The sequence below is a fragment of the Euleptes europaea genome, chromosome 8 (genome assembly GCF_029931775.1).
Source record: "Euleptes europaea isolate rEulEur1 chromosome 8, rEulEur1.hap1, whole genome shotgun sequence".
Lineage (NCBI taxonomy): Eukaryota > Metazoa > Chordata > Lepidosauria > Squamata > Sphaerodactylidae > Euleptes > Euleptes europaea.
In genome coordinates, this window is record NC_079319.1 from 14,056,113 (window position 1) to 14,127,928 (window position 71,816).

Genomic DNA, 71,816 nt, shown 5'->3' on the forward strand with positions numbered 1-71,816 from the left:
TATAGACTGCCTCTCTCCCATTTGCGTGTTTAGCATGTTTGCAAATACACCTGGAAACCTGAGGGCCTTTTTTTCCCACTGCAGCAACATCCACAGTTAACTGAAAGCCCGCTCACACGGCCACTTCAGCACAAGGGTAGCCGTACAAATATTTTTTTGCACACTATGGCTTCCAGCCCACGACCCAGTCAGTTGTGTGAATCCATCATCGTGGACAGAATTCAACTGTTGACATGCCACCCCAAATGGTTGTGGAGTTGAGTGATGCACACGGTTTCAGGTTGACATGGATTTCCAAGCACGTGTTGTGCAGTCTGTGTGGAAAGTGGTTGTGTGGGATGAGCTCTGGGCTGCCAAACATGGGAAGATAGATATGCTGTAAAAAAAAAACCCTACTGGATACAATGTCCGGAGGTGCTGGCACTTTGCAACTTCTGTGGCATACTCTGGTGACGGTGTAGATACAGCGCTTGGTGGATTTGTCCCACCCGTGACTGATGTTTTTTTACAGGAGAGAACAGAAACAGGTCGGAGTTGGATCTTTTATGCAGGAATAGATGGCGACTTGAATAAACCCATCAGAACTGTAAACAGGCCGGGTATTACATTGGATAGTTTAGGATCCAATCCTTAGGTAGGTTTCCTGTAGTGTTCTTGTATGGCTCCCAATTAGTTTTGGTTGGGACTTGTGCCCAGAGTGTGGGGGTATTTTTTCCTCCTTAGCTGTTCATCATGACAAAATGTTAATGGAGTTAATTGACAATAGTTGCGTTTAATTCTACCTAGCTTTATCAAGGGTGTCTTCCCCAGAAGGGCAGGAGACGTGCATACAGTGTTTGTGTAGCGGCTAGCTTGGTATAGTTTCTAAGAATTCTGGGCTGCGTTTCTCTCGTTGCAGGGTCTTCTGTGCCGCTGTAAGGTGTAAAATCACACCTGTACAAAGAGCTTAGGATACCTGGTATCAAATCAACGTGGTCTAAAATGTTTGAATTGGACTTGGGGGGCAGTGTTTGTGGGGGGGTGTTGGAATAGCTTTTTTTTTAACTGCACATTAGCTGGCTTTTGTGGTAGGAATATTTTGGGACCAAGAACCTAGAGAGCGTCAAAGTGACATTCACAGTAGGATACAGTCATAACAAATTACTTCTTTTTTATATAGGGTAGGAACAAAGAACTTGTTGTCATAGTCAAAAATGCATTCTCTTTGTTTTTAATTCTGATTGTTGGAAGTAGATTTTCCCTTCTTCATTCCATTTCCCCTCTGTTCGTAGATCGAGGATGGAGTTCTTCTTCCCTTTCCCCCACCCATCACTTCATCTGAAAAGCATGCGTGACCTAAGATTCCTCGCATGCGCAGCGATGCACTAGCTATCTCCCCTCACTGCTGCTCTTGTCCCCTCTTCGCTTTTTTTTACAGCATGCAGCACAAAAACATACAAATCCACCTTGAGGGTCTGTTGTATCCCTGCTGCTGACTCGTTACGAGGAAGGTGCATCTTTGCGTCAACACCTTCTAGTGCAAAGAAGCTTGGGGTAGGGGAGGTCTTGAAACAGGCAGCATTTCATAGTTACTACAAAAAAGCCAAGATGACCGGCTCATCCAAACGGCCTGGCCTGACCCTGTGTCTAACAGCAGCTGGAGATGCAGAATTTGGGGGGAAGCTTTTCACGTAATGAAACTAAAGCCTTTGCTGATATCTGCGGTCGAGCCACTGTTGAAGCCACGGAAGCAGTTCAGTAAAAGAGTTCCTAACCCTCAAATACTTTTCTCTAAAGTCTGCTGGTCTCCTTCAGGGTGGTTGTGCCGAAAATGATAGACACTCGTCGTTTTGCTTGAGATTCATATCCAAAGAGGAACCAATCTATAGACCATCCATCTATCCTGTTGCTGCTGTTCAGTAATCAGTGATAAGATTTTTCGGTGGAGTGGGGCAGGGAGGCCTTGTTGAAAACCACACATCCATCAAAGAACTGGCGAGCTACAGAGCCATGTGTCATTGATGATTGGCGGGGAGGCACTCGCTTTAATAACCAAAGCATGGCATGGCTTTCCATGCCAACAGTTTCCTTTAGAACTCTGCACAATTAGGATTTTCGATGGGCCAAAATTCCCACAAGATTCACCTTGAGTCGATTTGTTATTGTGGTACTACCTGGCATGCCTCCCGTAACCCAAAGATGATCTGCCCTCTTAGTTTCTCTTGCAACTGGCCTTGACGGCTCAGTAAATCTAATGGCATGAGCTCTGCCGCCATCTTGAATGTTGTTGTTCATGTTGTATAGATGGTGTAGTCCCAAATAGTGGAACTCAGGATGTATGGTGCTGATTTCATCAAAGCCCATTTAGGAGTCCTAGAAGATGAATTGGGGTAAAGGGAATCAACAATGGCTATTTTCCACAGGTGAGTGGGGGGGGGGACCATTCCAAGCCACATCTGTGCCCCACTCCCCAACATGGTGAAAAACAAGAAAAGCTGCAAAACGTATTGCTTAGCCCCCCCACTCAACTGATCCTTTTTGCCACCTTTGCTATATTTTAAGGAGGGATAATTATTTAAATATACTGTGAACAGACACAAGCTATATTCAACCAAAAACATTTATAATCTGTTGAGCTTCATTGTTGTTGTTGTTGTTTAATTTCAGCAGCTTTTGTAAAAAAAAAATCAAGTTTGTGATGTTTGTTTTTAGGCCTTCATATTTCACAAGTTATATAATGCAAATGTATTTTGCTGCTCAAATCTGAGAATAAACGAGACATCCTTCAAAAGTATTTTAACGAGACTCACCGTGAAAGATTGGGGAACTCTTCAAGACGCTATTGCTAGGATTTCCCCTTCTTCTATGTATCTTCTCTCTTCCTCCTCTTCCGCTGCCCTTGGAGTTTAAATTCACCCCATAGTTGGTCTCTTCTTTTTTCCCATTTTATATTTCTTTTCCAAGACCATTCGTAAGATTTTTATTTTTTTTCTAAGTTTTGAAGTGTGAGAGTCCAACAGCTCAAAGGCGACCCAGTTGCTTTGTTCTCTACTCTGACATTGTTGATAGTATGCAGTGAAATGTACAAAATCTGGTATTTGATTAAATTATTGGCACATGTAACATAAATGTTTACAAATAAAACTATTGCTGGTCAGGACCTATAGCAGAGAATGTCTTTCTTGTTCTCCAACTTTTCAGAAACAGATTGTTGAGTGGGATCACTCATTCATATGTGTCAATCAATTTTTTTCATTGTGTTAATTGTCTCTACTGAAAAGCATTGAGTTGATTCCTACTAGGCTCTTATAGAAGAAGAGTTGGTTTTTATACCCAACTTTACGGTAAGGAATCTCAAGGTGACTTACAATTACAATCTCTTCCCCTCCCCACAACAGGTAGGTGAGGCCGAGAGAGCTCTGAGAGAACTCTGACTAGCCCAAGGTCACCCAGCAGGCTTCATGTGGAGGAGTGGGGAATCGAACCCTGTTCTCCAGATTAGAGTCCACCACTCTTAACCACTACACCGCACTGACTCTTATAGAAGCGGCTCTTTCCCACCTTCCCCTAGCATCCCCCTAAGAACCCCAAAAGACAATGGTGGGATTCCAGGGAGTATCATAGACAAAATTCCACTATTTGGGGGATCTGGTGGCAGGAGGAGGCATCAGGCAAAATGGCCCCATCGTCTTGCTTCTGTTGGTGATGGAAGCATGGGAGAACAAACCTGTTAGCGCAACAGGAAAGCATGGTGATTTCACCTGATTTTATTCTCCATACTGTAGCCCCCAAAACATACTATTAGTCTTAAGGGGTGACTGGGAAAAGGGGAAGATGGTCCTTTTGAGCATGTCAGAATTAGGCCATGTACAGATATTTTTATTGACTTTGTTTGCAAAGTATCTCAAGTAAGGTGGAGGCCATCAGTCCAGCCCTCTGCCATGCAGGATCCTACATAATGGCTTCTCAGGCTCTGATCTGGTTCTCGGTTGCTACAGTCTGAGACCACTGGGTTTTAAGCTAAATTTAAGAGACCAACAAGATTTCCAGGGTATGAGCTTTCGAGAGTAAAAGCTCCCTTCATCAGCTCATACTCCAAAAATCTTGGTCTCTAAGGTGCTACTGGACTCAAATTTAGATGTTCTACTGCAGAAAGTAGGTTGGGTTTTAAGGATTCCTCTTATCAGTTATAATGTCACAGAGGGTTAACAAGAGTTCATGTTTGCTGGTTTTGGGTGCACAGAGTCATGCACCAGTACAAACTCATTCAGAAAGAAATTTTACCTGCCTGCTTGGTGTTTTTCCCCATCTGACTTCAGAGGATCAAGCTAAGTAGAATGTTCTGTCAGTTGACCTGTATAATGCGCTGGTATTTTTGAAATGGCTCTCCATGTGAAAAGTATCACTTTTGGTTCTTGTAGGTTATCCGGGCTGTGTGACCGTGGTCTTGGTATTTTCTTTCCTGACGTTTCGCCAGCAGCTGTGGCAGGCATCTTCAGAGAAGTAACACTGAAGGACAGTGTCTCTCGGTGTCAAGTGTGTAGGAAGAGTAATATATAGTCAGAAAGGGGTTGGGTTTGAGCTGAATCATTGCCTGCAAAAAGTATCAAAGGTAATGTGCTAATCATAGCCTTTGATACTTTTTGCAGGACAATGATTCAGCTCAAACCCAACCCCTTCCTGACTATATATTACTCTTCCTACACACTTGACACCGAGAGACACTGTCCTTCAGTGTTACTCCTCTGAAGATGCCTGCCAACGTCAGGAAACGTCAGGAAAGAAAATACCAAGACCACGGTTACACAGCCCGGATAACCTACAAGAACCAATGAACTCTGACAGTGAAAGCCTTCGACAGTATCACTTTTCTTAAAGGCCCGTGACTAGCTTTATGCTGCAGCCTCTAAAGGAGTGCTGTCCAAGCCCCAATGACCTAGGGCGAAAACGCATGGTTGCTTTATCCTCCTTCAATCCCTGTTTCAGCCAGGATACAGCCTGGATCGAACGCATGCGTTTCGCCTAATGTGCATTCGATCCTGGCTAAAACAGGGATTAAAGGAGGATAAAGCAACCATGCGTTTTCGCCCCTAGTCCGTCATCAGAATTAGTGCTGATCAGTGATTTACTGGGCACAGTAAATCTGCCTCTTGGACTTTACATCAGAGACTTTTTTGTGGTGTTAGATTTTCTTGGCTAAAACTTCAACCATTTCTGGAATACGTACAGGGCTCTTCTGTGTTATTTTTCCTCTTGACAAGGACTAATTAAATGTCATCTAATCCTCTTTCACGACATCTGGACTTCTTACAGCTCTTTTTAGATTTAGTGCTCCGAGGGTTTCTGTACAACTCCTGAAAAGGCAAGAAGAAGCCGTCTACTTCTTGCTTTTAAAGACTTCATGAAACTCCTCGGTGGCCGCTAACCTTTTTCATAAATTCCTAAAATACACACAATTGGGCTTTGGCTCTTTATTACATGTCATCAGGGTATGACTGGTGGACTTCTACTAGGCTATGGGTAGCCGACTGGCATCCAAGGATCCCCCACCTGGCCATCAGGAGCTCCCTGTTTGGCCCCTTGCATGATGACTGGTCCCAGCGCTCAGCCACCCCATTGTGCACTACACCACTCCTCCACATGAGCGGTGGACTCTAATCTGGAGAACCGGGTTTGATTCCTTACTCCTCCACATGAGCAGTGGACTCGAATTCCCCACTCCTCCATATAAGAGGACTCTAATCTGGTGAACTGGGTTGGTTTCCCCACTCCTCCACATGAAGCCAGCTGGGTGACCTTGGGCTAGTCACAGTTCTTTTTGAGCTCTCTCAGCCTCACCTACATCACAAGGTGTCTGTTGGGAGGAGAGGAAGGGAAGGAGATTGTAAAATGGTTTGATTCTCCTTAAAAGGTAGATAAAATTGGCATATAAAAACCAACTCTTCTTCCTCCTCCTCCTCAACAGAGGGCTCTGACAGTCCTCACAAACAGCAATGCAGGCTCTTTTGGAGATCTTCTGTTCCTTGGTTCCTCACTGTTGCGTTTGAACCAAGAACCCAGGAAATGGGAGTGAACAGCTGAGATAAGAGGTTTACCGAAACTTCTTGTTCACACCGGGAAGAGGGGGTTTGGTGTTTCCCCCCAGGCTTAGTCCGGACATGATCCAAAATACTGTTTACTAAAACAAAACAATCTAAAACTGGGGTATCTGTTTCAAAATGAGCATGATATGTAGCCACAATTGGTTATGGTTCTTTTATACTTGCGGGCTAGCCTGATCTCGTCAGATCTTAGAAACTAAGCAGGGTCAACCCTGGCTAGTATTTGGATGGAATATCTCGGATGAATACCAGGGTTGTGACGTGGAGGCAGACAATGGCAAACCACCTCTGAACATATCTTTCCTTGAAAACCCTATGGGGTTGCCCTGTAACTTGATGCCCCTATGGGGTTGTCCTATGGGGTTGCCCTGTAACTTGATGCCCCCCCCCCCAAAGGCAACGGCCTTAATAGTAGACCACATATTACTAGTCTGTCTAGCACCCTAGGATCTAACTGACACAGAGCCAGCTTGGGCAAGGTAGTGCTGGCAGTCAGAAAGGGTTCTAGTTGGGACTTCAAACTACTGGGAGGTTACTAGACAAGAGTTGCGTTCAGACATCATGTAAAACACCACTTTAAGGTAACATCCACGTGCTGATTAGTAGGAGGGCCACAAACTGGGATTTTTAACCAGAGTTGCAGCCTGGCTTACGAATTGTGGTTGACGTAGCTCTGGTTAGTTCTAGGGCTGTGCATATTGGTTAGAAATGACTTGACAGCACTTAACAAACACAATCATGGGGTTTTCAAGGCAAGAGTCAAACAGATGTGGCTTGCCGTTGCCTGCCTCCATGTCATAACCCTAGTATCCCTTGGTGGTATCTCATCCAAATACTGACTATGGCCAACGCTGCTTAGCTTTCAGGAGCTGATGAGATCAGGCAAGTCAGGGGTATTCAGGCTGCTATAAGACTACTCTAGCTCTCAAAGATGTATCTGCAGCCAACCTTTTGTTCTCCAGGACCAGAGGAGCATGCCTAATATATTAGGTGCTGTGGAGCACAGGCAGGACAATGATGCTGCAGTCGTCTTGTTTGTGGGCTTCCTAGAGGCACCTGGTTGGCCACTGTGTGAACAGACTGCTGGACTTGATGGGCCTTGGTCTGATTCAGCAGGGCTTTTCTTATGTTCTTGTGAGTACCCTGGCAGGAAAGATCCAAGAGAGATCTATTCCAGTACCCAGCTTCACAAGTTTTTGTTTTTTATATATGCTATGAAAATGTTGATGAAGCACAGCCACTCCTGCTCTCTATGGGGCAATCGATACTAACTGCCATGCAAATGATCAGCTAGCACGAACTTCTACAGGTACCATCTGTTTGCTTTACTGTTTGCTTTACTGATAATCATAATTAGCCTCACCTAGGACTAAATAGTGTTAATAATTGGCTTGAAGCTCGAGTGCCAAAGTATGGCATCAGACTTGCTGGAGGCGGAGGCCAATGAACTGTTGCCCAAAGGGAAGATACCTACCTCCTAACAATCTCGGGATGGTCACAGGGATAGTGCCAAGAGAAGGTTAGGTGACGTTGGGAAAATATAATTGAGAGGGCATTTAGAAGAAGAGCTGGTTTTTATACCCCACTCTACCTTTAAGGAGCCTCAAAGTGGCTTACAATCGCCTTCCTCTCCCCACAACAGACACCTTATGAGAAGAAGAAGAGCTGGTTTTTATATGCTGATTTTCTCTACCACTTAAGGAAGAATCAAACCGGCTTACAATCACCTTCTCTTCCCCTCCCCACAACAGACACCCGGTGAGGTAGGTGGGGCTGAGAGAGCTCTAAGAGAGCTGTGACTAGCCCAAGTCACCCAGCTGGCTTCACGGTGGGGTTTGGGAGTGGGAGGGACTTCAATGCTATAGAGTCCAATTGCCAAAATGGCCATTTTCTCCAGTGAAATCAATATCACCTGGAAATCAGTTGTAATAGCGGGAGATCTCAAGCCACCACCTGGAGGTTGGCAACCCTACCTGAAACTGACTTCGGTCAGGATCGAACTCATGAGCAGAGTTTTGACTGCAGTACTGCAGCTTGCCTCTCTGCACCACGGGGCTCCTCTAGTCTGGAACAGATGACTGTAAATGCTGCTAACTCTTTCGGGTTTTATGATTATTTAACCAAATATTTTACTGTATTGCCTTACTGTTGATTTTAAATGTTGTGTTGTAAATCAACTTCCCTTCTGCTTATCAAGCAGCTGATTTATTTATTTACTTACTTCATTTATTATAGTCCTCTTTTCTCATTGTGACTCGAGGCCCTGTAGCCAATTTTCTGACCTGGTTTAGTCAAGCGGTCCCCTTGTTGCGCACAAAGTTCTTCATCCAACACACATCTGTTTCTATCCATACATGCCCTTTAGTTAAATCAAGGTGTACTTACAAATTTCATTATCTGCGTTGTGTTTGCAGCTGTTAAAAATTTTTTTTCTAGGATTTCTCTTGTTTCCCCTGCCCCATCTTTTCGCTCGAATAAATTAATCGACCATTAGAAAATTACCCACAAGTTCACACTCCCCATTTTTTGCTAAAGGGACAGTTTTTTAATGAACACCTACTTATCGATTAAATGACAAAAGATAATGCCAGAAGTTATTCATTAATCCCGGATGTGGAGCGTCATAAAACCTGACAACGGCAGAGATGCTTAATCCATTGAAGACCAAGGCTCTTGAAGGCTAAAGGGAAATGGGCAACTTTCATGTAAGTAAACATCTACTTCACTAGTTATTTTCCTCCACTTCTGTTCTCAGTTAACAGCCTGGCTTCTCATATTTGCTGCATGCATTAAAGGGAGCACTTTTTAATCAGTTGGGCTGAGAATTAAAGGAAACAGTTTGCATTCTGAGGCTATCTGGGGTCCTTTATGTTAACTGCAATTCTAACGTGTGTGTGTGTGTATGTGTGTATGTGTGTAAAGTGCCGTCAAGTCGCAGGCGATTCATGGTGACTCCAGCAAGGTGCTTTCAAGGCCAGCAGAAAGCAGAGGTGGTTTGCCATTGTCTTCCTCTACAGAGACTTCCTTGGTGGTCTCTCTTCCAAATACCGACCCTGCTTAGCTTCTGAGATATGATGAGATCGAGCTATACCATGGCATCTTCTCTCCTGTGATTCAAATAAGGAGTGAAAAACGGCCATTTTATTGGCCTTCCTCCTTGGTTGTTTCTGTGTTTTTTTGTTTGTAATGGTTCCCAACCTTTTCGGGCCACCACACCCTTGGTTCCACAAACACAACCCCAGCACCCCCTACCCTATCCTATAAAAAGCATTATTCAAAATAGGGGTTTGCATGGCGCACTAAAAAAGATAATAACAATAAAATTTCAAAACAGTAACAATTAATTGCACGTCTGTTCAGAATCAAATTAAAACTTTTTAGTTGAAATTTATTCAACAAAACTTATGAACTTGATCCAGTGGTACCAGCTCTTCCAAGTCTGGGGGAATGTTCTGATAGTTTCCACCCAATTTGCCAGCATGGTGCCATAGCTTGATCTATTGTAAATTAGTGAACAACACAGTTGAAGGGACCCACCTCTAGCACCCACCTGCTGCCCTCTTGCCTCTTAGTGCCCCCCTAGGTAATCCCACCGCCCCCCAGGGGGTGGTACTGCCCACTTTGGGAACCACTGATCTATATGTTCTTATTGTATTGTAAAATATTTATATACATATTAAATATTATTTTAATATCTTAATGCCTGATGTTTGCTGCCTTGGGGACTTTATTTGGGGGGAAAGCCTGAAAAAAAAATTTTTTTTTTAAATAAATTTTACATGTTGGAAATATGGGCTAGTTTTTGAAAATCATGTTGCAAACGAGATTACCCTTCTTTCAGTATCCTCAAAATGGTGTATGAAAAATGCTGTTGTATTTAAATGCGGTTGATAGATTCAAAGCTGGTCGATCTAATTCCCTGCAATAATTAGCAGACAGCCTGAGTAAACAGGAATTCTGCCATAAAGAAGTTTCCGCCATGTTGCAATAATAGGTTGATTTGGTCAAAACCTAGGTGGTTTCCACACGGGGACAGTCTTGCGTGGTTCCCCTGTTGCTGGTGTGGCTATCAGTGGTCTCCCCAGCCATGACCATCCTTCCTCCTCCAGGGCATTCGGGCTTTTCATTTTTTTTCCAGTTGGCAACTGAATATCATATTGCTATACCATTGTAAAAATATGTGTAACAGGTTATCTGAATTACCAATTTCATATGTTAAAAAAGAGGACTCTAGTCTTTCCCCTTATATCTCTGCAATGAAAGGGGCTTGCGACTCAGTTTAAAAAATGAAATCTGGGAATTCAGAGAACCTGTTGCACATGTTTTATTGATATACAGCAATAGTAAATTGCCATTTTTTTTAAAGTGCCGCTTGATCATAGGGAGAGGAAATGGCCACCACAGGGACAGGGTCAGGGAATATGACTGCCGTGTGTGCAGAAAAATCCCAACTTTCCAACCAGCATAATAATCATCCAGGCTTTACTGTGATCTTTTGTCAAAGCTTCAAAGCAAGGCAGGTTTGAGGAAGATCAGAGAAAAGCGAGGAAACCCGGGAGATGCACAAATGCATCACGATGGGGAAGCGGGGTGGGGGGAGAACACTTCCCATCAGCATTGGATCTGGGACAGATAACCCATGTGGAAATGTCCACAGAGAACACACAGGTGTCTTTTTAACTTGAGGGTACAGGAGGAGAGGTGCTAGTCTACTGTACGGATTTGGGTGCTAAAATAAGAGAAGCCACCCAGTCAATCCTTTGAGGTGAGAACTGGAGTCAGAATAAGGTTTCCAGCCTTCTGGTGGAGCCTGGAAATTTCCCAGAATTACAACTGATCTCCAGACTACAGAGATCAGTTCCCCTTTAGAAAAAGGTTGCTTCGGAGGGTAGACTTTACAGCATTATACCCTGCTGAGATCCCTCCCTTCCCCAAAACTCTGCTTTCCCCAGGCTCCACCCCCAAATCTCCAGGAATGTCTTAACCTGGAGTTGGCAACCCTAAATCTGAATGATGGAAGTTGAGTAGGAACACAGGCAGGATAATGCTGCTGCAGTCGTCTTGTTTGTGGGCTTCCTAGAGGCCCCTGGTTGGCCACTGGGTGAACAGACTGCTGGACTTGATGGGCCTGGGTCTGATCCAGCATAGCTTTTCTTCTGTTCTTAAGGATGTATTCTCCCCCGGCCCTGCTGGCTATGGTTACAGCCTACGGATTCTACACTTTAGCACCTTTGTGGTAGGATTGCCAGCTCTGGGTTGGGAAGTACCTGGAGATTTCTGGGGTGGAGCCTGAGGGTGCGGGGTTTGGGGAGGGGAGGGACTTCAATGCCATAGAGTCCAATTGCCAAAGCAGCCATTTTCGCCAGGTGAATTGATCTCTGTCAGCTGGAGATCCTTTAAACTGGAGATGCCAGGGATTGAACCTGGGACCTTCTGCATGCCAAGCAGATGCTCTACCACAGATAAAAAAGACATAATGTGTTATGCATGAAATCAATATATGCTACTGGAAATATATTGGAAATGTATTCTCTTTGAAATATAGTCTCTGTAATTAATAAAGTATGTCTGCACTTATGAACATGCCACACTCAGCATATTAGAGGTGGCTTCTACAGTTACACCAAGCACTTGTATATGTTACATGCCCCGAGTATAAGAGGCCCAGCGTTGCTTGTTAGAAGCTAATTAGAGAGTCCATAGACGGCCTTAGTATGTTTTCATAAGCTGGCTTCCCACTCATAAGGACCAGCTAGGAACCTCCTTAGTTAGCCTTGGCAGGAACCAAGGTCCAAGATAAGGATGGCAGTAACTTAGGATCAAACAAAGAAGCACCTGACAATGGCGGGTCTTCGCTGCTCATTAGTGAGCATTAGATCACCACTTTTTATGCAACGCCTCCGATTCTCTAATAGGGTATGCTCATCCGGGGGTCCCTAATATTGGGTATTTGGGTCCCTACGTTATGTATTACGTCTCTGTACCACCCATTACCAAAGACTATATTCATGCTTGCAATCCTTTGATGTGGGTGTGAATTGTCTGGTGCTTTGGGCAATTTTCACTCGGTGTGTGTATTGGGCCAATAAACAAACTGCTTTGAATCTTCAACCTCCTGCTGTTTTATTGTCATTGGGTATTGATTCAATATTACAGGCATTTCAAATGGACACCCCAACCACTGAACTCTCTTTTTCTGCTTTCTCAGCCAACCATTCGACGGCACCATGATTTCAACGCAGAGCGAGATGCCAAGAAGATATATAAAGCTTGCAAAGGGATGGGTAAGAAAGCTGCCACTTGTCACGTGAGACAAGAATCCGAAGCAGGGGAGCCAGCCAGTGGAAAAAATGATGTGCTTGTTTAGATGTGGGGACATGTTTTTATGACAGGCGTCTCCTCTCCCAACAACCTAAGGATCGAACCAATGATACTCATAGGTTCAGAAAACATGGTCGGATTATGACTCTGCCCTAGCCAGAAGTTTGGCTCTGACGCTTCCCTTCCAGAAATGAGGGGGTGCCCTAGAGGTAGGATGGCTATCATCCAGGTGGGGCCTGAAGTCCTCCCAAAATTATAACTGATCTCCAGACTACAGAGATCAGTTCCCCCTGGAGAAAACAGCAGCTTCACACTCTGTGGAAACACATACCCACTAAGCTCCGTCCCTTCCCCAAACTTCACCCTACCCAGGCTCTGCCCCCAAATTTCCAGGAATTCCCAAGACAGAGCTGGTAACCCTACCCAGAGATCTGAATAGGGTTGCAAGCCCCCCACAAGGGGCAGGGCATCTCCCCCCCCCCACACACTGCTGATCAGCGGGCCAGCCTGTCGGCCTTGCTCTTCAGGTGACTCTGAGTGGGGAGACGGTCTTACTTTTTCCCATTCGTATTTTGTAGGCACCGATGAAAAAGTTATCATTGAGCTCCTGTCCACGCGTTCATCGGACCAAAGGCAACAAATGAAACAGAAGTTCAAGACCTTGTATGGCAAGGTAGATTCACTGGGATAAATGGATATTTGGGTCTGTGTTTGTCCCCTTTCAAAGGAGCCGTTTCTGATTACACTAATAGAGAAAGGTGCCGTTTCTGACAATGAATGACATTCAATATTGTTTCCAATTAAACATGGGCACATAACTACCTCACTGGTCTTCAGTTCCTAGTGCAACTTGTTACGAGCTTAGGCCCACCTCCCACATGTCATGTTGTGCTCCCCGAGATCCATCTACAGGCTCCTCTTAATGAGGCAATCATGTTTGGGCAGGTATGTGGAAATGGTGGAACTCCCTGCCCCAAGATGTGGTGATGGCTGCCAACCTGAAAGGCTTTAAGAGGGGAGTGGACATGTTCATGGAGGACAGGGCTATCCAAGGCTACTAATCAAAATGAATACTAGTCATGATGCATACCTATTATCTCCAGTATCAGAGAAGCATTGCTATTATAGTAGGTGCTGTGGAACACAGGCAGGACAATGCTGCTGCAGTCGCCTTGTTTGTGGGCTTCCAAGAGGCACCTGGTTGGCCACTGTGTAAACAGACTGCTGGATCTGATGGGCCTTGGACTAATCCAGCAGGGCTTTTCTTATGTTCTTATGGCTATTTCCTCCAGGTGTACTGATCTCTATCGGCTGCAGATCAGTTGTAATAGCAGGAGATCTCCAGCTAGTACCTGGAGGTTGGCAACCCTAATCAGATAGTATACAGTAATACTGTCCTTACCCCTTTACCAGAGCAGCTTTCTGAACCATTCTCTTATAATACAGCCCTATTACTTGTGTAAAAAAAAAAGCAGTTTTGCATACTTTGTGGAAAGCCAGAAGAGTTCTCCCTTGCTGGACTGGGGTGCTAATCTTTGTACACTTTATACTCATCCTCTGCCTTTCGGTCTGGCTGCATCCCTGACTGCTGTTTGCATGACTTTGCTATGGTCTTTCAATCAGGATTTGGAAGACGTTCTTAAAGGAGAGCTGAGTGGGAATTTTGAAAAGACAGCGTTGGCCCTCTTGGACCGGCCATGTGAATATGATGCCAGAGAACTCCAAAAAGCAATGAAAGGAGCAGGGACTGATGAATCTGTACTAATCGAGGTCCTTTGTACAAGGGTTAACCAGGTAGGGCTGGCTGTGTTTTTTTTAAAATATATTTTATTAAAGAATTTAGACATTACAAACACACACACAGATTAATACTTCCAAGGAAATCAGTGAATAGTTGTAGATAAGCCAATAAATGATAAAAAATTGCTCATTTATACAATAGATTCCACTTAATAATAAACTGCTCTAAGTCATATAAGCATCTTGCATTAGAAAATTGATAAAGTTAAATTGATCAAAAATCTGAACTCTAACATTACAAACAGTATCTGTTAGCACTACTCTTAATTACTCTTATCAGCCCTACTTTAACTCTACTAAAATTCTTTCTCTACAATTTACTGCCTACTTCCCCCATTTATTTCTTCTTTGCCTTCCTCTATCCTCCACATCCACTATAGCTCTAGTGCAAATATCTTATTTTAGGCTTTCGGATGAGCATAATCACAATAGAATTTCCATTTCTTTTGAAGTTCATCCATCGATTTTCCTCGGCTAGCTTTATTTCTGGACCATTCACATGCGTTTTTTAAAAAATGACTGCATAGAAGGCCACTGTTTGTCAAGGAGTCTGTGGCTGGGAACCAGCTCAGAGAGTTAGCTACCCGAAACTCTAGGGTGCTTTCACACATGCCGAATAATGCACTGTTAATCCTTTTTCAATGCACTTTGCAGCTGGAATTTACTGTGTGAAACAGCAAAATCCACTTGCAAACTATCATTAAAGTGCATTGAAAGTGCACTAAAAGTGCATTCATTATTCAGTATGTGTGAAAGTGCACCGTATGCTCAGGATTCAGAGTCCTTTCAGGCACTGAAGGGAATTGCAGGTACCCAAAATTAGCCGCTGTGGTTGTATATAAAGTGTATATAAAACATAAATGAATTTCATGTTTAGACTTGGGACCTATCACCAAGATGTATATGCAAATTATGTATATGCAAATATTCCAATATCCAGAAAAAGCTGAAATCCGAAACACTTCTTGTCCCAAGCATTTCAGATAAGAGATATTCAACCTGTATTTCCAAAGCAGTGTGTTTTCTAAAATCATATGCATGTTACTAATCTTGTGCATTTATTGTCTCTGTCCCAGCAAATCATAGCCATAAAGGATGCCTACAGAAGAAGTAAGTGACCTATTTTTTAAAGATCTTCCCCCATTCACAAAAATAACCATGCACTGGAGGTGGTGGAAAATGCCATCAAGTTGTAGCCCATGGGGTTTTCAAGAGACAAAGACAGGAGGTTTGCCATTGCCTGCCTCTGCGTAGCAACCCTGGACTACCATGCAAATATGAACCAGGGTCAACCCTGCTTAGCAGCCAAGATTGAGCAAACCTGGGCCATCCAGGTCATGCAGACTCTTTCTTTTCTCCATAGTTTTCAGCAGGGATCTGGAATCTGATGTTCAAAGTGAGACGAGTGGGTCCCTAAGAAAGATCCTTCTGTCTGTGCTGAAGGTAAGAGAGTCTGACTGTTGCTGTATCATGACTGAGAAGAAGAAGAGTTGGTTTTTATATGCCGACTTTCTCTACCACTTAAGGGAGAATCAAACCGGCTGACCATCACCTTCCCTTCCCCTCCCCACAACAGACACCTTGTGAGGCAGGAGGGGCTGAGAGAGCTCTAAAAGAACTGTGACTAGGCCAAGGTCACTCAGCTGGCTTCATGTGGAGGAGTGGGAAAACAAATCCACTTCACCAGATTAGCCTCCACCGCTCATGTAGAGGAGTGGGGAATCAAACCCGGTTCTCCAGATAAGAGTCCACCGCTCCAAACCACTGCTCTTAACCATTACACCACCCTGGAGAACCACTGGACCACATGTTAGGTAAAGGTAAAGGTCCCCAGTGAAAACAGCGGGTCATTCCTGACCCATGGGGTGATGTCACATCCTGACGTTTACTAAGCAGACTTTGTTTACGGGGTGGTTTGCCAGTGCCTTCCCCAGTCATCTTCCCTTTACCCCCAGCAAGCTAGGTGCTCGTTTTACCGACCTCGGAAGGATGGAAGGCTGAGTCAACCTTGAGCCGGCGACCTGAAATGGACTCCCATCGGGATCGAACTCAGGTCGTGAGCAGAGCTTGGACTTCAGTACTGCAGCTTACCACTCTGCGCCACGGGGACTACATGGACCGCATGTTAGGCCTGATTAAAAAGTGGTGCTGGCAAAGCAAAAGAATTCACCACTCTGGGTTTGTCTCTCCCAGCATCTGCTACACATGCAGAGTTCTCTATGTGTGCTTGGTTAGGACATGGTTATTAGTGCATGCATTGTGTTCTAATTGTGTAAGCCAGTCTTATTGGGTTGTCTCTTCTATGAGTTACACTTTTATTGCATTGTTTTAAAATGTTGTCGTCTGCCTTGAGGCTCAGTGAGACAGACAGACTTATTTAATTTATGTATAAACACCCACACAGACTATGGATTTCCGGCATGCTAAGTCTGTGAGCTTTTTTGCATACCCAGTTGAAATGAGACTCAGGGCACAGACAAGGATGGGCAAGTTTTTCCTACCTCGTCAGCAATCACACTTCTATGGGGCCTGAGAGAATCAACTGATACGGCACTGCAGTCCTACGAACACTTTCCTAGGAGTAAACCCCACTAAATAAACCTGTGTAGGATTCTGAGGCCGTTTATGCATGGGTACTTTCACTCACGTTCACCCCCATTCTGTCTCGATTGTTCCTTGGAGTTATGCATGAGTTTTCTGTCTATTAGAGATGACCTTGCTGTCAGCCCTCACAAATCCCGGACCTTCCGGTTCCTCTGTTAACCCAATTCTTCCCTCTCCCCTGAGCTCAGCCCGAGTGAAATCCCCATGCATAATGCAAAACGTGGGACACCCAAGCGTGATTTCTATCACAGAAAGCATGCAGCCAATTACAAAGCAGCATGTAAAGAGGCAGGGATTCAAATGCTTCCTGCTCCCTGGGAGCTCTTTCTGAGCAGAAGAAAGGCTTTTAAAAAACGAAATTTGGATTCCCCACCTCCTTTCAGATTGCTCTGTTTTTTGTTTTTTCTTCTTAAAATGCTTTTTTATTTGGCAATTGGGTTTGGGGGGGCGGTTTCTCTCACAGTAAGCACTACAAAGCAAGCCAATTACAAAGCAGCATTTAAAGCGGCGGGGACTTGATTTGAGCTTGGAGACTGCTGGTGCATAGACTCCCAACAGGAGGGTGTGGGTCCAGCAAACAACTAACCTCAGGAAAAAAACCATGCATTAATGACCTGGGTAGACCTGCTTAGGATGGCACAGATGGCTGGAAAGGTAGAATTTTGGGAGTACCACTGTAAACTTTGTGAGTGTCACATTTTTAATGCTTCAGGGGTCATGGAATGTGTATGGACTAATAGCCGCACAAGTCCGGGGGCACTGTAGCGAGGAGGCGGAAGGGAGCAAAACCACCTCTCTTCTGCCACTTCAACTCCTCTAACAGAAGATGGAGGAAAGGCATTTTTGCCCCCTGGCTAGGGTTGCCATTTGCCCACCACGAGCAGGAGAACGCCCACTGGCAGCCCCTCATCCCCCGCTGCAACTCATTGGTACAGTGGAGGAAAAATGCTGGGGGGAAATAGCATCTCATGATTTTGCAACATCTTTTCTGGCTGTAAAGTCAGAATTGACATCGCTGCATCACACAATGCTTTAGGGATTGCCCCAAACAGTATGGTTTTTACCACAGTGTTCCGGGGAAATCCTAGAGTGTCCTGAGACACAGTAACGTCATTTCCATTTGGGAGGGCAGAAATGGCATCACACAATACCATTCCGCATGTCTCCCCCACTCCCCTGATCCTCCTGCCAGTTGCCAAGAAAAGGCTGCCGACCCTACCCCTTCCTTCCCCATTTGATCTCATGCGGGTCCTTTGACTGAAGTCAACTTTCCTGGCATGAGACACGACTGCTAGGGGAAGACGAGAACAAGGGAAAGATCTGCATCCTTCAGTTCCTTCCCCTGACAGGCCACTGGAGCCAGCCTCCTATCTCATTGCATGTTGTCTGGAAAATCTCTCATCTTTTTAATTCCTTCTAGTTAACTTTTTTGTGTGTGTGGAGTACGAAAAGTTTCTTTTGCAGGACAAAAAGGAAAGGGAGAGAACTACCTTTAGCATATCTTTTCCAATATGACAATGTTCACTAGAGGGCAGTACAAAATGCCTTTGCGAGATCCCTTTTAGCATGCGAAAGAACCAAAGCACCCTGTGGCTCCTTAAGGGCTAGCACACTTACCAAGGTGGTGAGTGTTTCCAGAAGAAAAACCTATTTTCATCAGATGCAAGACATCACATGTGAATGTTGGGAACACAGGCAGAACAAAATCAATTTTAAATTAAAACATTCTCGGCAGCGCAGGGGTTTTATGTTTGAATTTCATGCAAAGCAAATGCAACAGAAGTTGGCCACTCTTTCTTGGGGCCTCCCAACTCACAGGAGAAGCATTGGGGGGGGATTGGGGGCTGCAGCAGGAAGGGGGAGGTGGAGAATGAATATTTCCACAGCTGGAAATTCATCTGTGGAAATTATCGACAGGATCCAAACCAGGGTGTTAGTCTACGACTGGGGAGACCAAATTTCCACTCTACCATGAAGCTCTCTGGGTTATCTTGGACCACTTGTTCTTTCTCAGCCTAACTTTCCTCACAGAGTTTTAGTGTACATGAAATGGCCATTTTAGTTTTAGTGCCATTTTTATCCCGCCTTTTCTCTGAGGAGCTCAAGGTGACATACTTGGTTCTCCTCTCCTCCATTTGTCAGAAATGAACTTTGACTTACAAAAGTTTACACCCTGGGAAATGTTGTTGGTCTCTAAGGCACTGTGTGTGTGTGTGTGTGTGTGTGTGTGTGTGTGTGTGTGTGTGTGTGTGTGTGTAAAGTGCCGTCAAGTCCCAGCCAACTTATGGCGACCCCTTTTATGGGTTTTCATGGCAAGAGACTAACAGAGGTGGTTTGCCGGTGCTTTCCTCGGCACAGCAACCCTGCTCTTCCTTGGTGGTCTCCCATCCAAATACTAACCAGGGCTGACCCTGCTTAGCTTCTGAGATCTGACGAGATCAGGCTACTGGACTTGAATTTTGTTCTCCTATTACAGACGAACATCACCTGAAACTACATCGCAATGACTATTATTGTAACTATTATGTACACAGAAGTGTCTATATTTGCTAACCACCTGGAGGTTGGCAACCCCATAACTTTGACATCCTTTTGATTGTTTTTCTTCTTCACACAATATCATTTTCACCAGGCGAACAGAGAGGACGGGATGGAGATCAATGACAACCTAGCTCAAATTGATGCTAAGAACCTTTACGAAGTAAGCGTAACATCAGGGCAAGATAAAAAGTTGAGTGGGTATGAGGAGGGCACAGACGTGGGGCTGCCAACTCTGGGTTGGGAAATACCTTGAGATTTGGGGGGTGGGGCCTGGAGAAGGCACGGTCTGGGGAGGGGAGAAATATCAGCAGGGTACGTTGCCATAGAGATCACCCTCCGAAGCAGCCATTTCCCCCAGGGAACTGATCTTGGTCGTCTGGAGCTCAGTTGTAATTCCGAGAGATCTCCAGGCCCCGCCTGGAGGTTGGCAACCCTAGCACAGAGATGGGCGGTGCTACTGTCCAAAGTAACCTCTGCGCCCTGAAACAGGTTGCCAGCCTAATGGAGAAATTCTGTTTTTATAGCTCCGGTGTAGGATGCAAAAGGCTACTCCGCTCTCTGGCCAGATTCAACCAAGGACGGAGACAACTCAGGTTTTTAGAAGCAAGAGGGAAATTTGTTTTGCTAGCAAGGGAAAAGTTAGCCTCGTGGCCAAAATGAGACTCTTCCAAAATGTCACGCCTCTTTTCTCAGTTTTTTATACAATTTCGAAGTCTTTTGTCTTCTCAGATTTCATGATGCAGTATAGCCCCGTGATGTGCCCACCCCGAGCTCAATTTACGATTAGCTCACCATCCTGTTTATTCGTATCAGCCTGTATCAGTCTGTGACGTAATCTTAAGACTACACCTGTGCAGAAGTTTAATCTTTCGTTAGGATATGCTGCTTCCTACTGGCTTATATAGATAACTACAGCTTACAAATATTATTTTAATAAAATGATATTATCTTATAAACTTGTGCCTTCATAGAATAATACTTTTGGTGCTCCCATATTCTTTATATATCTTGCGAATGTCGAATGACTAACATGCTAGGATTAAATCAAATAAATTGAAATTCTACACTTCCCTCGCCGGTTCTCTCTCGAGCAGCATCGTGTTGTGTGTAAAAAGTTGATCTTTTCACCCTGCGCTTTCTTTTTTCCTTGCATTCCAGCCAGGTGCTTGGAAACTGTCAACTGCTCCTCAGTTCCTATTAAGCAAAGTCTGAATGTTCACTGTTTAATTTATATATTTAACATGAGCTAAAAGCTTCCTTGGCAGCTCACTCCATTGCCGAAAGGACCTTATAAGTATGCATGTTTTCTCGCCCTGGTCTCGACGTTTAAATTATGCTGGCATTTCTACGGTTGAAAACCTTGGGTGGGGGTTGTTCTCTTTGCTGAGGCTCGGGCAGCGATGCCATCCTTATAACACTGCTCCGTTTCTGAGGCAGGAGAAGGCCGCTGGGGGACGGATGAGTTGGCTTTCAATGATGTCTTGGCACAGAGGAATTACATGCAGCTCAGAGCTACCTTTGAGGCCTACAAGCGTGTAAGTATCCTTGTTCAAGAGGGTTGCCAGGTCCCTCTTCACCACCGACAGGAGGTTTTTGGGGCGGGGTTTGGGGAGGGGAGGGACTTCAATGCCATAGAGTCCAATTGCCAAAGCGGCCGTTTTCTCCAGGGGAACCGATCTCTATCGGCTGGAGATCAGTTGTAAACAGCAGGAGATCTCCAGCTAGTACCTGGAGGTTGGCAACTGGGTGTGGGCCTGATTTACTAGCGCCAGCTGTTTGCTCGACTATCTTGCTTGAAAGCCCGCTCTCGATAGCAAAGCTTCTTAAATGGTGGGTCGCAACTCCTTATGGGGTCATGCAACTGAACGTGGGGGTCGCGAAAAATGGTTTTGAAATAAAATTCTTTATGATTTATTATCAGTAGATGTTTGATTTGTATGCCTGTTTTATATACCTATATATCTGGGGTTGCGTAAAAACCTCTTGGGCGAAAAGGGGTCACGAGTGGAAAAAGTTATGGGAGGCATGGAGAATCTATTGTGAACAAGAATTACATTCAGGGAAATTAGAAGGTTACACACTGAATTGACCCACTATGTATTTTCTGATGATTAACTATTGGATTTTTGTTTAATATTAGGGTTAATATAATAAACGAAAGAAATATACTAATCTATTTTGAAGCAGAGGGAGGTGATGGGGAAGTCACTGTTTAAATTTATTACTTTGTATTTTTAGCAACATACAGAAATATCTTTTCATGATTGCTATTATAACAGTCGTTAAATGGATGATAAACTTTTATTTTTTGAAAACAATAAAAATTTTATTAAAAAAAGAGTGGAAAAAGTTAAAGAAGCCCTGCTCTATAGCTACAAAGCTGAGAAAGAAAATAATTAAAAACCCTGAGCTATTTGTATAACTATTTCTGAGAGGGCTGCTTTCTCACAGGAGACCTCCAGCTGGGAGCTCTCTTTGCCCACTGCTGCTGAGAGTGGCAGCGGGAGGGGAACAAACAGCAACATGGCAGCGTCACTACATCGCTTCTGGGAAAAACCCAGAAGTAACAGAGGGGAGCTCTAGGAATTTCCTGAAACTTACCATAGAAAGATTTACTGTAGAGTTTCTGGCAATTCCTAGAGCTACCCTGTGTCACTTCCAGGTTTTTCACAGTTCTGTCTTTAACAGGAGTCTAACACACAAAAAGAGGAAGACCCAACAAGAGATGGATTGACTCAATAAAGGAAGCCACAGCCTTCAATTTGCAAGATCTGAGCAAGGCTGTCAAAGATAGGACATTTTGGAGGACTTTCATTCATAGGGTCGCCATGAGTCGGAAGCGACTTGACGGCACTTAACACACACACACAACACACAAAGTGTTTCCCTGCCATAGGGAAACACTTTGTGTGTTAGACTCCTGTTAAAGACACGGACACAGAACCAGAAAGAAGATGGCAACTGGAACAGGAAATTAGAAAATCAATGTTTCTCTTGCGGTTGTAAAACAGAACTCTTCAGAAAGAGCCTTTGGCTCCTTAAGAGCCACTGATTTGTGGTTGTCGGGAAAGAAGGTGGTCTGAATTGGACAGCTGAAAGGATTTCAGGCAGCAGGTATTGGGAAAGACCTTTTTCTGCCTGAGACCCTGGAGAGCTGTTACTTGCCAGAATAGATAGTGCACAGCTGGTGGGTATGACTTGGTATAAGGAATTTGTATAAGTTCATATGAGAAGAGTCCATAACTCAGTGGTCAAGCATGCGCTTTGCATGTGAAAGGTCCTTAGTTTAGTTCCGGGCATTGTCAGTGAACAGTTCTTGTGTGCTGGGCAAAAAGACCTCTGCCCGAGACCATGAAGAATGCCCGCCAGTCAAGCTAGGCAATACTGAGCTAGATGGACTACTCTGGCAGGTATAAGGTAGCTTTGTATGTACAAGTGCACAAAGGAAATAAAAACATGCACTCTGCAGTCTAGGGGCTTTTCTGCATTCCCATTTTCCTCTCTTCTAAATGCCTGTTTCTTTTGGGAGGGGCCAGTTCAGTTCCATATGTGTTTTGGTCCCTCTAATGGTCCATTCAATATAACACAAGATTAAATCTGGCATAAAACCTGCACTTTAAATCTGTAGGGAGATACACTGGATTTAAACCTGTTTCATATCAAATCGACCACTACAGGGAGTGAAACGTGTGGAATTCCATGAAACTACAGAGATATATACATCCCCCTGAAGGAAATTCAGAGGGTTGTCTCTATGGAATTACATCCCCACCAAGATCCCACTCCTCAAAATCCATCCTCTCTAGGCACCGTCCCATAATCTCCAAGAATTTCCAAAGCTGGAGTTGGCAACCCTAACTGGAAATGAGTTGAAAGAACATACTCAGAGAAATTAGGGTTCCCAAGCTGAGCCTGGTAACCAGTGGGAGGGCTGGGATCACCTACATGGGGGGTGCAGCATTGCCTGTGTCGCTACATCACTACTGTGAAAAACCTGGAAGCGACACAGGGTTACAGTGCCGGATTTACATATAAACTAAACAAGCTATAACTTAGGGCCCCACTCTCTTGGGGCCCCCCAAAAAATTTAAAGGGGAAAAAAACTGGATGTACATTTCCAAAATATAAGATAAAAAACAAATAAAATAAAACCTACATACAGCAACAGTGTTATCATTTTAAGTTAGAGCTTAATAATTATTTCACTATTAATATACTTCTTCTTAATTGTATTTCAGTTCAACGATTACTTTGATAAAATACATATTTTGTTACGTGCAAATGGCTTTAGATACCTATTAGGTCCATAAATTACCATATAGCATATATTCAACACAAAAAACAGTGACAATTTGTTGTTGACAAAGGACAGCTGGACATATAAAGGGCCCCATTACCTTCAATAGCTTAGGGCCTCATCAAACCTAAATCCGGCCCTGCCCCTAACCACATCATCATTCCTGGAAGAGCTTGTCCTGGACCAACAACAGGGCTAGAAACAAAACAAGCAAACAAAAAAACTCCAAATGTGATTTGTGTCCTGACACAATAATCTCCACCACCCCAAAAGTATTTACTTTGTCATCGTTGTTTTGATTACAGTTGACTGGCAAAGACATCGAAGATTCTATTAAGAGTGAAACTTCTGGAGATCTTGAGAAGGCTTATTTAACACTTGGTAAGAACTGATTTTTAAATAGGGATTGCTTGACATTCATAATGGGTTGGACCAAACTGGTAATTTCCACAAATTCCCCTTCCCCACTGCAGATCCCCCTCCCCAATATTATTGCACAGGATCCCCTAGAACAGGGGTGGGGAGCCTTTTTTCTGCCAAGGGCCATTTGGATATTTGTAACATCATTCGCGGGCCATACAAAATTATCAACTTAAAAAGTTGCCTGCTATATTTGGTCAAACGTTTAGCAAAGAGGCACGACCGGAGACGGCTCCGAGTGTCTGCCACATAGAGCGACTCGCTTTTGAGCGAGTCCCCAGCTGGACCCAAGAGATTCAGGCAGAACAGCATCCTTCTGAGCTAGAGATCTGCTAGGACCCATGAAGGGCCAGACCAAATGATTTCACGGGCCTTATATGGCCCCCGGGCCTGACGTTCCCCACCCCTGCCCTAGAAGGATCCTTTCATGGAGTAGGCTGCAGAGAGGTGAGAGCCAGGAAATTTCCATTCTGCCGATGAAAAATTTAGTCTGGATTGAATCCTATGACTTCAATTGCCAGCACTGGATCAAGGGACGGGAGGAGATATAAGAAACCATATTTCAGGGGCCCATACCCCATTGTCAAACTCCCATCTAAAACAAATGCTCACAGAATTTCTACCTAGACATCGAATTACTGGGCTACACATTTCCATTGGGGGGGGGGGCTTCTTGTTGTTCTGAAGGTCCTTCTAAAATGTTATTTTTTAGTAAGGTGTGCAAGAGATTGCCAAGGATACTTCGCTACCCGTCTCTATGATGCTATGAAAGGAGTAGGAACGGATGAAGAAACTTTAATTCGCATCCTGGTGACAAGGGCTGAGGTAAGTCAGCCATTTGGGAGACCTAAAAAGAATGGGATACTTAAAGATATGTGCAAAAGTCCTGTAGAGATTAGGTGTGAGAATCATGCACTAAGATGAAAGCCAGCGTGGTATACTAGTGATTGGCATACTGGCCTAGGGATGTAAAAGGCCCAAGTTCAAATAACCACACTGCCACGAAACTTGCTATGTGACTAAGGTTGCCAGATCTCTTTTCGCTACCAGCGGGAGGTTTTTTGGGTGGAGCCTGAGGAAGGTGGGGTTTGTGGAGAGGAGGAACTTCAATGCCATAGAGTCCAATTGCCAAAGCAGCCATTTTCTCCAGGGGAACTGATCTTTTTTGGCTGGAGATCAGTTGTAATGGCAGGATATCTCCAGCTGGTATCTGGAGGTTGGCAACCCTATGTGTGACCTCAGGGTGGTCATCCTCTCTCAGCCTAAGCTAGCTCACAGTGTTGTTATGAGGTAGGGTTGTGAATCTCTAGGGCTGGGGGCTGGTGACCTCCTGGAATTACTACTGATCTCTCAAGCTTCAGGTTTCCATTAATGCCACCTGGAAATAGGGTTGCCAGCTCTGGGTTGAGAAAGGCACAAACATCTAAACCCTCAATGGAAATACAATGGGGCCCAGATGCCCTACCCCTTGGTCAAAATGGATCCATTTTTTAAAAAGGACCAATTCTGTCAGTTCCCTTACTCTTCAGGCACCATTGTTCTTGGGAGGCCGCAAATAAATATTCCAAATAAAATAACTCTCCTGAATGGACCAGTTTCAAATTCTACTTGGAAATGTTTGCTCATCACTGGTTAAAGCATTTTAAAGACCAGCTAAATTAAACATTCCTGTAAACCTTCATTATATTTACAATAATAAAATAAATTCCCTGATAATATCTCTCTTAACATTTGCTCTGCATTAAATAAAGTTACCAAAGGTAACATTGACACCATCTTTCAAAGGCTATCCAGGGCATCTGACTCACTATATGTAGAACCAAAAAAGCTCTTTTATTTAGTGAGAAGAGATTCACATTTCAAATGCTCTTCCTGGCCATGTAGCCTCCACTGTTCCACCATGAGAAACCACGCCAGAAAGTGTCCCAGGGCAAAGTCTTTCTGGAAGATGTTGTCAGACTGTTTAACGTATGAAACTGGAATTCTAATTCTGCTTACCCCATAGATGTTTCTTCTGCACAATGGTAGGAAGAATTACAAGCAAAAACAGAGAAGTTCTATTATATGTGTTCTCTGCAGCATATATTGTTTTTGCCCGTCATTGGGAAAGAAATCTTCTCCAAATACACAAGAATAGCAGGAAGTCCGATTGACTTTCCTTCTGAAAGCTAAAAATTTTACCGGCATAGACAACTGGAATCAAGCTATGGCACATATGGAAAATATTGGTTCTGAATTACAAATGATTAGGAATTAATGGGCTTTTTTGCATTTTCATTTTCTACGGGGGAGGGGGGTTCAGTTCTGCATGTGTTTTGCTCCCTCTAGTGGTCAATTTGACATAAAGCTGCTTTAAATGCAGTGTATCTTCCTGCAGATGTAAACTGCAGGTTTTTATGCTGCATTTAAAGCAGCTTTATGTTGAATCGACCACTAGAGGGAGCAAAACATGTGCAGAACTGAAAAAACCCAGGACCTTAGACTGAAGCAAGGAAACTGGGAATGCAGAAAAACCCAATGTTGCTTTTGTTTTTCCCCCTATGTTTTTTTTAAAAAAAAAAACTTTTAAAAAAGAAAGAAATCATGTCAGAGAAAATGCCATATTTGATAGTAGAGCTAGCAGAGTGATTCTGTTTCTTTATTACCACCAGAATGTGTTTCTAGGATTGCTTCTGGTAGTTCCTTTTTGGGGATTTTACTGAGGTCAACCGTAGCCATTTCCAGGGAAAGGGCTGAATAAAACCCATTTAAGTGCTAATTTTTTTCATTCATACAATGCTGCTTTGGGCAGATTCTGAAGAGAACTGAGTATAAATATTTTTAATAAATAGAATACAAAGGGTAACATGTTACATATGTGGTTCAAACACACAAGCAGTTTCCTTACTTTCCAAAGAGTGGCCTTGATCTCATTGATCTGGAAGATTACTATTGCTGGAATTATTGAGAGGCATTTTTTGTATGTGTGCTACTCACCCGAACTAGGTGTACAGATACGGAAATCAACACTAGAATTATACAGTCATCTGAATGGGCCCTAAAATGTCTCTTCACTGCCAGAAGTAAAGACCGTTATGTAGACCTCAGGCCTTACCCAGGGGAGAAGATAGGTATTAAAGATGCAGAGCTCCATATTATCTGATCCCCTACAGGATGGGACCCAGGCTAGCTTGATCTCGTCAGATCTCAGAAGCTAAGCAGGGTCAGCCCTGGTTAGTATTTGGATGGGAGACCACCAAGGAATACCAGGGTTGCTGTGCAGAGGAAGGCACTGGCAAACCACCTCTGTTCGTCTCTTGCCATGAAAACCCCCCAAAAAGAGGTCGCCATAAGTCAGCTGCGACTTGACGGCACTTTACACACACACACACACACACACACACACACACACACACACACACACAGAGGATGGGAACTTTGTCATCTCACACCTTCTGTCTCCCACAATCCAGGACTCAGACAGTGAAAGACCTATCTGGTTTGGTCCCTAGCAGGATGGGAGCTCAGTCCTCTCTTCCTCTTGTTCCCTGCAAGGCAAAACTGTTGGCAGAAAAACAAGATAATGTCCAAAACTCCTGGAAGAATCTTGAACTCCAACTATTCCTAGTTGATTTAAAGCCTTGTCTATATTTGGCCAGGGCTTGGGGTGCTCAAATGATAGCCAGAAAATTGTGAGTGGAGTTTATGGGGGAGCTCACCTTGCTTCTTATGCAATTTTTTCTAAGTGTTTAAACTCAGAAGCCCAAAGAGAGTTTCCCAGAGTGGCAAAACTGTGGCTTAAAATTTCTTCTTCTGTCTGTCCTTTTCAGATCGACCTTCAAACCATCAAGGAGAAGTTCCAGAAAATGTACCACAAGTCTCTGGCTGAAGCCATCCAATCTGATACTTCAGGAGACTTTAAGAAGCTGCTGGTTGCTCTGCTGCACTAAGCATATCTACTCGGGAGTAAGTGCCATTGTATTCAATGGTGCTTACTCCCAGGAAGGTGTTCTTAGGCTGACTCTCTAAGGATGTAGTCCTTATCCAGGAGCAAGCCCTGGTGATTGAACTGGGACTTTCTTCTGAGTAAACATGCATAGGACTGCACTGTGTGTCACAAAAGATGCCTAAATTATAGGATGCTTTTAGAATATATAAAAAGTGTTGCTATCCCTGAAATAATTCAGGTTTATTTCTTTTTTACAACTACAAAATATGCTGCCATGTAATTTCAGGACTTTGTTGTGTCAGATATATGGTCAGATATCACCATGCATGTTTTTATGGAGTAGAAACATTTTTTAAAAGAAAGTAAACTTTTAAAGAAAATAAAATATTGTTTGCTATGGACTCTAAAACTTATTCAGGTCCTAAATGATGTCAGTAGGTTGTATCTTACGACTTTGGTCCGCTAATGGCAGAGCTTTCCGTGGGCATAAGTAGCCTCTTCCACCAACAGAGAGATCCTTCCACCAGCAGAATTTTTAACCATCAGTGGAACAGATTTGTAGGGTACAACCCAATGACATGAACATATGAAGCTGCCTTATACTGAATCAGACCCTTGGTCCATCAAAGTCAGAATTATATAACCCATCTCTTATTGCTGTCTAGAGGGATATGTCTAGAGGATTTATCACCTTTTCTTTTATCGCTGCTCAGTCTGTTGTGAATGCAGCTGTGGTGTTCACTTTTTATTTTCTTATAAAACTTTTCATTTTTCATGCGGTCAGTCTGATTCCTGTGACACCCGTTAGAACCCTGTTCATTCCACATATATAGGATTTCCAACTCTGGCTTGGAAAATCCCTGAAGATTTTGGGGATGATTCCTGGGGAGGGTGGGGTTTGAGAAGGGGAGGGAGCTCAGTGGAGTATAATGCCATAAAGTCCACCTTCCAAAGCAGCCATTTTCTGGTAACATTTAGTTCTGCACTCAGGTCTGTCCAAACAATTACAGCGCATTCCTGAGATTCAGCGTGGGGGAACAGCAGGGGGGGGGGGAGATGCAGCTGCACCGCCTCCTAAAGCCATTCTCTGCATGCCGAAAAACAAAAAAAAGCATTTAAGCAACTTAAAAAAAAACACGGGGCCTTTTCACCCCATAAAGAACGGGGCCTTTTCACCCCACTCTTTCTTCTCCACACCGGTGTTTATGGGGCGAAAGGGGCCAGGAAGCTGCCTAACGGCAGCTCCTCCCCCCAGCCTGCCCCAAGAATGATTTCCAGGACACCGGGGCGTCGGCATGGCCTTCTACGCCGGTGGGACACCGGCAGAAGGCCCTGTTGGCATCCCGGGGCAGCTCTGCCACGGCAGCGACTGGCGACCAGCGTCCGGGCCACTAATGCCGGTGTAAGTAGCCCAGACACCGGCACTGGGGGCCCGGACGCTGGCGCAGCACCTTCCTGGCCTCCTAAGGGCTTTCACCCTCAGAGCTCAGGAATTCACTGCAAGTCTACAAAAGCAGTAGGATGAGGTGGTAGAATGGGTTGTACCACTTCACTCTGTAGGTGAGGGTTTGCATTGTTCCAGGTTACACATGTATATATGAAGCTGATTGTCCATCCATGTCAATATTGCTCACTCTGCCTTGTAGTGGCTCTTTAGGGTCTCACAGAGAGGCATTTCACGTCACCTACTATCTGATCCTTTCAACTGGTGATGCTGAGGATAGAAGCAGGGACTTCCTACATGCAAAGCAGATACCTTACTACTGAACCATGGCCCCATCCCTAAACTCTTCAGCGCAACATGCAAAGGATAAAGTAAGGACCAACCTCCAATGTACTACTCTTTATTAACAGGGTGTTTTTTACATGGGGAAGTGTTTAAAATGACCCTTCCTGTCTGCACTCTGCAGTGGTACCGCCTATTCTACAACCTCTGGATTCTACCTTCTCACATTGTCCCATGTGTGGACCAGGCATGCTATCAAAATGCTTGAGAAGGCGTATAATTTATTGTGTGTGACTTTACCTATAAAATATGTCAATCTCTTCTGGGAAAAGGAGAGTCCAGTGCAAGAGACATACACTTAATCTTACTATTGTCTCAATCCTTCTGTAACAGGAACATGCTGAAACAGATTTATAAATAATTACTCAGGTACTCAAATGTGCAAAGGGATCGGTTGTCATTCTGAGATCACATGTATCTCATCTTTGAAAAAAACAAGAAGGTAGAGGTCCAATTACGCAAAAACATATTTTTGCAAGTCAGTGTGAAGAGAAGAACTGGAATTCAAAGATTAAGCATGAATGCTGAAATAATGCTTGTCATTCTACAGAAAGCTGAGCAGTGTCTCGGGGAATAAGAGGCACAAGGATGTTCTGTGCTATACTAAATCGAACAAAATTCAAGTCCAGTAGTGCCTTAAAGACCAACAAATTTTTTAGTTCTCAACCCCTAGAAAGTAAAAACCCTGGAAAAGGGTTTTGGAAATCATGATAATCCCTCTGGGTATCAACTTGAAGTAGGGGTACTTTTGTTGAAAGACCTCCTTATATCCCATGTTGATAGGGTTGCCAGCTCCAGGTTGGGAAATACCTGGAGATTTTTGGGGCAGAGCCTGAGGAGGTGGGGTTTGGAGAGGGGAGCGACTTCAATGGGGTATGACGCCATAGAATCCACCTTCAAAAGCGGCCATTCTCTCCAGGTGAACTGATTTCTATCGGCTGGAGATCAGTTGTAATAGCAGGAGATCTCCAGCTAGTTTGAACCTGGAGGTTCAAACAACAACAGCAGTGATGTTGCATCAGTGATGCAACCAGTGTGTTGAGGAACAGAAATTGAAAGGAAGTGGTTACTTCTTCGTTATCATTTCTAATGTTCCTGTGTGAAAAACAGTTCTAAATTTAATGAAGATACTTGCTATTTGATTGTATGTTACAATAATTGTGTCAGTAAATATTGTTAAGACTTGAGCCCTCGTGCTGTTGTTGTTTGAACATAGTTTATGTCAGCATAGGTATTTGTTTAATTTAGTACCTGGAGGTTGGCAACCCTACATGTTGAGTCCCCACCATTCAGTAGGGTGATAATTCACTAATATGCATGGGGACAGACTGGGACATTAAAATGGTCCAGCAGCAAACCGAGTCGAGCGGCTCTTCGTTGCCACTGCGGGCCAACTCTAAGCTGAAGGGTCCCTGTGGCACTGCCCACACCATAGGGACTCAGCTCAACTTGTTCCTGGCTGCCAGTGAATCACCAGAGCTGCGGCCTTCTGGGAACCTTCCCTATAAATTAAAGGTCCAGTCTACCCCTGACGTCACAAAAGGGATCCTTTCTTAACCTTGTCCTGAGGGGAGGAGTGAGTGTGGAGGTTGCATAGGCTGACCTTGGGGCAGTGATTTCAGAGGGGTCTTTTGGGGTGGGGAGCTCAGGGCCAGGCTGCTGCTGATTTGTGGTGAAGGGTTTCTGGTGGGATGACTACATGCCCAGGATCTTCTGGGCGTGGAGTAGTAGGTCACTGGGGGTGTGTGGGGGGGAGGGAGTTGTGAATTTCCTGCATTGTGCAGGGGGTTGGACTAGCTGACCCCGGTGGTCCCTTCCAACTCTGTGATTCTATGTCTTCTATTCTACGACTAATGTGTTGTTTGAAAAATTAATCCACTTGGCAAAAGCTGGGGGGGTAGGGTTACGAAGAAGAAGACGAGTTGGTTTTTATACTCCGCTCCACTTCAGACACAACAGACACCGTATGAGGTTGGTATGGCTGAGAGAGTTCAAAGAGAACTGTGACTGGCCCAAGGTCACCCAGCAGGCTGTATGTGGAGGAATGGGGAATCAACCCTGGTTCTCCAGATTAGAGTTCACTGCTCTTAATGACTACACCATACTGGTGAGTCAGCCTCTTCACTCCAGTGGGAGCCAGACTAAGGCTGCTAATGTCCAGGTGGAGCCTGGAGACCTCCCAGAATTACTATTGCTCACCAGACTACAGATCTTCTGGAAAGGGGGCCTGTTTTGTAGGGACTATGGCATTATAACCCCCAAATCCCTTCCTCCCCAAGCTCCACCCCTGAATCTCCCAGAACCTCTGAAGCAACAGTTTCTGGTTTCGTTGCTCAAGCAGTTCATGGATGTGCAAGCCAGAAGTTCCAATGTTGGAAGGTCTTGCTTGATTTCTCAAGTCTGGAACTTATGATAGTTAAATAGTTAATGCACACACATACCTTAGCTTGTAGCATTTAGCCTTAGTTAGCAGAAATGAAAAATTCTCATAGCCAGCTGTAGTAAGATTTGGGCTGCTGCTCTGAAAAGGCCCTAATATTTATAGAGCGACGAGGAGGAGATGAATGTGCCCAGGTGTGTTTCTTTATTTAAATCATTTATTTGGATGTCTTTTCCTGTCTTGGTTCTAAGGGCTGCCGTATCATCTCGTTTTATCAACATGGCTCTGGGGAGGGCCCAACTGAGCATCACTTGCCATGACCACCCAGGGTGTTGTGTGGCTGAGCGAGGATTACATCCAACAGACAAGTAGACTGCTCTTTTCCCCCTAGAGCGCATCCAAAAATGCTATCATTGCAGAGAAAAACAACTCTGCTACAAATCAGTAGGAGTAACAAATGTTAATTACAACCTGAAACAGAAAATATTGTCGGTAACATTTTCTTGTCTGATCAGTAAAAGAAGGTCTAAAGAATCCTGAAGTCCTGATTCGGGAGTTTTATTGTGTTTCTCAAATACTTTCCATCTTTGTTTATTTATAGCATTTGTATACAGCCTTTCTGGGAGTAGAAAGTCAAGGGCAGCTAGCAAAATATTAATCTCTAAAACAGCTCCTCTAAACAACCACAAGGCTATTTAAAATATATTGGACCAAATAAAACACGTCATGAAACAACAGAAGATTGCTGAAGCCTGCAGTTAAACTAGGGTCACCATCAAGTTGTCTCAGGCAGTATTTAGAACGAAAATTGGTATCCAATTCAGACAGATGTCCCAAATTGGGAGTGGGTGGGATTTATTGGAATCACCGTGTCTTCCAGTGTGGTGTAGTGGTTAAAGAGTGGTGGATTCTAATCTGGAGAGTGGTGGACTTCAGTCTGGAGAACCGGGTTTGATTCCCCACTCCTCCACATGAGTGGCGGACTCTAATCCGGTGACAGAGGTTGGTTTCCCCACTCCTCCACATGAAGCCAGCTGGGTGACCTTGGACTAGTCACAGTTCTCTCTGAACTCTTTCAGCCCACCTACCTCACAAGGTGTCTGTTGTGGGGAGAGGAAAGGAATGAGAAGAAGAGTTGGTTTTTCTATGCCAACTTTCTCTACCACTTAAGGGAGACTCAAACCAACTTTCAATCACGTTTCCTTCCCCTCCCCACAACAGACACCCTGTAAGGTAGGTGGGGCTGAGAGAAAGTGACTTGCCGAAGGTCACCCAGCTGGCTTCATGTGTAGGAGTAGGGAAACAAATCCAGTTCACCAGATAAGCATCCGCTGCTCATGTGGAGGAGTGGGGAATCAAACCCGGTTCTCCAGATCAGAGTCCATCACTCCAAACCACTGCTCTTAACCACTACACCACACTGGCTGGAGATTGTAAGCGGGTATGATTCTCCTTAAAAAATGGGAGAAAGGAAGCATTTCCTTTGCCAGATCCTTTACCATCACCATCACTACTATTGCCATGTTTTTGTACTAGGCCATATAGAAAAAACATTTCTAAAATAAACCAGTTTACATTTAGGGATTTTTTTTTTAGACTTTCACATCATAGAAATATTTTCATTTAATAGAAATAAGCCATATAGCACATCATCAGTAGTAGGCGATATGTAACATCAGTAGGTAAAAGTACAAAACTCCCTTAAGGCAAGGAAGGGATCATCTGAGTTCAACAGCATCTTCATTCCACTTGAGGCAGAGCCAAAATTAGAAAGATGCTTCTGCAGGAGGTTGGCAGGAGGCAAAGGGTTCTTGGCGTTGAGTCAAAAGTAGCACCAGGCAGTTTAAACATATGGGTCAGATTCTGAGTTCAGCTGGGGTTTGCTAAAGTAGGGCTTGGATCAAGATCTCAGACTCAGGTAGTCGTGATGGAGAGCAGTAATGCAAACATTCAAGGGCTGAATACTGTGTGTCAGTTTGGGTGCTCTTCTTCCCTACCTCCTGCTTCAGGGGAAGACTCCTTGAAGCAGAAGAAGACACCACCATTAGCAAAACATGATCCAGTAGGGATGCCAGCCTCCAGTTAGGGCCTGGGGATCCCCTGGAACTCCACCTCATCTCCAGAGTACCAAGATCAGTTCCCCTGAAGAAAATGGATGTGTTGGAGGGTGGACTCTATGGCATTGTACCCCCACTGAGGTCCCTGTCCTCTCAAGGCTCCACCCCCAAATCTTCAGGTGTTTCCCAACCTGGATCTAGCTACCTTAGCCTCCATCCTCCGCTGGTGGACAGGGGGGGCCTCGCAACCCTAGAATCCACACTGGAAGATGGACTATGACATTATACCCCACTGAAGTCCTGCCCCTCCCCAAACGCCAACTTCCTCAGGCTCCATCCCCAAAATCGCCATTTATTTCCCAGCCCGGAGCTGCCATCCCTAATGGAGAGGGCAGGGTTTGGGGAAGGGAGGGACCTCAGCAGGGTACAACAGATTGCATCCTCCAAAGCAGTCTCGTTTCCCCATCTCTCGATAGCCCTTTAAGGGCACAATAAACAAATGTGGTATGCATGCACGTGTTAATCAGGCCAGAACGTGCTACATTCCCAGGAACTGCAGCTAGATTGCCCAACTCACAAGACACATATGTCCATGTAAATACATACCCAGGGGAGGTGTTATGATAGCTCGCACAAAGAAAAAATATCGCGGAAGTCAATCATGAAAAGTCATTCTCCTTCCTCTAAGGATTGCATCATATTCTAGCATTACTCAGCCTTCTGCTTTGAAAGGAAATAACCACAATTTCAAAGGTACAGGACCCCACCGGGCAGAACGAAAGCTAAGCCAAACAATAACTGCATTGGGGTGAACAGATACTGATAAGCCTGTCTTAGCGTATCAATATTCAATCACAACAAAACAGTAGGAAGTTGAAGATTCATAGCAGTTTGTTTATTGGCCAATACACAAAAAGCCTGCTGAAAATTGCCTGAAGCGCCGGGCAATTCACACCCACATCAAAGGGTTACAAGCATGAATATAGACTTCGATAATGGGTGGTTACAGAGGCGTAATACACACGTAAGACCCAACTGCCCAATACTTGGGACCCCTAAATTAGAATAGCCTATAACAGCATTGAAGGCGTTGCAGAGAAAGTGGTGATCTAATGCTCTCTAATGAGCAGAGAAGACCCACCAGTGTCAGGTGCTTCTCTGTTTGATCCTAACCTACTGAAGTTCTTATCTTGGACCCTGGCATCTGCCAAGGCTAACTAAGGGAGTTTTCCTAGCTGGCCCGATGAGGGAAGGGGGGGAGCAGCTTATGAGAGCATACTAAGATCTTCTATAGCTTCTCTACTGAACTTCTAACTAAAGGGTGAAACGTGGCCTCTTTAGGATTGAGGCCTGCTAATATCTATAGGTGCCTGGTGGGACTTTATAATAGATGCCAACTCTTATATATGCTGAATCTGGCATATTCATAGGTGCAGATTATACTTTATTGATTACAAAGAATATATTTCAAATCAAAGAATACATTTCTAATACATTTCCCATAGCAAATAATGATTTCAGGCATTACAATGCTAGAAGAAGCCTCTAGAAGTGCCAGACTGTTTACAGGCTTCTAGAATTACTAGTTTACCTCCTCGGGGACCTTTCACTGATTCAGGCCAGAGCTCTTGTAAGCTGCCCGCCCTTCAGCTCTGTGTCTATTTTCATGCGTAAATACTTGCCAGAAAAACACCCCTCAGGCATGGTTGGTAGCTCAGCTTTCTGTGCACCTCACTGTAGCTGGCAAGTGGGAAGTCACATGCGACAACCCGGTGAAGAGTACATGGATAACTATTCTTAGACCAGGAATGTATACAGTGCCTCGCTGTGGCACCTAGTTAAGCAATCTCGAGATAGCCGTGACAGTGCCTTGGTACTAAACAAACCTGAAAAATCACCCCCTATGAATCATTTCACCGGCGAAAGAGCCAGCACACGAAGGTTTAATAGCTTTTTTTTTTTTTTAAGTAGTCTTCATATTCACAATCTAGCCATGGAAAGTTTCAACGGAGAATAAACAACACCGCGGACCGAAGGCAGGGAGCGAATAAGGTAAATAGATGTGCCGCCATTTTCACTCCAAATGGGAGCAGTTAGATTGGGGGAGAGGTTTTGCCTGGTTTTTGTGCCTATTGTGCATTTGGCCACTGCAGCTCAGCGGAGACGGCCATAGCAGGAACAAGGTTACATATTTTGTGCTTTATTTGAGACAAGAGAGGGAGGCTGAATAGCCAGATGGCAGCTGCCCTTCTCACTCAAGGGTAGCAGAGCTTTCAAAATTATTTTTTCCTTCAACAGCAATTAATGCTAAAACTGTTGCTCTTTTTTTTAAAAAAAAAAAACAACCCTAAATCAGGCTTGATTTGAACACGATGCTGGAAAAGCAAAAGGACTTTTCCTGTGGGACTTTGCATTCACCCTGTGTCTTGCTGAAACTAACTCGTTGCCTGGGCAAACTAGCTACAAATCCCCACATAGATGTTTTGCAGCCTAGCTTAAACAAGACATCGAGGGAGTGCAAAGTCCCACAAGAGAGTGCTTTCCCCTCCGCTGGCATCATGTTTAGATCAGGCCTTACCCGGGAGGTTTGCAGAATATTATGGAGATGGGACAAGCTGGGAGGGCAACGTTTTGGCAGATTTTTGCACAAAGTAAACAAAAAGAATCTCCAGCCCTGGTCCTTCTCTTGGTTGATATGAGAACGAAATCAATGGCAGAGTAAATAAATGTATCGTTTTCACTGCAATTTCCCAGTGTCTAGGCATCTTGTTTGTCATGTTGCTCTGCCAGAGTTACATTCTTTGGGAATGACTAAATTTGGGGGTGAGGGGGGAGGAGATTAAAGATGCTAAAACTGCAAGTGCTTCATGAGAACGAAAGGCCAACATGTCTGCGCTCAAAATATTTATCATGAATAAGTTGTTTGCTTTGAGCTTTAGGGTTGAAGCAGGAATGGGTTTGTTCATTTTGCTGCATACGCTTTTTTAAAAAATTATGTATTCTTTTAACATTGTGGCTTGCATTAATCAAGCTGCTAAAAACCTGGGAGAACAAGAAGATAAGGAGGACAATCTACCAGGTGGAACAGAAGGTAGGCAGGCGGTTAGTGACAGGCAGAACAAGAGGTTAGCATGCCCCCCCCCGCAAATCTGCCATCTAAAGCAACCATCTCTTCAGATGGCATCATCACAGATCTGACCCTGTACCTAAACATAGGTAACCCCAGAATTCCAGTCTACCTGATTCATTTTATAAAATAAGATGTGTGATCTTTTCTTGATATGTTTGGTCTTCTACTGGTATATGTTGCTGGTTTTTCTCATTTCTGATCTATAGAGGCTATATTTCTAAGAACTGTTGGATTTTGAGCTTCCAAGTTGAATGATTTGAGGAAACGCCACTAAGAATTAATGTTGACAACCCTTTGAGTTTCCTTATGGAAGAGGAAACCCCACAAGACCTGCTCTTCCAAGACCAGGATTTCTCCTCTGAACTGCTAAGGCAGCTTAATGTTTTACGGCAAAACAGAATCCTAACCGACGTCATTCTGTGCACAACTGACATTGAAATCCCGTGCCACAAGAATGTGCTTGCTTCAAGCAGCCCGTACTTCAAGGCAATGTTCTGCAACAACTTTATAGAGAGCTGTCAAGAAAAAGTCAACCTCCAAGGTATCGACTCAGGCATTCTTCACTGTATCATCACTTATGTCTACACAGGAGAGATTCTCATAACAGTGGAGAATGTTTTGTATCTGATGGAGACTGCTTCCATGCTCCAATATGCAAGGCTATTTGAGGCCTCTTCGGCCTACCTCCAGAACCACCTGACTCCAGATAACTGTCTCAGCATGATCAGGGTCTCAGAATACTTGCACTGTGAAAATCTCAACAAGAAAGCTAAAGCAATAGCTCTGAAGCATTTCCCTGAAGTAGCCACTTCTGAAGACCTGAAAGAACTTTGCGCCTTGGAATTGTTGAACTATCTGGGAGATGACGAACTCTGTGGCGAGGAGGAGCAGGTGTTCGAGGCCCTCATGGCCTGGGTTCGGCATGATGTCCAAGCACGGCAAGGCTACATCCAAGACCTGTTCAAGAAGGTAAGGCTTCAGTATGTCCACCCTACCTTCTTCTTTCACTTCATCGCCAATGACTCCCTCATTCAGTCGTCACCCACTTGTCGAAGTATCCTGGAACTGGCGAGTAAGCAGATGTTTTCTTTGTACACCACCAGCGCTCCTGACGTCAAACCCATGTGGCACGTTCCACGGCGATATTCGTACCGAGAGTTCCTCCTCCTGGTTGGCGGTCGGAAGGACAACAAGCAAACCGTGAGGGATGTATTGCTGTATGATGAGAAGACGAACCAGTGGTTGACCCTTGCCAAATACCCAACATGTCTCTATAAGGCCTCTGCAGTGAGCTTACACAGTAATGTCTATCTCCTTGGGGGCATCCCCATCGGCAACGGGCGGGGGCAAGTTAGCGACAATGTTTACCTCTTCTCACTCAAACTTAATCAGTGGCGGTTGGTAGAGCCCATGCTGGTTCCACGCTATTCCCACAGGAGCGTTGCCTACAAAAACTACATTTTTGCCATTGGTGGGGTTGGGGAGAACCAGGAAATCCTAAATTCCATGGAAAGGTATGACAGCATAGACAACATTTGGGAATGTATGGCAAATATGCCTGTTGCTGTACTTCATCCCGCTGTGTCTGCTAAAGACCAAAGAATCTACCTTTTTGGAGGAGAGGATATTATGCAAAATCCTGTCCGGCTAATACAGGTAACTACTAATACTGAATGTCTCACCTGCACTGTGTCAGTTTATCACTGTTGGAGGCAATATTGGGCAAATGTAGTGACATGATTCCAAACTTGTGAGAACACCATCTCTCGCCATGTTTGACTATTCCTATGTTCTCCAAAGTACTGAATGACTTGTTTCCGGACTCAAAAAGCGATAGATTCCGTCCTTTCCCATGATGATCTATCTTGAATTCTGCATGGTAGACAGCCAGGTACACTTCCTAATCCAGAATCGCCCTCTCCAGAAAATCACCTCTAAAATTTCTATTTGCACAAGCATTTATTTCATTATAATCAGCTACTGCCACAAAGATCTTTTTCTTACTTTGGAGGGGGCCCACCAAGGAAGCTGGCACCATTTTGCAGTATGCGGGGCTGCCAACCTCCAGGTGGGGCCTGGAGATCTCCCGGAATTACAACTGACCTCCCACACAGACTGCAGAGATCAGTTCCCTGGGAGAAAAGGACTGCTTTGGAAGCTAAACACTATGGCATTATACCCCACTGAGGTCCCTCCCCTCCCCAAACCCTGCCCTCCCCAGCCTTCACCCCGAAATCTCCAGGAATTTCCCAACCCAGAGCTGGCTATTCTAGCAGTACAGGATCCCGCATTATAGTTCTTGCTGTGAGCATGAGGATGAAATGCTGACGCCATTGGCCGGGTCATGGTCCATTCAGAGCCTGAGTCCTGAAATGTCTGTATGATATCATCTGCCTGACTGCCTGCTTGTGCCCATAGAGGCTCTACTGCCTGACCCCACCTCGTGTGCCTTTTTAATATCAAATGTCAGCAGCCTTAAATCCCTAAATGCAACTATTTTGGAGCATTGAAAATAACAAAGTTTAAAGGAGGCACGTAGTAAGCACGCTGTGGGGAAAGCCAGCAGAATGTTCTGTTATGTAGACAAGATTTGTTCTTAAACAAAAATAATGTCTGTCTTCAGATGTCACTTGTAACCAACATTAATAAACCTGGCTTGTTGGCCTCCTGTTTCCCTCCTCTGTCCTTGATAAAATCCGGGTCATAAACTGACTCCAGTTTCATGTGAGATATGAATATAGCCACACAAGATCTGTTTCCTCTCCCTTGTAAGGATCCTAGTTTGGGAGGGACAAACTAACTCTGGTTAACCAAAGCATCTGCATTAATTCAAAATGGGCTGAGAAACGTATAGCTCTGTTAACAATTGCACTATTCATTTCTAACTGGGATTCTCCATGCAAAATTAAAGGGGGAGACAGACAAGGATGCAAGTTTGCCAGCAAGCCACATTCATGCATATTTGTCCATTGAGAGCCAGCATGATGCAGTGGTTAAGAGCGGTGGTTTGAAGCAGTGCACTCTGGAGAACCAGGTCTGATTCCCCACTCCTCCACATGAGCGGCAGAAGCTAATCTGGTTGGTTTTCCCACTCCTACACATGAAGCCAGCTAAGTGTCCTTGGGCTAGACATAGTTCTATTAAGAGCTCTCTCAGCCTCACCTACCTCACAAGGTGTATGTTGTGGATGGGGGGGGGGAAGGGAAGGTGATTGTAAGCCTGTTTGATTCTTCCTTAAGTGGTAGAGAAAGTCAGCATTTAAAAAACAACTCTTCTTCTTCTTCATTCAATGATTTATTATTGTTTATGAAGTACCTTAACCCCATTCTTGGAATGTGGAATAGTATGGTGTAGTCCGATTTCATCAGATCTCAGAAGCTAAGCGAGGTTGGTACTTAGATGGGAGACCACCAAGGAAATCTCTACAGAGGAAGGCAATGGCAAACCACTTCTACTTCTCACTTGCCTTGAAAGTCCCTAGCTGGGGTTGCCATAAATCTGTTGCAACCTGATGGCATGTATATACAATGATCCCATCTTTCTTCCTGCAAGAAGCTGAGGGTGGTATACATAATTTTACCCTACTCCATTTCTAGGCTGACAGAGAGTATGACTAGCCCAAGGCAAAGTGGGGATTTGAACCTATGTCTTCTGGTTCCCAGTCTGACACTCAAACCACTACTCTATACTAGCTCTATCTGAATGCAGCCATTAACGTCCACAATGCAGTAATTCTGTTTCATAACACAGCCATTTTGCAGAGTATTTTGAGGTCAGATATTCTCTAATAAGAGACCAAGAAGGACATCTGCAGTTTGACCACTGCAGGGCAGATTCAGCGGCTCTTGTCATTGAATACCCAGCTAACAAAGAGGAAAGTTGCCAGTCACATGGGGCAGTCGTTTTTAGACTTTGGCAGATGGAGCAGATGCTAATGGTCTAAGGATAGCTAACCAGAAGAGCTGGCTTCCTTCCTATTTTACAACTGCTAAATTGCTACACACCAGCTCTGCACTAGTGCTGCATAAGAGGCAAAGGGCAATGATTGCACTAGGATGCACATTTGAGTGCATGTCACATTCAAAGCAGTAAAGATGGATGGTGTCATTGTTCAAGGTGCATTTGGACAGTGTTCTCTGTGCATATCTGTTCCACGCCCACATGCCCAGTCCAGCAAGTGAGATCTGTACTTAAGGCTGTTAATGAACACAATCTTCTTAACCTGATCACGGAAACTCACAGCGTTTTCCGAAGCAGAGTTATACCCATCTAAGCTCATTGATTTTGATGGACTTGGAAGGGGTATAACTCTGCTTAGGATGGCACTGTAAATGTACTTTTCTGTTTTAGCAATAGATGATAATTTCTGCAAAAGCATGTATCAGCCATCCTTCACTTCAGAAAGAAAATTGAGGCATGCAGTTAGGGACAGTAGTTTACCCCAAATCCAGGAAAATATTTCATGCCCTTGTGTTTCTCAGGTATACCATGTAACTAGGAACATGTGGTTCCGAATGGAGACTCGGGTGGTGAAGAATGTCTGTGCGCCAGCAGCTGTGATCGGAGACCGGATTTTCATAGTTGGAGGTAGCGTTTATTTAAACATTGATATTTGGTTTTCACCATGCAGAATCCCGCGGGTGGAATGGTTTCTTCCACATGCATGACAATGCAGTGTAGTTCCTTCCTCCACTTAGAGGTGTTCAAGGTATTGCCTGCCTCTACACAGCCATCCTGGACTTCCTTGGCAGACTCCTCTCCAAGTACTAACTAGGGCCAACCTAATCAAAAAGTGATAAGGACTTTATGACTGTATCTTAAGATTTCAGGATTAATTCTCAAATTAATTCTCTCAAATGTTGGCTGTGTCACACATGAACACATGAAGCTGCCTTATACTGAATCAGACCCTTGGTCCATCAAAGTCAGTACTGTCTACTCAGACTGGCAGCAGCTCTCCAGGGTCTCAGGCAGAGGTCTTTCACATCACCTAGTCCGTTTAACTCGAGATGCCGGGGGTTGAACCTGGGATCTCCTGCATGCCAAGCGGATGCTCTACCACTGAGCCACAGCCCCTCCCCATTATGTTTGTCTGCATTAAAATCTTTCTCTGTGCGTCTGTGTTTGTAGTGTCACATGTGTGATGCATGCACATGTTTTGATTATGACTCATGATCACAAAAAGCCTCCTTGGCTTCTCATTGCACATACTCATGGGGAAATCAACATGTATGTGTGTTTCATGCATTCTGTTCTGTAGAACACACATACATTTCCTACGTGGAAAAATCAAAACATGTGAAACAGTTCTGTATGGAGGGAAACAGACAGCGTCTGGGGAAAAGATTTGCAAATGTAATGCCTCCAAATGTATTTATTCTGAATCTTTGTGCCAATAATTCAACTGATGAGCTTAAACCCTAAGCTTTTCGGTTTATTTAACAAAGAACACAAACATTTCAGTTCATTTTAAAACATAATTCATTCTCCTTTAAAGTGGAGAGATTTACTACTGATAAGTTTTCCTTTACCAGTAAGTACGCCATAACATCATCTAGTTGTTCCTGGCTTATCAGCAACTGGAACAGAAAACCACAATAATAATAAACACAATTATAAAGAAATTTTAAAGCATCCAATATATCTGAATTCTTCTCTAGACAATTCTCATCAAAACAAAAAGGGTTTATTGGCCTGAGTAATGGGATTCTTGGCTTACATGAGATATTGTCAAAGGTTGTTACTTATTGTTGAGGTTGTTACTTATTGTTGTAATTGTGTCTGAACACAGTGGCATTCTTCTGAAACCATTTCATGTTAAAACACAGAAATTTAGAAAAGAGCAGTGTTGCAGGACGATAACCATGTAAAGAAAGATCTTAGATTTGAACTATCTACGAAGTCAGGTTTGGCAAAGGCATGGTAATTTTTCTTTTCTGTGAGTGTAGGATGGCATGGAGAATGAGAAAGAAGAAGGAGAAAGTCTTTCCCTCCCCCATAACAAGGTTGCCAACCTGCTCTTGGGGCCTGGAGAGTTCCTAGAATTACAACTGGTCTCCAGGTGACAGAGATGTATTTATTCTGAATCTTTGTGCCAATAATTCAACTGATGAGCTTAAACCCTAAGATGGAGAAAAAGGCTGCTTTGGAGGGTGAGCTCTATGGCATTATACCCTTTGGGGTTCCTTCCCTCACCAAACCTCACCTTTTCCAAGCTCCGCTCCCAAATCTTTAGGAATCTCCTAGCCCAGAGCTGGCAACTACACTATTCACCCCTTGGTCCAGATCTTTTATGAACAAATCAAATGGTACTGGCCCCAATACTAGGGTTCCCAGGTGCCGGCTAATGGCGGGCAATCTCCTGGGGATTCCTGCTGCTGCCTGCCAACACTCAGCTATTTGGCGGGCCGAAGCAGGCGGGCTAAAAGGGGGGCAGCGATCTGTATCCATGTGCAATGATGTCACGGGGAGGGGAGCAAGCGAGGAGGGAGCCAAACAGAAGTTGGAGAGGCCGGCAGGTGGGTGAGTGAGCAAGCAAGCAACTGCGGGGCTGGAGCATGCAGGGGGAAAGGCGGCCGTCCCGGTGGGGAAGACTTGCAGAGGTGTTGCCAATGGCCTTGGGGCAGAGCCGCTGCTGCCACGTGGCCCCGGCAAGCAGCGCCTTGCCAGGCTGGCGGCAATGGGTGAGGACGGGGCACAAAATGGACAAATCCATTCACATGAGTGGCTTGCTAGACAACGGCAGCGTCCATGTGGGTTGGATTTTCACACCGCTGATGGTACATGGAAATGGGGTTGCCAGGTCCCCCCTCCTGATCGGCGGGAGCTTTTAGGGGTGGGGTTTGGGTGGCCATGGGTGAGTGCACGTGATGACGTCACTTCCAGTTTTACTTCTGGAAGCGCCGCATCGCTGCAGCCGTTTTAACACTCAAACCCCAAAATTTGTCACTCCAGATCACCACTCCAGAGTGGCTGGGTGGATTGGCGGGCAAGTTCCCACCAAAACCACCCACCTGGCAACCCTACATGTAAACAAGGCAAAAATTATTAATATCCTTGAGTTACAATCCACTTCCGTTTTGGAGTCATCATCACTGTTAACTCCTAAGCTGTCCTTTATACTTTTCTTTCTCATTCAGACTTTTTGGGCTTTGTTCTAGGGTATACCCGGCGAGTCATTGCTTACGATACTAAGGCCAACAAATTTGTGAAGTGTGCAGATATGAAGGACAGGAGGATGCATCACGGCACAGCAGTAATCAATGAAAAGCTGTATTTGACAGGAGGCCGCTGCCTCACCAGCGATAACGCCATCGAAGACTCCGATGCGCTTGAGTGCTACGACCCCAAGACAGACTCCTGGGCTTCAAAGGGGAAACTGCCACACAAGCTGTTTGACCATGGCTGCCTGGCTCTGCAGTGTGTGCCGTACTCCGGCCTCTTGTGGGAGGAGGACTGAGGGGGACAAGTGTTGTTTTCTTAAAGTGCAAGATCGCGATGGTTATCTGGAGAGCCAGCGTGGTGTAGTGGTTAAGAGCGGTGGTTTGGAGCGGTGGACTCTGATCTGGAGAACCGGGTTTGATTCCCCGCTCCTCCACATGAGCGGCGGAGGCTAATCTGGTGAACTGGATTTGTATCCCCACTCCTCCACAGGAAGCCAGCTGGGTGACCTTGGGCTAGTCACAGCTCTCTTAGAGCTCTCTCAGCCCCACCTACCTCACAGGGTGTGTGTTGTGGGGAGGGGAAGGGAAGGTGATTGTAAGCCGGTTTGCGTCTCCCTTAAGTGGTAGAGAAAGTTGGCATATAAAAACCAACACTTCTTCATCTGCTGCATGAATTCAGAAGCATATGCCAAGGAAATTGGCAAAAGGGACTTGATTACTGAGGCAGTAAAGTAGGATGACAGGTCCCTGTCCACTCCCTGGTTTCGCCATGAAGTCAAGTTAGCTGTCTATCAAAGATGTAGATTGGAATGAATAAAAGGATTGAAAATGGCCTATCATTTAATTCTTGACAGTGTGGGGAATTGTATGGATTTTTCAACCTCCAGCACCAAAAGACTTTTCTCCACCAGTTCTGAGTTTACACCTTTCTTCAGAGCCTCAGAAAGGCTTTCTGGGAATCCTGAGGAATACCAAGCAAGGCCAAATATAGAGTAACTTGGTGGGCCTCCCTAGCAATGCCAACTAGGCAACCGTACCAATTGATTCTTTTGTTAGTCCTCATGGGTATGACCATAGATCTAAGTGTTCCTGTTTCCTTAGAAAGTTTTCCCTGACAATGAAAGGATTCTTCATTTATATTCAGTCCATCATAAAAGCGGTAACAAATCCAGTGGCTAGGAAATGGGAACATGCATTCCCATTAGGGTTGCCAACCTCCAGGTGGTCTGCAACGGAGTCTCCAGTACAAAAGTAGCAAAAAATTCTTATTGGTGCTTACACATGTGTAAGCACCAATACGAATTTTTTGCTACTTTTGTACTGGAGACTCCGTTGCAGATTTTCTAACCATTGGTATTGGCACGGAGGTGCCTATTTTGTATTGTAACCTCCAGGTGGTGGCTGGAGATCTCCTGCTATTACAACTGATCTCCAGGTAATAGAAATCAGCTGCCCTGGAGAAAATCGCCACTTTGGCAATTGGACTCTATGGCATTGAAGTGCCTCCACTCTCCAAACCCTGCCCTCCTCAGACTCTACTCCCAAAATCTCCAGGTATTTCCCAACCCTGAGCTGGGCAACCCTAATTCCCATACCTCAGCCCATGGCCCATCAGAAATGAAGTAGTCAGTGCTAAGTAACCAGAGATTAAATACCAGGGCACCTTTGGGCTATGGGGGACTCTGAAGTAGAAGGTGGACCCTGGTGTGGAAACAGGAAGTGGCAAAAGGCAAAATGGGGTGAAAGGTGCAGGGAGACAGGATAACCACCCGCACCCACCTAGTCTGGCAAATCCCTCGTGTGAGGGCCAGGTCCCAGCCTTTTAGTCCCACAGGAAGTAAGGGCAGCAGCACCCTCAAAGGTAAGGAGGGAGACTGTTACTTGAATAAAACCACCTCCTGCTAGCTGGCCTGCTGAAAAGCACTTTGTTGTGAGCTTTCTTACATGTGTGTGTCCTAATAAAGACTCCACAGCATGCTTCCCTCTTTGGCTTGGTTATTTGGGGTTCCACGGAGTTGGAGGGAGGGCTCCAGTGATAGATCTTCATAATTTTATCACATGTATAGGGTTGCCAACCTTCAGGTTCTAGCTGCTATTACAACTGATCTCCAGCCGATAGAGATCAGGTCCCCTGGAGAAAATGGCCGCTTTGGCCGTTGGACTCTATGGCATTGAAGTCCCTCCCCAAACCCTGCCCTCCTCAGGCTCCGCCCTAAAAAAATCTCCAGGTGTTTCCCAAGCTGGAGCTGCCAACCCTAGACATGTATCAAAACAAGATGTTGATTCTTTGAGTATGAAGAAAAAGAGGTTTGTATGGCCATACATGCCCTTTTCATCAGGAAGGGTCTTTAGGCTGGATGAAGGCTTTCAGTCTGGCACAGCAGAGTGGAAGGGTACAGGCCAAGATTTTGCATATATATATGGGGAGAATGAGGGGCACAGCTCAGTGGGTAGGGGTGCCAGCCTCCAGGTGGCACCTGGAGATCTCCTGCTATTACAATTGATCTCTGGACGACCCAGATCAGTTCCTCTAGAGAAAATGGCTGCTTTGGAGGATGGATTATAGGGTATTTTTCTGCACTGAGGTCCAACCCCTCCCCAAACCCCATCCTCCCCAGGCTCTCCCCCCAAAATCTCCAGGTATTTCCCAACCCAGAGCTGATAACCCTATCAGTGGGAGAGAACGGGCTTTGCATGCATCAATCCTTGGCATCTCTGGTTTAAAAGGATGATGAGATCTCTACCTGAGACCCTGGAGAGCCACTGCCAGTCAGAGTTGACAGTACTGACCTCAATAGACCAATGGTCTGATTCAGTATAAAGCAGCTGCCTGTGTTCATTTGGGACTCTATCCTCTCGGCCCTTTCCCTTGAGTCTCTTTCCCTCCAATGGCATGAACCATTTGTGTTATGGAAATGTTGTCTCTTTGATCTTCACCAGGAGGTGGGGGGTATGCCTTTTCCCCCTCTCTTTTTGTCCAGGCATTTCTCAAGGAGCGTGGCTGGTTCCAAGGGCAGTGTTTTCCGTGCGTTGTCATCTGTTTATCATTTTAATGCATTTCTCTTTGAGTTTTTTTATTAAACACACCTGACAAATTATGAAAGATTCGATGCAGAGATAAATGAGTGTTCCAGTTTAGCCTCTGTGTGTGTCCCTTGCCTGTTCTCTAGATGCAGTGGTTTTGACTTATAACGCAATAGGTGAAGAAAGTAAATGTGAATGGAAGAGTGATCCGATTGTCCATGATTATTTTGCACTTCATTTCTACAGCTGAAGTGCTGGAATATTATTATTATTATCAACAACTACAACTACTACTACAGCAGCAGCAGCAACTTCATTTATACCCCACCGTTCTCCCCAACGGGGAACTCAAAGCAGCTTACCTTGTGTTCTCTCCTCCATTTTATCCTCACAACAACCCTGTGAAGTAGGCTAGGCTGAGAGTATGACTAGCCCAAGATCACTCAACATGCTTTCATGGCAGAGTGGGGATTTGAACCTGGGTCTCTTAGATCCTCATATGACACTCTAAGCATTACATGATGCCACTGGCTTTCGACTACAAGACTGCCTGAAAGCCACGTGGTCACCCCTGAAGCCCTTATCCCTAATCTGGAGCTTAAATCAGGAAGCTCATGGCCAGAGGCTGGGATCTAGCCTGGTGGCTACCAGAGATGGTGTGTTCATGCTCTGGAGCCTAATCAGACAAAGAATTGAATAGGAATTGCAACACTGGCCCTCACTAATAGCAGACAGCATCATGCTTATGCATTGGCCAGGGCTGGTGAAATTCCAAGAGGCTGCCCTTTTGCCTATCAGTTAACAAAGTACCTTCTGCTTGCTGAATTTCAAGCTCCAGACCCCGATGTGGATGATTCATCCTCCGTGCCTAGTTTTGGTTGGCGGCTGCAACTCACAGTCCTGGTAGAGACCACAGGTGTGGTTGCTCAGCAGTGATAGGAAAGCCCTTGCTGTGAAGATTCTTTGATTGCATGCAAGTAGAGTACCTGACAGGGACTGGCTCCATCTTCCTAAGAATCCTGGTTGAAAACTTCGATTGCAGTTGAGTGTCCCCTATGATAGTATCTGGAGGGTAGCCATGTTGGTCTGTAGTAGAAGTGCTAAACACGTGAACACATGAAGCTGCCTTATCCTGAATCACACCCTTGGTCCATCCAAGTCAGTATTGCCTACTCAGCCCGGCAGCGGCTCTCTAGGGTCTCAACCAAAATGATTAGGGGACTAGAGCAACAGTCCTATGGGGAATGGTTAGGATGCTTAGGGCTGTTTAGCTTGGAAAGAAGGCGGCTAAGGAGAGACATGATAGAGGTCTATAAAATTATGCATGGTTTGGAGAGAGTGGACAGGGAGAAGTTTTTCTCCCTCTCCCATAATACTAGAACACGAGGTCATCTGCTGAAGCTGGAGGGTGAGAGATTCAATTTCAAAACAGATAAAAGGAAGTATTTCTTCACACAAAGCATAGTTAAATTGTGGAACTCCCTGCCCCAGGATGTGGTGATGGCTGCCAGCTTGGAGGGCTTTAAGAGGGGAGTGGACATATTCATGGAGGAGAGGGGTATTCATGGCTATTAGTTAGAATGGATACTAGTCATGCTGCATACCTATTCTCTCTAGTATCAGAGGAGCATGCCTATTATATTGGGTGACGAAGGCAGCTTTGTCTTTCAGAAGCTTATACCAGGAAAATCTTGTTGGTCTCTAAGGTCTCTAAGGTGCTACTGGACTTGAATCTACTTCTACTTCTCCTGTGATAGTACTGTTAGTGTTTCAAAGACTACCAGTATGGTGTAGTGGTTAAGAGTGGCAGCCTCTAATTTGGAGAACTGGGTTCGATTCCCCACTCTTCCACATGAAGCCTGCTGGGTGACCTTGGGCTAGTCACAGTTCTCTTATAACTCTCTCAGCCCCACCGACCTCGCAAGGTGTCTGTTGTGGGGAGGGGAAGGGAAGGCGATTGTAAGCCGCTTTGAGACTCCTTAAAAGTAGAGAAAAGCGGGGTATAAAAACCAACTCTTCGTCTCGTCTTCTTTTTTTAAGGTACAGTGGTACCATTAAAAGTGCACAGTCCAATTAAATCAGATCAGTGTTGACAGTGAAGTCTTTCTTTAGCCATCTTCATGGAATAGGAGGAGGGGTGAGGGAGAGAGGAAACGGTGCCTGCTTTATGTTGTTATGACACATGTGTACACTTCCCTCTAAACATCTAAAAGCACAGAGGGTGCTATGCCATTGAGTTTGTGAAGGTTTCTCAGCCGGGGCTCATATTCCACCAGGCAACGTAAACATCACGGGATAAGGCTACTGGATATTGAGGGAACTCATGAGCTGCCCCTGATTCACTCCCCATAAATAAATCCTTTCTTCTCTACCTGAGAAGCTGATCCAAGTATAAACAAATAAAAGGTAATATTTATGAGGTTGTTTTTTTTAAAATCACCTATATAAAAGCCAGGATTTTGTCCCTCTGTCACACAATGGTGTGACCCAGAAAAAGAACCCAGGATGTTCCCGTGCAGATATGAAGGGGGATGCCTCTGAATAGGGTTCAACAAGGCTCAGTTTAAATCTGACCATGACCTCCTTGGGAGAGAGCGTGTGGAAATGGGAGGATAAACAGAAGCAATATGGGGCCGGAACCAATCGAAAAAACCATGCAGACAATCCCTCTATCTCTCAGATATTATAACCAACATGTTCAAGAGTTAGAGGTTCTCCATAAAAAACAAGTTGGGTACGGGTTGCCCGGATTCAACTTGGGTGCCCAGTACAGCAGCTGCGTGGAATGGTTTTTAGCCAAATAAAGGAGAGGCCAAATCTATGAGCTTGCAGGCACATCCCATTGTTTCCCTCTCACACCGAGAATCCCTGATAAAAACTGGCTCCAGTTACCCATCATGTACGTGGGTTAACTGGAGTTAGTTTTACCTCTTCAAACTAAGGTCTTGTTTAAGGATCTCTGTTAAATGAGCAAAATCCCTCCTGCTAACCTGCTTGCCTGTTTTCATACATTACAGGTAAAACAAATTACTTTTTAAGTACAGGTCTCCATGTGAGAAAAGAGGAGTGACATCCACATGCAAGCTTGCCAGCAAACTGAGTTCATGCACATTTTGCTTTAACCACAGTTACATGCAGCATCTGAATATAGTCTGAGGTGGGTTTTTTTTTTTTTTTAAATTTAGGGAATAACCTTCTCTATGTGTATTCTTTTTTTCTTTTCTTTTTTGAAGAGTAACATCTTGTGGCAAAAAAGGCAAAATGGAACCTCAAAGCATGTCAAGCCAGGGAAGGGCCATAGCTCAGTGGTAGAGCATCTGCTTGGCATGCAGAGGGTCCCGGGTTCAATCCCCAGCATTTCCAGTTAAAGGGACTAGGCAAGTAGGTGATGTGAAAAACCTCTGCCTGAGACCCTGGAGAGCCGCTGCCAGTCTGTGTAGACAATACTGACTTTGATGGACCAATGGTCTGATTCAGTATAAGGCAGCTTCATGTGTTCATGTGTATATTAAGCCAAATCATTTGTCTGCCAGCTCAGTATTGTCTACTCTGACTGGCAGCTGCTCTCCAGGGTCTCTCACGACACCAGTTACCAGCCGTCTTTTAACTGGACATGCCGAGAACTGAACCCAGTGCCCTCTACATAAAAAGTAGGTGCTCTCCCACTGAGTCACGATCACCCCACAGCTCAGGATAAATATAATCTGCAATACAGTATTTGTTTTGATCTACAAAAATGATCGGATCCAATTGTTTTTCTCTATGGCTTATACCTCACATACGTTTCACGGAAATGATGCTTTTGTATTTAGGCTGAACTGAAGTGCATCTGGCCTGGGTACAGGGTCCCTCTTCCGTCAATAACAATTAATGGTAACCCATGTCCCATGCAGCCCCAGACTTTCTGGAAATAAGCTGATCTGTTTATATTTATAGGACAGAGCAGCCGACACTGTATGCGGCCCCATGTGACAGTAGACAAGTTTCGACAGCGCGAGGGGGAGAGAGGTGACAGATCCCAGGTCCGTAGTAGCAGAGGCTTCAGGAAGAGAAAGCAGAGCGAACTGGAAAGTGTTATGAAGTCGAGGCGAGGACTTGCAGCAACAGGTGGTCTTGTTGCCTCTGTCCCCAGGCAAACCCACGAGAGAATATCACAACCCTAGCGGCGGATCCTTTGCCGTTCACGGGAAGCAAGCTCCGGGTCGGGAATGTAAACAGCTTAGAAAACAATCTGCTCTTTGGAAGCCACTTTGACAGTAAATCACATCATCGCCTTTCGCTTTGGCAGTCCTGGATGGAGCTGAGCACTCACCAGCCCGCTAAAGGGCCACAAAGACGTATAGCTTTCCAGCAGGAAAAAGAGAGCGAAGATACTTGGCCATCGTTGCTCTTCTTTCCTGAAGCAGTGACACATTCAGGGTTCTCTAGGGGGGAAAAACACAGAGAGCTCTGTGGGCATGTGGCAATTTTGTGAAAATCGGTTTCTTTATGAAGGTTCAGTTTCGGAAGGCATCTCAGAACTAGTTCTCAGCGCAGTGGTAAGGAAGGGCATGCATTCCGATATTAAGTGAACACAACCTGAACAGACAAACCTTTACTTGTTAATATGGCTAACTTACCTGCACTGAAACCATAACTATGGTTGGCAATATTTAGAAATCTTCAGATCTCACTGTTATTTGGACGCCTGGCAATGTGGCGCAGCGTGCGTAGAATAGAAGAAAACAACCGTCGATATGTAACTGACAGGGACATTATCCGACCAGTAGAGTTGCACGGATCTTGGCACTAAAGAGGACTGCGAGGGAAGGCGATTGTAAGCCGGTTTGAGTCTCCCTTAAGTGGTACAGAAACTCAACATATAAAAACCAACTCTTCTTCTTCTCTCCCTGTGTGTTTTATCCTCCCTTTCTTGCATTGGTCATATTCTTCTGTGTATGTGTTACCCTCCCTTGGGCGTTTTCTCTCTGTGTGTGTTTATATTCACCATCCCCCTTCCTCTTGTGTGATGTGTGTGCTTGGCTCCGCCTCCTGGGGCAACCATTTTGTAGTGGTGCCTGCCACCCTGCCTGAAAATGTGCCTGCAGGCTCAAAAAAGTTGGGAACCCCAGCTCTATATACCCCCCCCCCCGCATCAAAAGCAGCGCTGCCACTGGTGCAGATGGACAGAAGCAAACGTTTTACTCCCCCCTCCCCTGTAAAAGCACGCAGCACAGTAGACTGAGATGGAGTCCAAGGACTTAGAGGTGAATAATTATTCTTGTTTCCGCCCGGCCCCCCACCGAGGGAGGCATTCCGTCTGAAGACTAAGATGGATGGACTTTTTACTGCTAATGTGTGCAAGCCACACAACATCCATGATGAAAGGTCTCAACACATTTCATTGACTTTAAAAGCAGCCATTGGAAGGGGCGATTTGGGTCATCCCTGTGATCTTAACTGGCTAGAAGCCTGTGCTGTGAACATGACATACCCACCTAACCCTAATCCCCGTCTATATCCAATTGGTCTTTTAAAAACGAATGCTGAATTTTCCAAGGTGCCCCCCCCCCCACATATATATTGGTTGTTTATGCATGGGAGTTTTACCTGAGGTTCGTTGCTCACTGGACCCACCCTTTCCTGTTGGGAATCTATGAACCAGCAATCTCCAAGCTCAATTCAAGCCCCCGCCCCTTTAAATGCTGCTTACTTTGTAGAGCTTACTGTGAGAGAACTCCCCCCCAAACCCAACTGCTGCATAAAAAAGCATTTTAAGAACAAAAAACAAAAATGGAGCAAACTGAAAGGGGGGGGGGAGAAATCCAAGCCTCGGTTTCTTCTGCTCAGAAAGAGCTCCGAGGAAGCAGGAAGCATTTGAATCCCCGCCTCTTTACATGATGCTTTGTAATTGGCTGTGAGAGAAAGCACGCTTGCGTGTCCCGCGCTTTGCCTTATGCACGGGGATTTCACCTGGGCTGAGCTCAGGGAAGAGGGAAGAATTAGCTTAACAGAGGAACAGGAAGTCCCGGGATTTGTGAGGGCAGACAGCGATGTCATCTGTAATGGACAGAAAACTAATGCATAACTCCAAGGAACAACTGAGACAGACCGTGGGCAAACGTGAGTGAAAGTACCCATGCATAAACAACCTGTCACCTGCCAGCAAGTTCAAGTATTCCTAGGAAAAACAGAACCCCCCCCCCTTCCAATTTTAACACAGAAGATGTACTTGGAGGAAGAGGCATCTGAATATGTAGTTAACAGTGATGAACATCTGGTACGCATCTATGCCCATAATAAAATGCTCATGTTGGACTAATTGAACTAGCGAGATTACTTTTGTGCGTCCCTACCTAAGAGTGATAATTGTTTGCATGTGCCTAGACCTGGATTGGGGCCTCTTAGAGAATGCAGAAACCCTTCAGATTGCAAGCATGTGCCTGTCTTCCCTTTAAAGTTGCAAAGTCTTGACAAGTTAAAAATAAATCAGTGTCATCATAAGGACGGAACTGCACTTTTGCAGATTTACACCAACTGGGGACCTTGCTTTGATTACTTAGAGTACACTATGTATTTGGCTCGTGAATGTGTTCTGCTTTGCCCATTCCCTTTGAAGATGTGGTGTTCTTGATCTAAAGGTATCTTCCCAGCTATAAAACTTTTTAAAATAAGCAAGACATAAATCCTTATTAAAATGCTGTACAACATTATAGTGTTCATGGCTGCAGGGCGGCAGAAGACTCTGGGATGCTTTAAGAAAGGAATACGGGTGAGCTTGTCCTTATGCTCCTTGAATGGGGGAACTGTCAGCGTGGTGTAGTGGTTAAGAGCAGTGGTTAGGAGTGGTGCACTCTAATCTGGAGAACTGGGTTTGATTCCCCGCTCCTCCACATGAGCCGCAGACTCTTATCTGCTGAACCGGGTTGGTTTCCCCACTCCTCCACATGAAGCCAGCTGGGTGACCTTGGGCTAGTCACAGCTCTCTTAGAGTTCTCTCAGCCAGGCCCCCTCTCCTCTGGTGGGAGGTTTTGGGGGCAGAGGTAGGGAAAGTTCGCATAGGCGAGCGGATGCACTGACACGATCGCGTCACTTCCAGTTTACAACTGGAAGTGCTGCATCGCAAAGGGACCTTTGCCACTCAAATTGAGAGTTTGAGTGGTAAAAGGCCCATTGCGAGGCAGCACTTCCAGGTATAAATGCATCACAAGTGGCCGTTTACCATTCAAACTTCCAGGTGGATTGGCGGGGGTTTGCCCGCCACCATCTGGCACTTGGCAACCCTACCCACCTACCTCACAGGGTGTCTGCTGTGGGGAGGGGAAGAGAAGGTGATTGTAAGCAGGTCTGATTCTTCCTTAAATGGTAGAGAAAGTCGACATATAAAAACCAACTCTTCTTCTTCTTCTTCTCCTCCTCCTCCTCCTCCTCCTTGGTGGTTAGGAGTGGTGGACTCTAATCTGGAGAACCGGGTTTGATTCCCCCACTCCTCCACATGTAGCCATTTGGGTGACCTTGGGCTAGTCACAGCTCTCTTAGAGCTCTCTGAGCCCCACCTACCTCACAAGGTGTCTGTTGTGGAAAGGGAAGGTGATTGTAAACTGGTTCTCTCAGGAGGACGGAGGAGGATGGAGGAGCAGTAGCAAAACTGGAGATTATTTTATATAAAAAAAATCGTGGACCCACCATCTTGAGTTTGTACTAGACGGGCTCCTGCCAAACTGGAATGGAGAACATGGGTTTGGTGCAGGACACACCCCATAGATCACACATTGGCCATCCCTGCTCGACATTTCCTAGCCAGTGGGAGCTTTCGCAAGTACCATTAGCCTTCAAATGCGAATTATGGATTTGTGTGTTCTGTGTGGTGCCGTTTCCGTGTTCGGTATGATGCTTCACATGTTGCTGGCGTTAGACAGCAGCCATTAGAATCAGACACCAAAGGGTAAATCTCTGGCGTCAACGCGGTATTTCACCCTGAAAGGATAAGAAGGACCTTTCACATCAGCAAACAATACCAGGGTCCTCTGTTCTGCATCTGTATCTGAAACCAAAGGCAACGAAAGCAAGCTGGTCATACATAAACAGCACTGGAAAGTACAGAATGTTTCAGAACCACGTGATTCGAGGGACTTGAGCGAGGAGAGGATGGTGCAGATGGAAGGGATCCAGCAGCTGCCTGCAAACGGCTTCAGCCCGTTGGAGATGGAGAACATGCAAAGGGGATTAATGCAGCGAGTTAATTTCATGTGCGGATTAGAATTAAACACCCCAGACTCTCATAAATCAGGGTGATGAGAAGCTGTAGATTTGGGCTTGAAACAACTGCAAATCCAAGCCAGGCTGGAACAACATGTTTTCATCCAAACCATTCTTATAAGGCAAAGGGCGCTGTTTGTTTTGAAAGGCTGGAGTTCGGATCTTCTTTGTCGGCGTTAGGACTGGCAGGGAGTGGATTCGACTCCAGAACTTTGTAGGAACTGAGCTGAAGGAACCACGGATGGGCCCAGTTAATCTCCTGAGTGCAAAATAAAACGGGACAGGAGTTTGGTGGTACCTTAAAAGCTAACAACATTTATTTCAGCATAAACATCAGTGTGAGGCACCAGATCAAGCAAGCTTTCTCTCATGGAATTAATGCTTTTCATCTTTAAGGTACCACTGGACCCCAGTTTTATTTTATCAGCTGTTCTCCTCATGCTTCCCATCTCCTTACTGAGGCCAATGGCCTAACAGAGGGTCCATCATTGTCCACTGAACCAGGGTCTATCTCCCACTGCCTGACGAAAGGTTGCAAACCTCCAGGTACTAGCTGGAGATCTCCTGCTATTACACCTGATCTCCAGCCGATAGAGATCAGCTCACCTGGAGAAAACGGCCGCTTCGGCAATTGGACTCTATGGCATTGAAGTCCCTCCCCAAACCCCGCCCTCCTCAGGCTCCGCCCCCAAAACCTCCCACCAGCAGCAAAGAGGGACCTGGCAACCCTAGCCTGACGGGAGATGCACCTGGAAGCAGTATTCTATGTAGAGCAGTATACTCTGCTGCCTCTTCCAAGCTCCTTCCACTTCAAAAAGAGGACATAATCCCATGTATGCTCTGGGGCAGCATCAGGAATAAGGACTGGGGGACGAGGACCACTTACTCTTTTATGTAGGGTTGCCAGGTCCCTCTTCACCACCGGATGTTTTTGGGGCAGAGCCTAAGGAGGGTGGGGTTTGGGGAGGGGAGGGACTGTGTGGACGCAGCCACACTGCAGGGGGAAGCAGGTACAATACACCCTTTGTTGGAGGGCTCACAAAATCTTGCATCCTCTCCCCTCTCTCCCCTCCCTATCCTTATATCAACTTTCCCTTCTTGCAGATTCTTGTTTGCAAAATAAGCTACTGGCTGCAGGTGCCTGTTCTGCTCCTCTCCCTGGCCTTGCCCGCCACTCCTTAGAAAGCAGGACTGGGAAACCCAGGGAAACTGTTTCTCTTCCTTCCCTGGCTTTTGACCTCAGCTTGCCTCTCAAGCTGCGGTTCTTGCTTTGCCTTCTTGATCCAGACGGACTGACGCGCTCCGTCTCTCTGGCAGGGGCTCCCCAGTACATGAGAGTCAGGGACATACTTAGCAGAGGAGTAATTGCATACCCACCATGGGACCGGAGAACCCAAGAGGCTGAGTACACTGTAGCACACGTCCATTTGACCAAAAAAATGTGTTTGTCTGATTGTCTGACGCCTCAGTGTGTAGCGGAGCTCGCAGACAACCGATCCACTGTCTCCCCAGTCTCACTGCTTCCCTTTTTCTTCGTAATAATCTTTGCTCCTGCAAGATCGGATATCCCAAGCCTCTTTCGGTGAGGAGTGGCCATTTATTGTTCAGGAATGTCTTGATTACACTGGTGTAATGGTGCAGGATCTTATGCTCCCTCAGAGCTGTGTGGTAGGATTGCCAACCTCCCGGTACTAGCTGGAGATCTCCTGCTGTTACAACTGATCTCCAGCTGATAGAGATCAGTTCACCTGGAGAAAATGGCCACTTTGGCAATTGGATTCTATGGCATTGAAGCCCCTCCCCAAACCCCACCCTCCTTGGGCTTCGCCGCCAAAACTTCCCGCCAGTTGCGAAGAGGGACCTGGCAACCCTACTGCATGGCAGGATAAGGGGAGGCAGTCATTTGGCTACTTCCAAGTGGCCAGGATTCTCTTTCTTAATTTCATTGCCGCTGCAAATTTAATGCAGAGACTTGTACAATGGCGACAGGGCTTCCACCTGGATGAGTTTTCTATACATTTTCCTCTGTCCTCTTTCTGACTTTTCCCTTCCACACATACTCTGCAATAACTGCATTTGCTCTTGGGGACGTGGTCAACATGGCTGCCGTGGCAATTTATTAACCCCTTTTTGTTCTTTTCTTCAGAATGTGCTATAGCACTATAACAGTTCTACTAAAACTTGCAATAGATTGCAAGTGGTAATAGACTGTTATAGTGCTATAGCACAGTTTTGACATACATGCTTGCTGACTGTGCAATTACTTATTTTATTTACATATTTTATTTACATATTTTATATCTCACCTTTCTCCGCAATGGGGACGTCACATCATGACATTTACTACGCAGACCATTTATGTTTACAGGGTGGTTTGCCATTGTCTTCCCCAGTCATCTACACCTTTACCCCCAGCAAGCTGCGTACTGATTTTACCGACCTCGGAAGGATGGAAGGCTGAGTCAACCTTGAGCCGGGTACCTGAAACCGACTTCTGCCAGGATCAAACTCAGCTTTTGACTGCAGTACTGCAGTTTACCACTCGGCACCACGGGGTGGGCGGGGGGGGGAGGCTATTTAATCCCCAAACCCTGACCGATAGACCTCAGTACTGCTGTCTGCTTTTTTATCTTCTGTTAAAATTTGTGTGTGAATCAAACGTCTTGTGAAGCTGCAATTTTGTCACTCTGTTTAAAAGAAGCACTAGAACTGTCAAAGTTGGATTCAAATCAACAAACATGAAACATGTTTTTACACCCCTACTTCTGTGTCAGGGCCGTTGTCAGCATACCCTCAGGTGGGGCAGCTGCCAGGGTAGGGTTGCCAGGTCCCTCTTTGCCTCCAGTGGGAGGTTTTTGGGGCGGAACCTGAGGAAGGCAGGGTTTGGGGAGGGACTTCAATGCCATAGAGTCCAATTACCAAAGCGGCCATTTTCTCCAGGTGAACTGATCTCTATCGGCCGGAGATTGTAAAAGCAGGAGATCTCCAGGTAGTACCTGGAGGTTGGCAACCCTAGGACAGGGCTTCTTCCAGGGCCCTCTGCTGCTGACTCCCCAATATGCCAGTTCCATGCATCTTCCCTTGTGAATGCTCCACCACCCATGCATCCAACTGCACTCGCTGCCCAGTGCCATCGGGGGAAAGGGCTGTGAGCAGTGCAGAAGGCTGTGAGCATGGGCAGCAATGCACAGGCAGGGTAAGCGGGTGGGAAGGGAGCCCTGGGAACTCTTTGCCCGTGCCCCCCCCCCAAATCTGGAACCAGCCCCATTCTGCATTAATGTGAAAGGCATATGCCTTAGAAGCAAATTCGATTCAAAGTGAGGGTGACTTCCAAGTAGATATGCTTAGGATCAGATTATGTGCCAGTCATTGGTCTTTTATGCATAGCTGTTTCACTCGCCGTCACCCCTCTGACAACTTTGGGTCTTTGTGTTGATTATGCATGCCATTTCCGACCATCAGAGGCTCCTCCCTCTCCCCCTGCATTTTACCTGTGTTTTCAGAGACTGTTTTATCTCAAACTTGAAAACGCGGGCAAAACACAGGGAAATGCAGGGGGAGAGCAAGGCAGCCTCTGACAGTTGGAAAAGGCATGCATAATCAACACAAAGACCCGAAGTCGTCAGAGGGGAGACAGCGAGGGAAACAGCCATGCATAAAAGACCATTGTGGTTGTGGGATCTGAAGAACTGGTACAACACCGAGCACATTGAAATGAACATTAAATACTAGTAGCCATACCAGCTTTGCAGAAAAGAGGGTTTCAGGGTAAGCCCCCCGCCCCCATGTAGACAGTTCCCTGCAAAGGCTTTAAGAAGCAAGCAAAACACGTCTCTGGTTTCTCATTTTGCTTTCTATTTTGGGAAATCACCTTTGGCACAATTGCACAGCTTTGCTGTACTCAGAAAAGGGCTCTTCCGTAAGATCAGGAAGGCTTATCCATGTAAACTCACTTGAGCTGCTTTTTCTTTGGCTGAGATATACAGTCAACGAACCCCCTTTTTTTTACATATGGCAAACCTTGTTTTCAGCTGGACTGAAGAAAGTCAGTCAAAAGAAGGTGGATTTAGGACAGCAGCCCTTTTACAAAGTACCTCTTTGAACGTCTTCTGTTACACTGAGATCTCTTTTTGGAAGCCCTAAACAAAATTATGGGCCTGATGAAGCTCTCACTAATGACTTGCAACTCTCATTTGCTTCAGACCATCTCTGTGACTAGCAAATATTCCCTGTGAGGCCACACTCAACAGTGGCTTGTTGCTAAGGGCCAAATAATATTCTGCACTTATTCTGTACTTACACTTTGGCCGGGCAATTGACTCTGACTTCTGCTTTCTCATATGGATGCAAAGGGGGAAACTGTGCTAATCCTATTGACTTTCTCCTCTTTCATACACCCTTTTCCCTAGTATCAGACCCTGAGCACATGAACACCTGAAGCTGCCTTATACTGAACCAGACCCTTGGTCCATCAAAGTCAGTATTGTCTACTCAGACCAGCAGCAGCTCTCCAAGGTCTCAGGTAGAGGTCTTTCACATCACCTGCTTGCCAGTCCTAAGGGTTCCCAGGTCCCTCTTCGCCATTGGCGGGAGGTTTTTGGGGTGGAGCCTGAGAAAGGCGGGGTTTGGGGAGGGGAGGGACTTTGATGCCATAGAGTCCAATGGCCAAAGCGGCCATTTTCTCCAGGGGAACTGATCTCTATCGGCTGGAGATCAGTTGTAACAGCAGGAGATCTCCAGCTAGTATCCGGAAGTTGGCAACCCTACAGGGCCCCCAGACTTTTATCCCCATAACCACCACAATCCTCTCATTTTGGCAGCCCTGCCTTGATTTACTCAGTGTGCATACCGAGTTTTATTGCTGAAAGGGGGATATCAAATATGAACTAAGGAAGAAACACTGGGAAACTTTTGTGTTAACCTAAAGACCTACTCTGTTTGGCTGATTACTAAAATTCTTTGGGTATTAACAGTGCGTACACCACTGTACAGAAAAGAGAAGTGGCTCGTCTCCTCCCTAGAGGGGTTTTCAGTCTGAAACAAACAACAGATGAGACAGGGTGGGGGAAAGACATCATGTAACAAGTGGAGAACAAGTAGGCAGGAGTTGGGCAGTAATGGGGCCACCCCTGCCAGCCCTCCCCTGTCCTACACTGGCATTCAAAGGGGTGGAAGGGGGGAAATGTTGGGGGGGGGAACAGCACCGTATGCTGCTACATGGTCGTTTTCAGCCAAAAACCAGAAGTGACATCATTGTGTCACATGACACTCCGGGAGTCCCCCACCCAAGGAATCTTTACCATAGAGTTCTGGGGAAATCCTAGACTGTCCCACAACATTGTGATGTTACTTCCAGTTTTTCAGCCAGAAAGGATGTTGTGGTTGCCTAACCCTGGCCTCATTTGAGGCTAGGGTTGCCAAGTCCCTCTTCGCTACCAGCGAGAGATTTTGGGGGCAGAGCCTGAGGAGGGCAGGGTTTGGGGAGGGGAGGGACTTCAATGCCATTTCCAATTGCCAACGTGGCCATTTTCTCCAGGAAAACTGATCTCTGTTGGCTGGAGATCCGTTGTAATAGCAGGAGATCTCCAGCTACTCCCTGGAGGTTGTAGTCAAAGACGGCTACAAGTGCTAATTGAAGGTTTTGGCAATTCAAAGTAAAAGCACCAGCGAATTTACACACCAGAGATAACAACAATGTAATTGCTATTAGAAAAATTTATATTCAAAAGTGGTTCTAATTAACACAACCAAGGTTGAGCAAAACACCACTATAATAGTTTACAAATGGTCTAGAAGAAACCCAATATGATGACACAAAGGCGTTACAAAATGAGTTAATAATAGGCACAGTTGCTCAGTTCTATGGGAGTCCATACACATAAAGTGCAAATGCAATAATTAGGCAGCAAAGACCGGACGTAGTGTATGGACTCCCTGGAGGTTGGCAACCCTATTGAAAACACATTTGACACCCCTCCCCAGGATAACGTCCCAAAAACAGTAAAGCCACATAGGTATCCTAGCAATAATAAAGGAGACCTAAGCCGGAGAGAGAAGTCGTCCCGGCAAGAATCCTCACTTTTTGCAGCAGCTACGAATCGGGTGCAGCGAAAGCCCAGAGAAAAGTTTCCGACGAACTGAAGCCAGATGCACAACCGGGAGGGGATCAAGCTGGTTGTAGGCTTGCCGTTCCCGAGCCAGAATCACACAATTGGGGTGTGTGCCTGCTTATCCCGAGATAGGAATCCGGTATAGTCCCATTTCGCATTAGCTTTGTCCATGAATCACCGTGGTGATTCATTTTGGTCTGAGCAGTAGAGAGATTGCCTTCAGGAGTTTGCAGCTTTCCAAGGTTCTCTGCCATACACAGAAGAGACAGATATCCATCTCATGCCACTCCAGAATAATCTCCCCGCTTCGGCAATTGGACTCTATGGCACTGAAGTCCCTACCCTGCCCTCCTCAAGCTCCGCCCCAAAAACCTCCCGCCAATGGCGAAGAGGGACCTGGCAACCCTAGAGGGGAGGGACTTCAATGCCATAGTGTCCATTTGCCAAAGCGGCCATTTTCGCCAGGTGAACTTATCTCATCGGCTGGAGATCAGTAGTAATAGCAGGAGATCTCCATCTAGTACCTGGAGGTTGGCAACCCTACTTCCAGCCTCCACAACAATCTGTTTTGTTCAAGTCCCCTGCTTTGTTCAGTACAAAAGTGCCAAACCAACACTCTGAGAGTCTGCACCAGAGACGCTCCCTTTCTCTCCCATGTTTTCTTTAGAGTCAGGATGTTAATCAACTATTTACTTGCCCCTGCATGTGGTGTTACAGCCCTCGGAAACACTAGACCGCCTGTCCGAAGAAATCCATGGCATTTTGAATCAGTCTTGAGTCACAAACCTTCATCCAAATACCCTTGACATTTTGAGGGGGTGGGGGCAGTCCAACTCAGACGTGAGCTTTGATGTCTGGGCCTATTGCTAATTGTAACGGACTCCTCTTATCGTCCTCCAAGAAAGACGTGCCAGGTGCTTCTCCGGAGTCCGGAACACGCCGTTCTTGCACAATTCTTGAGGATCATAAGAGGAGCGGGTCACAGAGAGCAGCTGCTCGAGAGAGCAAGCATTTAGTTGTCAAAAGTTGAGTTTTTTAATTATCGCTCATGTGCTCGGGCATTGCAGAAAGGCCACACAAATTTGAGTTCTGTGTGGGCTTAAGGGACAAAGCAGAGAAGCCCTACTACACGCTGTAAGAGCTGACCTTTGCAAAAAGCAACTGCCTCCCCCTGCAGCTGAGGTAGTTAGTTATTCATGCATAGGGTTGCCAACCTCCAGGTACTAGCTGGAGATCTCCTGCTATTACAACTGCTCTCCAGCCGATAGAGATCAGTTTATCCAGAGAAAATGGCAGCTTCGGCAATTGAACTCTATTGCATTGAAGTCCCTCCCTTCCCCAAACCCCACCCTCCTCAGGCTGTGCCCCAAAAACCTCCTGCCAGTGGCGAAGAGGAACCTGGCAAGCCTATTCATGCAGCAATGGATATTTAAGTTACGTTCTATATTTCGTGATCAGCACTCTTGCTAAGTATTGTGAACATCTTGGGTTTTCTATTCCCAAATCAAAAATTGCTGATCTGGGTAAGTATCTCAAAACAGGCAGTCGTTTTGTGGATCGGTGGTGGTGTGTGGTGGTGATCAGGATGACTCAATGGTGCAAACTGTTGCATCATTAAGCCAATTTCTCGTGGGATGTGCAGAAGCAATTCAGACCTGCTGTCTACTTTTGTCTGTGTTCTTGAATGGGGAACGCTGATGCACAATTAAGGTTCCTGCAGGCTCTGCCACTGAAAAACGGCTACGTTCTGCTTCCTGTATTCTCAGGCTGCTTTGTGAATCTTATATCATCTATAAAATCCATAAGCTGGAGAACATATTTATGGGCAGGATGTCATAGAACGGGATGCCAACAACTATGATTATTGCACATTTGCAAAATTGACGCTGAATATAAATGTCCTGGTTACAGAATTTATAATGTCAGGGTGATGAATTGGGGGAAGAGAATCGGAGCAACTAACTTGTGAATCAGCCCCAAGAGAGACTGCATTACATAGACAGTGCAGGGCCTAACTATGAGCTACATTTCCCCCAGGAATGGCCCCAGGTCGAGTCAAGTTCTGGATTTCCACACTTCTTAGGTATATGCAAGCCCGATTTGGATAAGGACTATGAGGGGCAGGGAGGTGGAGGAGGAGGCTTAAACCTTTTCCCCATGCCATTTTCTCAAATTAAAAGGTGCTGGGGAACTGCTTTTTGCCCTTTTGGGGGAAACTGCCCATCAGTACACATGGATCCCCGAGGCCCAGAGTGGTAAGCTGCACTTCTGCGGTCAAAGGCCTTTTATGCAGGGACGTTTCCCCGTGGTCACCTCCACCGACTGCTTTGGGGATTCCTTTTGATTATGCATGCCTTTCCCACCCGTCAGAGGTCGCCTCGCTCTCCCCGTGTGTTTTGCCCGTGTTTTCCAGATGCTGTTTTAGCCAGAATCTGGGAAATGCCGGCAAAATGCGAGGGAGAGCAAGGCGACCTCTGATGGGTGGAAAAGTCATGCATAATCAAAAGGAAGCCCCAAAGCAGTCGGTGGAGGTGACCGCGGGGAAACAACCCTGCATAAAAGGCCGAAAGCTCTGCTCACGACCGTAAAGGAAGTCTGCCTAGTAAACATAATTTTTCATTCATTCATTCATCTTTGTTACAGCCAAAGGCCAGCATAATCCTAGTAAACGTCATGATGTGACATCCCCCCAGGGGTCAGGAATGACCCGGCGCTTGTACAGGGAACTACCTTTACACATGGAGCCCCCAGTGTGGCAAATAATAGTTCCCTGGGGTCGTTTCAGGTCAGGAAAATGGCATAGAAAGGTCTAAGCTGCCTTTCCCCACATGCCGTGGTCCCGATCCAAATCACAGAACTAGAGAACCCATCTCTCAAGCCGACCGAAGGACTTCCCCAGGGAAAATGTAACCTTTCTTTAGGCTCTTAAGGGAAGCTCATTCTCTGACTGGTTTATCCAGTTCATGAAGGGCAATATTACCTATGAAAACACAGGTCCATAGCAGCCTGCATTACAAAACAATCTCAAACAGCAGAGCTAGCTAGATTCAAGTCCAGCAGCATCTTAGAGACCAACAAGATTTTCGGGGCATAAAGCTTTTGAGAGTCAACGCTGCCTTCATCAGGTATCTGAAGGAATCAACATGAAATATTATCTGTGCTGAACATGTCAAATAAACATAAAAACACAAAATTACAACAGAGTGAGCTGTGATATTGTTTGGGTATATAGTCACACTGTTGTAATTTTGTGTTTTTATGTTTATTTGGCATGTTCAGCACACATACATAAGAGGCTAGAACAGGGCTACCTACGAGTTTCTTATGCATATATTAATTTTGCGTTTGTATTAAATTTATGATATATTATTCACAAAATCACTTGTATTACCCCATGATTTCATGTTGATTCCTTACCTTTTGAGTACCTTATTCTCGAAAGCTTATACCCTGGGAATCTTGTTGGTCTTTGTCAGCTCATTCCTGAGCTTTGTGGCGGCTCGGGACGGCGTAACCAAGGCGCTGCCGCGCCGCCTCCAAAGCAGTTTCCTGGCCGCCAAAAGGCTAAAAAGGCTTTTTAGGAAAACGGAGCAATTCCCCTCATTGAAAAGAGCGAAAAACCTGGTGCAGCAACACTGTTGGAGGAGGAGGCGTTCCTGGGCTGGAGGGGCTTAGGAAGCTGACTAACATCAGCTCCGCCAACAGGAACGCCCCGGGATGCCCCACACACACCGGCGCCGCATTTCTCTTCTGGGATTTAGCTCCTGGAGAGACCGTGGTGGTGGAGAAGCGGCGTGCAGCTCTGTGGCGCCCAGGCGCCAACAGAACTGCCCCCCGCCGCCAGCATAAGTGCCTCTTATCATGGAATAAGAGCACACTTACGCTGGCGGCGGGGGTCACACGGCCTCCAGAAAACTTTCCTGAGAAATGGGCTGTAAGGTGCCACTGGACTCCAATCGAGCTCTTCTGCTGCTACTGTCAAGAAACTATGAAACAGCAGTTAACATTCTCAGGCAGTAGACCTCTGCTTTTCTTACTCCAGGACTGAAAGATAACTGTAGGAGCTAAAATGGTGATAAGATTACACTAATTCGGTCCAAAAGCATAGAAACAGAGATAAGAGGAGAGGAGCTGCTGCAGGCGTAAGTCATACTGTTGTGTTGTGGTACCTCTCTCTGTTACCATGAGCTTCAGAGCTTAACAATTCAGCTGTTCACTCAGCTGTGATCTATTTGTGGTTTCATAATTCTCATGTGTTACCTTGGTCAAGAGTTATTTTCCACAAACACATGTGTTGGGGGCTCCATTTCGGCCTCCTCTGCCTAACACTGTCACACTCCACACCAAAGCTTCAGGTTGAATTTCCTGGAATAGACATTCTCCACCCCGCAACTTTCCAGTGACACAGATGAAGAGCCTTATTTATCTGGAACTAATTAGCTTGTGTTGCACTTCACAATCTTTGCAGATGTTGCTGAATAAAAAAGCACCTGCATTTTATAGTAAATTTATGCCTAGGGTTGCCAGCCTCCAGGTACTTAGCAAAAAAAATGGTCTCTGCTGAAATAACAAAGTTAGTTGTAACAACCAGCATGTGGGCTCAATATTGAAAGTAAGTGGTAAATAAATTGCTATACCACTATATCACTACACTCTATAATAATGAACAAAGACTCTTTGGATAACAAAAAAAAATTGTGTTATTGTCACATGCAAATAATCTAGAAGAGTGTTAATTTCACACACATATATCTTACATAAACCTGAACACAATCCCAATATACCATCAGGCACAAAAGTATAAGTCCAAAAGGGAAAGAAAAAAATGTCCCGTGGCCAGGAGGGTGCGAAGTCCAGAAGGACGGAGAGACACAAAGCCCCAAGGGCTGAAGTACTCATGAAGCGGCAAAGCCGCGCCGAGATGGAAAAAAGCAGCGGGGATGCACAAGAGCTGGAATGCCCAGGAGGATCGTGAGTCCTCAATGTGGATTTTCTGGCTGGAGATGCGTGCCAAAAACGGGAGTCTCCTGGAGGCAGGGAAAGAAATCCTGCAGGAACAGATGTAACCGTCGGAATGACGGAAGAGAAACGGAAAACACGTGAAGTCCAACTGATGCCACCTCTAGGTTGGTCGGTGTTTCGATGCTTCGTCAGCGAGTTGGTCTTTCTTTTATGTTTTATAATATTTAAGGGAGAATTTGCCCATTTATTTTGATAGGGCGAAAAGCCTCTGTGTATGGAATAAGTACCTGCTTGGTTCCTAATTTGATGTATTGGGATTGTGTTCAGGTTTATGTAAGATATCTGTGTGTGAAATTAACACTCTTCTAGATTATTTGTGTGTGACAATAACACCAATTTTTTGTTATCCAGAATCTTTGTTCATTATTATAGAGTGTAGTGATATAGTGGTATAGCAATTTATTTACCACTTACTTTCAATATTGATCCCACATGCTGGTTGTTACAACCTCCAGGTACTAGCTGGAGATCTCCCGCTATTACAACTGATCTCCAGGCGACAGAGTATAGTTGCCAGGTCCTCCCTCTCCTCCGGTAGGAGGGGCAGAGGTAGGGAAAGATTGTGGGGAGCACAGCTGCGCCGATGCAATCGTATCACTTCTGGTTTACAATCGGAAGTGCTGCATTGCAGTGGGGCCTTTACCACTCAAACTGAGAGTTTGACCCTCAGCAGGTTGGCGGGCAGCCAGGTGGATTGGCGGGGGTTTGCCCGCCACCACCTGGCACTTGGCAATCCTACGACAGAGATCATTTCCCCTGGAGTAAATGGCCGCTTTGGCAATTGGACTCTATGGCATTGAAGTCCCTCCCCTCCCCAAACCCTGCCCTCCTCAGGCTCCAGCCCTAAAAACCTACTGCTGGTAGTGAAGAGGGACCTGGCAACTCTACTATCCATGCTCCCAAGCAACTGATATAAAAAAGCATACTGCCTTTAATACTGAAGACAGTAAATATCTGTCATGACAAGTAGCAATTGATAGCCCTGTCCTCCATGAATTTGTCCACTCCCCTTTTAAAGCCTACCAAGTTGGTGGCCATCTCCACCTCCTGTGGCAGTGAGTTCCCAATGTAACTAAACACTGTTTGAAAAAATACTTCCTTGTCTCTGTAAAGGTTATCTATCATAATAGCTTCCTTTCTTCTTTAGTGGATCTGGTCGTTTTTCTAAAATTGTTTCAACACAAACACATTCTGCAAATTTTATTATCTGAACAGGCAGTTGGAGGGATAGAAGGGAAGCTAGTATGCAGTGCTGCACATGCACACACACTAACAACCAAGATGTTTAAAAAGGAATTCCCGACGACTTCCGCTAGGGCAGCTGAGTGAAGCACTCGTCTCCCCGGGGGCTCCCGGAGGGGGAACCAAGAAACATCTTAAATAGGGGTGTTAACGCGCCCCTCCCGATTCCTAAACAGTGGAACGGGTATCAGGAAATCTCCTGCAGCCGATGAAGAGCGGTTTGACTCCTGAACTCTCTGAGTTTTACAACTTCGGAGATTCAGTAGCAGTCCCGCCAGCTTGAGGGGTAATAAATCGCCGCAGACATCTCTTTGGAATTTAGGCTTTGCTCTCCCCTATCTGTTACCTCTAGCAACTATACAGAAGCACGAATACCTACTCTCCTAAAATCTGAGTAAGTTTAAAACAACTCCTTTGTTTTACCTGGATTTGGAAGTCCCAGGAGACTGCTAAATACATCAGTCGAATCCGTATCTCCCCACACAATGTTTAAATGACTCTTTAAAAACAAGAAAAGGTCTGATAACCCGGCAGGGATCTTATCATTTTGATCAGTGGGAAGACATAACAACTAAGATTTTTGAAAGACGCTTCAGTTGCCAATCAGGAACTACTACGTATAAAGGGGAGGGAGGAGTGGAACCCCCCCCCACACCCCGAAGAGTAGTCTTTCTAACTAAACCAAACCTTCCTGCCACGTCCTTCCCGGAAACACTCTATCATCGCGAGAGAGTCAGAGAACTTGGAATCGGAAGTGTGGTATTAGTGTGTAACTGGCAAATATTTCCCAAGTTCCTGACCACAAAGAAGACGGAAGGTCTATGACCCTGATTCCTGCAGCACCTCCTTGTTGTTTATTACACTGGAATTTTCCTGGATCTTATTAATTGAGTTTCAACAGAAACTTTCAGAAGTAGCAATCATGGAATATCTGATTACAAAGATGGAACAACTCTCTGCTTTGATGAACATTTCATTTCAACTTATTAATCAAAAACTGGACATCATCTCAGAAGATCTTAAAGACATAAAAACCCAAATTATCACAATGAGATCAGAGGAGACACTAGAGGGCCCTCTAGCTGACAAGAGAGATGAAGAACAGAAGAACCCTGCAAAGGAAACGAGGAATTACAATAAACAATCTGCAATAGCCCATTTGACAACAATGGATTTGAATGTGAGTGATTTTGACTTCTGTCCCTTTAATCTGCTTGATGAACTTTTCAACACCTGCTTGGAGGATTTAATGAGTAGAAAAACTGGAGCTGTCAGGATCTTTTTCTTTGAATTTGGGATGAAAGATATTGCAACATGGATTTACTATGGAAATTATCTATCTGCAGAAGAGACTTTACCAACAATCTCCAAGGATGCTCTTCGACGATTACTGCTAATGTGGAAAAGAAAGAAATGTTGGAAATTTCAGACACAGAGACTAATTTAAAAGAGTCTAGTGTCTCTTCTGGATAAGATCGAAAAGGAACTGGTTAAAAGGATTGGTTATAATGGAAATAGAACTATATATGATATCAATTTACTAGAAAAACAATATGTATTAAATGAGTGTTAGGGAGAAATGGAGGATTTACAAAATAATTAATTTTTAATAGAAATAATCAAATGCTTTTTATTATACGAATCCATTTATTATTAGTGAGATTTACTATTTCTCTTCTTCTTCCTTTTATTTTTATTTCCTTTTTTTCTTTTTTCTTTCCTTTATATGATATTACTAATTATTAATCTTTTTTTCCTTGAAAAATATAAATGTTAAAGAGATCAATAAATATTAATAGTAGTATTAGGATTAGAATTTTGTGCAAAAGAGATTACTAATTTATCACAAGATGAAGGGAGGTGTAGGGGAAGTCAACAATTCTTGATTATATATAAATTTTTTTAACAATGTTACCTATTTGTTTTTACTTTTTATTGTTTATGTTATTGTTAAACTATGTGATTAATAATTTTGGAAAAATAATAAAAAAATATTTTTAAAAAAGGAATTCCCGAAATATTTCCCACAAGGCAAAATGGACACAGAGGGCTTTTCCACACATGTAATTTCTGTTGGTTGTGTGCCCGTACTGCAGTGAGGTTTTTTTTTTGTTTTCCGCATGGGCTTTGTTCCCTATATGGTTCACTTTGCTTTTTCATAGATTTTTTTCCTGTGTTTTCTCCAAGTTCTTTTACTATGATGTTTTTTCCAAGCCAATTTTGAGTCTTCTTTACTCCACGTGCGTAAAGCTATTTGGAAAAAAATTCGCTGCCCACTGACTGTCATCCACACCTTCTTCTAAACTCTAAGCTCACTTCTAAACTAAATTAGAATGCTAATTTGAATGCCACTGATGTTGCCCCTATTTTTTACTTATTGTTGAAACTATAACCATGCCCCCCATCCCATTACATCTTTCCTTCACCTCATGCTACCTTTTAATTTTCTGTTCTTTTTTATTTTTGACTCCTTCTCACTATGCATAGGGTGCTGATAGGAACAAAATCGGCCAACCACCTCTTTTATCCAAAGCATGTGTTCCAAAGCATGCTCGATTTCCTTTTCCCTCAGCATTATTCCTCTATTGTCTTTCAAGTCCCCCTGTCTACCTCTATTTTTTACATTTAGAAATCATAACACTAGTGACAGAGCATTAATAGCAGTGCAATCCGCGGTGCTTTGATTTCTACTTTTAAAGAATGATGCTGCACATTGTTGTCATGGGTCTTTTATGCATGGCTGTTTCCCTCGCGGTCCCCCCTCCGATAACTTCAGGTCTTTGGGTTGATTATGCATGCTGTTTCTGACCGTCAGAGGTAGTCTCACTCTCCCCCTGCATATCCCCATACATATTTATAATTACATATTTACTTTTATGGGTATTTGGCTTATTCCGGGTTTACCGAAAAAAATCAGACCCAATAAATCCAAACCCAAAATTTACCATTTAGTTTTATTTTGCACGACCCTAGCGAGCAACTCAAGCCTATTGTTTTATACACCAGCCACCTGCATACATAATTTTTATCAAGTTTGCAGCAGCAACGGTGGATCAATCCCTTTGGAGAGCAGAATGCACACTGTCGTTAGACCGTCTACAGGAAGATTTTAAAAACAGGATGAACAAATGCTGAACTGGATGACTTACTAATTTTCATATTTGTACCATGAGTAATGGAATTCCACTGGCAGATTCAGGTTCAAGAGGGGAAGCCCTTAGGAGAGGAACAGGAAATCTCCAGGCACCTTACCTAATGTACAGTTTGCCGAAGGCAGGCTGAGGAACAACACACCACAAGAGCACAATCTAATGGCTTGCCTTGAGCCTGATGTTCCCCTCAAAGTGTGGGTCATTAACTTGGTCTAGAACAACAAGAAGCAGCAGCACAGAATTGGCAGAGATTAGTTCCATGGTTATTTTAAAAGACATTTTTTCTCAAATGCAACCACTGAGGGGTTTTTTTCCGGGGGGGAGTAGGGTTGCCAACTATGGGTTGGGAAATTACTGAAGATTTGGGGGGGGGGTGGAGTCTGGTGGTGGGATTTAGCGAAGGTTGGGACTTCAGCCGGGTATAATGCCATAGATAGAGTTGCCAACCTCCAGGTACTAGCTTGCGATCTCCTGCTATTACAACTGATCTCCAGCTGATAGAGATCAGTTCACTTGGAGAA

The 71,816-nt window shown here is 45.0% G+C and overlaps 2 protein-coding genes across 2 annotated transcripts; both read left to right on the forward strand.

The window, feature by feature from the left end:
* The first annotated feature begins 8,742 nt into the window (after nucleotides 1–8,742).
* Nucleotides 8,743–27,992, forward strand: ANXA13 (annexin A13). Its single transcript, XM_056854379.1, has 11 exons — nucleotides 8,743–8,785; nucleotides 12,289–12,364; nucleotides 12,980–13,074; nucleotides 14,025–14,195; nucleotides 15,278–15,311; nucleotides 15,565–15,644; nucleotides 19,438–19,506; nucleotides 20,780–20,881; nucleotides 23,949–24,024; nucleotides 24,776–24,888; nucleotides 27,873–27,992. The coding sequence occupies exons 1-11, from the start codon at nucleotides 8,771–8,773 to the stop codon at nucleotides 27,990–27,992; spliced, it is 951 nt and encodes a 316-aa protein (XP_056710357.1). The 5' UTR covers nucleotides 8,743–8,770.
* Nucleotides 27,993–37,610: 9,618 nt separating this feature from the next.
* KLHL38 (kelch like family member 38) lies at nucleotides 37,611–44,803 on the forward strand. The gene is made up of 3 exons (XM_056854378.1): nucleotides 37,611–39,000; nucleotides 41,826–41,931; nucleotides 44,505–44,803. The coding sequence occupies exons 1-3, from the start codon at nucleotides 37,651–37,653 to the stop codon at nucleotides 44,801–44,803; spliced, it is 1,755 nt and encodes a 584-aa protein (XP_056710356.1). The 5' UTR covers nucleotides 37,611–37,650.
* The last annotated feature ends 27,013 nt before the right edge of the window (nucleotides 44,804–71,816 follow it).

Excerpts from the sequence above, each read along its gene's own strand:
- ANXA13 (XM_056854379.1), top strand. Across the intron at positions 13,075-14,024 it reads TCAAGACCTTGTATGGCAAG|GATTTGGAAGACGTTCTTAA; the intron begins GTAGATTCACTG and ends TCTTTCAATCAG. Across the intron at positions 19,507-20,779 it reads ATGCTAAGAACCTTTACGAA|GCAGGAGAAGGCCGCTGGGG; the intron begins GTAAGCGTAACA and ends TCCGTTTCTGAG.
- KLHL38 (XM_056854378.1), top strand. The coding sequence starts at position 37,651 with ATGGAAGAGGAAACCCCACAAGACCTGCTCTTCCAAGACCAGGATTTC. Across the intron at positions 39,001-41,825 it reads ATCCTGTCCGGCTAATACAG|GTATACCATGTAACTAGGAA; the intron begins GTAACTACTAAT and ends TGTGTTTCTCAG. Across the intron at positions 41,932-44,504 it reads CCGGATTTTCATAGTTGGAG|GGTATACCCGGCGAGTCATT; the intron begins GTAGCGTTTATT and ends GCTTTGTTCTAG.